The sequence below is a fragment of the Molossus molossus genome, unplaced genomic scaffold (assembly GCF_014108415.1).
Source record: "Molossus molossus isolate mMolMol1 unplaced genomic scaffold, mMolMol1.p scaffold_m16_p_20, whole genome shotgun sequence".
Classification (NCBI taxonomy): Eukaryota; Metazoa; Chordata; class Mammalia; order Chiroptera; family Molossidae; genus Molossus; species Molossus molossus.
In genome coordinates, this window is record NW_023425356.1 from 15,364,682 (window position 1) to 15,435,638 (window position 70,957).

General features: G+C 47.5%; 1 protein-coding gene across 2 annotated transcripts; it reads left to right on the plus strand.

The window, feature by feature from the left end:
• Positions 1 to 17,594: 17,594 nt before the first annotated feature.
• Positions 17,595 to 45,569, plus strand: ATP1A1 (ATPase Na+/K+ transporting subunit alpha 1). 2 transcript variants are annotated; one of them, XM_036273636.1, is made up of 23 exons: positions 17,595 to 17,851; positions 27,939 to 28,043; positions 28,861 to 28,920; positions 30,784 to 30,987; positions 31,872 to 31,985; positions 32,329 to 32,463; positions 32,562 to 32,679; positions 33,095 to 33,363; positions 33,850 to 34,048; positions 34,305 to 34,414; positions 35,873 to 36,007; positions 36,436 to 36,628; positions 37,830 to 38,005; positions 38,530 to 38,666; positions 39,472 to 39,622; positions 40,603 to 40,771; positions 40,920 to 41,074; positions 41,425 to 41,548; positions 42,309 to 42,454; positions 42,534 to 42,664; positions 42,906 to 43,007; positions 44,814 to 44,905; positions 45,214 to 45,569. In XM_036273636.1, exons 1-23 carry the CDS (start codon positions 17,840 to 17,842, stop codon positions 45,240 to 45,242), a joined length of 3,066 nt encoding a protein of 1,021 aa, XP_036129529.1. In that variant the 5' UTR covers positions 17,595 to 17,839; the 3' UTR covers positions 45,243 to 45,569. The 2 variants fall into 2 exon arrangements, with proteins under 2 accessions (XP_036129529.1, XP_036129530.1); XM_036273637.1 differs by lacking the exon at positions 17,595 to 17,851 and adding an exon at positions 18,378 to 18,555.
• The last annotated feature ends 25,388 nt before the right edge of the window (positions 45,570 to 70,957 follow it).

A 70,957-nucleotide genomic window follows, 5' to 3' on the forward strand; every position in this document is an offset into this window, starting at 1 on the left:
AATACTAGATACTTTTGTTGCTTTATATATCCTATATATAATTTATAAATTAATATTGTATTTTCCATTTGTGCTCCTGTGGCCTCTTGAAGGTTATATTTGAGGAGAGGGAGCCTACATCTACAGGATTTGCCCCTTGTCTGTAATCATATTTAATATGTATATATTCAAGTACACATTCCGTGTCTTTAACCTAATGTTTCATTGGGGATAGTGACCCCAACAAGACTGTAATGTCATGAAGGCAGCTATCTGCCCATTACAATTCACATTACAATTCACATTACCTTCCCTAGACCTGGCTCTGTGCCGAGTGCACGGACAGAGGCGCAGCTGCACGCTGGGGGCACCCGGTGCGCTGGAATCAGGAGACTGGAGCGCAGTCCTCCTCTGTCTCTGCCTTCGAACCAGACCCTCGTCCCTCTGAGTCTCACCTTTCCTGTTCCTAGTGCAGGACTGATGAAATCGTCACAAAAATTCAGAGGAAACAGATGTATCTTGGCATGTGAAAACAATACCTGCCATTCAAATCTCAAGGCAAGAAATACTTAACTCAAAATCAGCTATAGTCAAAGGAAGAGCAATGGCGGGGAACTCCAAGAACTGTTCCCAGTGATTAAAAATGAACACCAACTTACTCCAGCCTGGACATCGAGAAGATTTATAACCCTGTGTCCAGATAGCAAGTGTTTTCATCAGAGTTTTTTAAAGTTGTGGGTGAGAGGAGAGACTCCCATCCCCTGAAGACCACCATTGGCCCTGGACATCCTGAAGGACCTCATGAAACACTTACTCTGAGAATCGGATCTTTTTATTTTTCAATTGATTTTTTTTTTTTAGAGAGAGAGAGAGGAAGGGAGAGATAAAAACATCGATGTGAGAGAGAAACATGGATCAGCTGCCTCCTGCATGCCCCCTACTGGGAATTGAGCCCACAACCCAGGCATGTGTCCTGACCTGGAATCAAACCAGGACCTCTCAGTCCATGGGACGATGCTCAATCCACTGAGCCACACTGGCTAGGCTGATATTTTCTGATAGAGGAAGAGGCTGTGTGGGTGGTGAGATACTCTTCTTCTGCAAAGAGATAATTTGACAAGAATCCCGAATAGTACCTAGAGCTCTCTGTAGTCAAATGCAAATATTGCACATTTAAAAGTATAGTTGAAACAAATTGGAATCTTTTTGCTTTGTTATTGTTCATCTTCTCCACGAAGCTGGAAAATCCACAGGAACAGGTGCTTGGTCTGTCTTGTTCATTGCCTAGACTAGTACCATACACAGAGTGGACACTTAATGCATGCCTTCTGGATGGATGGAAGGAGCCTACACCTATCAGAAGTAGAGCAATAGCTCCTTGTTCCCTCATCACACATGAGCATCAGCTGACCTTTGTGGCAGGATATGGAATTATTGGATGGAAGATGCTATAAAATGCTTTGATGGTGCAAACACTGCTTAGTTAAGTGGCATCTCAATGAGCATTTTGAATTGATCTGCCTGGAATGCTAGCAATAAAAAGAATAAACACACATTGTTCCTGACCTGACTTAACTCAGTGAATCCACACATTCCTGAGTTTATCTTTCTGATAAACAGTAACCTGAGATATAGAGCCTGTAATGGTCTTGAAATGAATGAGTAATAGCAGCAAGTTACAAAGTTCTTAGAAGAAAGTTTGAGGATGCCCTGACCAGTTGCTCAGTGGTTAGAGCATCAACCTGAGGACCAAAGGGTCACAGGTTCAATTCTGGTCAAGAACACATACCTGGACTGCAGGTTCAATCCCAGGCCTTGGTCAGGGTCATGCAGGAGGCAATCAATCAATGTGTCTCTCTCACGTGGATGTTTCTCTCTCTCTCTCTCTCTGTCTCTCTCTGTCTCTCTCTGTCTCTCTCTCTCCCCCCCCTCCTCCCTCCCTCCCTCCCTTTCCACTTTCTCTTTTAAAAAAAGAAAAAAGCAATGGAAAAATATCCTCGGATGAGGGATTTAAAAAAAAAAAAGTTTGAGTATATCTCCTCCTCATTTCTTGAATTTCTCCAGCCTCTGTTCACCAGTAGGTAGTGTTGTGGGTGGGGGGTAGCATATATAAAGTCACAATCAGTTCTGTTTTTTCCTTTGCTCTCACTTTATTTTGAGAGAGAGAGAGAATGAAGAAGATAGGACTGGAAAGTTTGCAGATTTCTATTGAAATCATAATTCTTGTTTTTTAATGATAATACTAAAACTGTGAGGCAAACCAGTAGGGGGTGTTAAAGATAAAATTACCGCTCCAGAGTCGATGGAAATGTGGTTATAGGCAATTAGTGCATGTTCTCTGTGTCCCTGGTAAACGAATTGACCTTTAAAAATAAAATTGCTCTTGATTGTTTTTTAAATCTTGCTTTCTGTGCTCCTAAGATTGTTTCCAACTGTTATCTGTGTATTTTTTTTAAAGCTTCAAATGTATATATAATAGCAACCAAAACTTCTTGGATTATTAACTTTCCCTTATGTTTTAAAAACATTCATATTGTATATCTTACCATGAATAAACAAATCATGGTTTTGCCATACAATAAAATATTTTGCAGCTATTAAGTCGTATTTTAAAGCATATTTTGAGATATGAATATGCTCATTATATAATCTTTTATTTAAAAACCAGGATACAAAACCACATATAGAGAATGTTCTCTGTGTTTTATGATCTTTAAAATAATGACTATAGAATTATGAGTGTGTTTTATTTTCTTCCTTATATAATGTAACTATATCTCTGTAATTTCCAAATTCTCTTTGATTAATGTCACTTTTATAGTCAGAAAAAAATTATTAATATGCTCAGATATATTTTCAATAGAATATAATTTGTTTTTAAGGTATCTTCTGAGGTAGGTAGAAAATAGACACTATTTTTTTTTTTTCATTTTAAAGTGAATATATACTGAGGCATCATAAAATGTCCTGCCTGAGATCACATAATTTATAGCAAAGAATTAGAGTCTGAGAGAGGAACCAACCTCTGAGATTCGGCCCAGCCTGACTTACATGAACCTGGTGAGAAGTGTAGAGAGCTGGTCTCTTCTCAGAGCCTCATGTATGACTCTCAGGACTGCCTTCCCGTCTGCCCTGACTTTCTGGAAGAGACCCCAAGAGTGGGCATGGCTCCCCCTCCTTGGGTCAGCTGTCTCCAGACTTTTGCCAAGAGAAGGGAAGAATCCTGAACTGTATCTCTGGATTATCACAATTTCTAAATAACCTGATCAGTCTGGTTGGGATCCTTTCAGGTTTCCAATGCTACTGTCTGCAAAGGGCAGCCTTCCATGTTTCTAAATTACTGGGAGCCTAACTGCAGAATCACTGTGCTCTTCTCTCCTTGAACATTTCTTAAGAACAGGGACTCTGTCTATTCTTTTCCAAAGACTCCCAGCCAAATTCCCAACATGGAGTTATTACACTTGTCGTGGAGTCTTTTTAAATACTCATTAACTCACTAACCACCAGCCTTAGAACATTGTACCTTCAGGGCACTGTTCAGATTCAGATCTGGTGGACAGTGTATGCAGTATGCACCATCTTATTACCACATGGGATGACTCATTTATTAATGTGGGGTCTCTAACTTTCCATTTGGAGAATCAATACATCTTGTGACTTATTTTTTCTTTTTGCCTTTTTATTTTTTTACGTTAAATCATATTTTTATTTTTAATAATAGTTAACATACAATATTATATTACTTTCAGGTGCACACCCCAGTGATTAGACATTGTACAACTTACTCATCTCAATAAATCTAGTACCCACCTGACACCATACATTGTTATTACAATGCTATTGACTATATTCCCTATGCTGTACTTTACATCTGTAACTACCAATTTGTACTTCTTAATCCCTTCACATTTTTCACCCATCTCCCTAATCCTTTCCCACCTGTCAACCATGAAAATGTTCTCTGTATCTTTAAGTCTGTTTTTGTTCTGTTTGTTCATTTATTTTGTTCTTTAGATTCAGTTGTTGATAGATATGTATTTATTGTCATTTTATTATTTATATATATATTTTTTCTTCTTCCTCTTCTTCTTAAAGAATACCCTTTAACATTTCATGTAATACTGATTAGGTGGTGATGAGCTCCTTTAGCTTTTTCTTGTCTGGGAAGCTTTTTATATGCACTTTGATTCTCAATGATAGCTTTTCTGGCTAGAGTAATCTTGGTTGTAAGTCTTTACTTTTTATCACTTTGAATATTTCTTGTCAATCCCGTCTAGCCTGCAAAGTTTTTGTTAAGAAATCAGCTGACAGTCTTATGGAAAATCCTTTGTAGATAACGAATTGCTTTTCTCTTGCTGTTTTTAAGATTCTGTCTTTGTCTTTAACCTTTGGCATTTTGATGATGATGTGTTTTGGTGTGTGCCTCTTTGGGTTTATCTTGTGTGGGACTCACTGTGGTTCTTGGACTTGTATATCTATTTCCTTCACCAGGTTAAAGAAGTTTTTTTGTCATTATTTTTTCAAATAGGTTTCCAATTTCTTATTCTCTCTCTCTTCTCATTCTGACACCCCCCCTGATACAAATGTTGGTATGCTTGAAGTTGTTCCAGAGCCTCCTTATATGATTCTCATTCTTTTTGGATTATTTTTTACTTTTACTATTCTGATTGGGTGTTTTTGTTGTTGTTGTTGTTGTTTTGCTTCCTTATCTTCCAAATCTCTGATTTGGTCTTCTGCTTCATCTACTCCACTGTTGATTCCCTATAATGTATTCTTCATTTCAGTTATGTATTCTTTATTTCTGACTGGTTCTTTTTTATGTTTTATGTTTTCTTGTTCTATTTTTTGTTTGTTTTGTTTTAATTCTCACCTGAGGATATGTTTTTATTGATTTTAGAGAGAGAGGAAGGGATGGAGAGAAAGCGAGAGAGAGAGAGAGAGAGAGAGAGAGAGAGAGAGAGAGATCAATTTGTTGTTCAATTTATTTATGTATTCATTGACTGATTCTTGTATGTGCCTTGACTGGGGATGGAACCTGCAACCTTGGCCTATTGGGATGACACTCTAACCAACTGAGCTACCCAGCCAGGACCTCTCATTTTGTTTTTATGTTTCCTATCTCTTTGTTGAAGTTCTCACTAAGTTCATCTATTTTTCCCCTAAGTTCATTAAACAGCCTTATAACCAGTGTTTTTAACTCTTCATCTAGTAGATTGCTTGCCTCCATTTTGTTTAGTGCTTCTTCTGGAGTTTTGTTCTATTCTTTTGTTTTGTACATGTTTCTTTGTCTCCTCATTTTGGCTGCCTCCCTGTGTTTGTTTCTATGTAAAAGGTGGAGCTGCTATGTCTCTGGGGCTTGGTAGAGTGGCCTTATATAGTAAGTGTTCTGTAGGGCTCAGTGACACAGCCTCCCTGATCACCCAAACAATCCAGTTGCTTCCCCCACCTTTGTTTTGGCTGTGTACACCCTCTTGTTGTATTTGAGTCTTGATTGCTGTTGGTACATCAATGAGAGGGATTTATCCCCAAGCCAAAAAAAAAAAAGTTACAGGGCATGTCAAGGCCAGATGCTGCTTGTCTGAGAGATTTTAGGAAAGTCTGAAGCATGAGCCATGGCAGTCCATTGGTGTGGAAAAGCCACTGGAAACAGCTTGGGTGGTCCCACAAGTTGGGTGGAACGGGGGTCTGAGGGAATCCCAGGGCAGGTGAATAGCGATAGCCAGATTGATGGAGACCCAGATATGCTGCTCACCTGCTGGCTCTGTGGGACAAGGGCTCAGAAAGGAACAGTGGACTCTGTCAGCATCTCTGTCTCTCACCCTGATGCCAGACCACTCACTTCCTCTCTGTATATCCCTGGTGCCTTTTGAGCAGTTGCCCCAGCACTGAAACCTGGAGTGAGTTTGAGTAAGTCCCTGCATGAGGCAAACCTCTTTAAGAGGAGCTGCCTCAGACTCCAGAAGCCCTTTATCTCACTCAGCCACAATCACCACTGGTTTTTATAGCCAGAGGTTATGGAGACTTCTCTTCCTGTCACTGGAACCCTGGGCTGGGGGCCTCGTGTGGAGCTGGGACCCCTCGCTCCTCAGGGACCTCCAAATTCAAGATATCCCTCCTGATTTTTATCCTCCTCATGTGGGTGTGGGATGAGCCAGTTCTGTGTCTCCACCCCTCCTACCAGTCTCAATGTTATATCCTTAGTTGTAGGACTTCTGTTCAGCTAAATTTCAGGCAGTTCTGAATGATTGTTGTTCTGTAGTTTAGTTGTAATTTTGATGTGGTTGTGAGAGGATGTGAGTACTACATTGACCTACCCCACCGTCTTGACTAGAAGCCTCTGTGATTTACTTTCAAGTGGCTCTTCTAATATTTAGATGTGTCAAAATTAAACTGTTTCTTTCTTTGGGCCATGGCCAACAAACAAAAACAAAAATTGGTTACCTGGGCTCACCTATGGAGATTTGGCCCAGTAGAGACCAGGAAATATGTTTTGATCTCCTTTAAATATTCTAATGCTCAACCAGGGTTGAAAATTACTAATTTAAAGTTTGAATTTTTGCCTCCATGGAATATTTAGTATCTGTGACTATTTGATGCCTAGTTTTTGGTCAAGAATGAAACATCCAATTATAACACAGATCTCATGGGTAAGATCAGAATTAGAATTTTCCATGTGAGTTCCAGAAATGTACTGCAGTGACAATCAAGTTTTGTTAGACAGTTTATATTTGTTCAATACCCCAATACTCTCAAAAGAAGCACCTAGTAGAGAACTGTTTCTTAAACTGAGGGCTCAATTTAGGAAGAATGACTTCTTTGCAATATTGAGTTTTCTAATCCATGAATATTATTTATTCCTGCATTTATTTAGATCTTGTATCAGTCAAGGTCCAGTGATAAGACAGAAACCATATCCATAATTTCAACAGTGGGAATTTAATATAAAAACTTATTAACTAATACAACTTTATAAGAAGGTGGATACTTACTTTAAAGATGATTCAAGGGTACAGAAGGGGCAACTATAGAAATCAGCTACTACCTTTGGGGCAGAGACACGGTGAAGATACTCAGAAAGGGTCTCTTTCTCACTGCGAAGGCTGAGATTCAGACCTCCTTGGAGAAGGTGTGGCTGCCATAGAAACATTCAGAACCACTAGTGATGGAGAAACAGGAGGTGTGGGTCTCCACTGACTGACAGGAGTAGCCCACCACTGGGTGGAGGAGGATGTTGCTGGAGGCCATGGGCTGACCAGCTGGTCCCAGGACCTCTGTTGTGGATAGAAGTGGTGATAACGGGTATCAATTACCCATTCCCAACCTCAGAGAGAAAATTTTCAGTATTTCCCCTGACGTTTTCTTGGTGTTTTTAGAGGCTGTGGACAACACCCAGGGAGAAATCCCAGGAGGGTTCTACAGAACGCAGCTTTGATTATCAGTGGGATGTGATTTGCGGTAAGAAAGCCTGCCTTAAAAAGGAAAAGGAAATTACCAAAGAAATCCTGATGTCTGTGTTGAGAGAGGGACAATTTGCTGCCCAGTCAGCAGTCCTTGCCCCTGGGCACGGTGGCTCCCAAGTCCCTCCAGCCTTCCTGCTACTGGAGCTGGGATCAGCACCCTCTACCCCATCACTCTGTTCCAAGCATGAGGATCTGGTCTCCTGCACAGTAAGCTTGGATCCAGATGCTGAAGACGAGTCTGGTCTGATTGGAGGTCTCAGAGCAGCACGGAGGGGAGCCTGTTCTCTGCCAAGGCGTGAGGTGGATGTGGTGACAGTAGAGAGACACAAGAGTGGGCAAAGGAACAAGATTTGACCCACTGTCCATTTGGCAAGAAAGAGGAACGTAAAGAGATAATAATGCTTCAGAGGCTGTAAGATATTGGTGATTCTAGATCAATATCAAGAGTCCTATTAGACAGAAACTAGTTTTGAAGAAGAAATTGGTGGGTGACTTTAGCTGCTTCCGGATAGGATATTATATATTAAATACTCTTGTGCCACCTTTTCAAATGTAGGCAAGTGCCTTTCATTGGTTAAGAGAGAGATCTAAGCGAGCCTGCTGGGACTTGGAACAGGCTACTGAGGCACCTCTGGCTCCCTGGGACTCCCCACCCTACCTCCATTATCTGCTCCAGCCTCAGCCCCTCTCCACACCCAGCCCTGGCCCCCAAACCACGGGCCTCCACGTCCTGTTCAGAATTCTCGCCCGTCCGCTGGCAGGAGGAGAAATGTCTGAGCACGGCAGAGCCCAGATGGCCATGGTGTGGAGCTGAGCAGTGTTGCCCAAAGTCTGAGCAGACCCCACACTGGGGCAATGGGGCCCAGAGGACTGTCCTGAAAAAAGAAGACACTTCCCAGGAAAGAGGTGAGGGCTTTGGAGCTTTTCCTGAGCTGCAAGAGATTTTAATTTTATTTTACCTTGACACCATTTTGAAAAAAGAAAAAAGTGTCCTTGAATTCTTTCAAATTCAAAACAGTAGTGTGTGCGTGCATGTGTGTGTGTGTGTGTGTGTGTGCGCGCGCGCAGCTACAGCTCCCTTGAGAAAAGTGTGAAAAGAGGGACTTTAAAGATGAATCTATGTGAGTGCCCAGGGCATCATGGAAAATTCTATTTTAAAAGAGCTGGTCCTTTAAGTGACATGTTTTGGATGACCCCCATGTTTTTGTTTGGAAACAAAACATTTCTGTTCTTAGCTTTGATTCTTTTCTAATGGTCCTAACCCTGAGGAACCGCATGTGCAGTCCGAGAGGGGCCTGGGGTCTTTCCTCAAAGCTAAGCAGCGGCTCTGAGAGCATAGCGCCTCTCAGCCTCAATTCCACTCTGGAAGAGGGGTTCAGACCAGGTTGTCTCTGGTGCAGAATTCTCATTCCATGAGCTCAATCCTTTGTAAAGCCAAACTGCCTGTCAGCACGACTTCTAGCCAATGCTTAGCTCCCCTCTCGACTCAAGAATCAAATGCTGCCTGAGCAAGGCCCCCAGCGGCACTCAGTTTTGTGGTAGAGGTTTCAGACACGTAGGAAACAAACTCAATGCAAGTGTGAGGACTTGCCTAGGGCCACCCACGTTCCCAGCAGTTCCTCCCTAGATCTTGACCTTGCCGACCCTTCCCCTGGACACCAGCTCTGTGCATGTAAATGGAAAACGCACTAGGTGCAAACAGCCCTGCCGGGCAGCTGCGAGCAAAGCTCCTGGTTCCTTTTCTGTTGGTGAATGGGGCCTCTGAGCTTGGGGACAAGGACTGCAACTTGAGGGTGTCTCCCTTTGGGGAACAGAAGTGGCTGGCAACTGAGAAAGCTGCAGAGAAGGGCAGGGCATGGCAGCTAGCCCGTAGATAGAACTGTGACTTTCCTCCCAGGCTGCCCGCCCCTCTCTTCCTTAAGGAGCTGGAAACACTTTCTCCTGAGCCCTGTAAGAGAGCAAGGTGATTTCAGTCACACACATTCTCTGACATGGATGTCCAAACAGGAAGCCAGAAGGAGCTGGCTTCTCACTGCTTGTTTTTTAAGCATGCAGCTAGGAGTGGACATGACCAACATTCCTACTATAATTCTAAATGTTCTGTAGCCTCAGAAATCTACCATGTGTTGAGCTAACCTGATATAAACAGCTTTTGCTATTTAGAAATGAAGGTTTGCCCTGGCCAGTTTGGCTCAGCGGTTAGAGCGTCGGCCTGCGGTCCAGAGAGACCCGGGTTCGGTTCCCGCAAGGGCATGTACCTCGGTTGCAGTTTGTCCCCGGCCCTGGTTAATCATGCGGGTGGCAGCCACTCGATGTGTTCCTTTCACGTCGACGTTTCTCTCTCTCTCTTCCTCTCTCTCCCTCCCACTCTACCTGAACAAAAAAATGGAAAAATGTCCTCGGGTGAGGATTAAAAAAAGAGAGAGAGAGAGAGAGAGAAATGAAGGTTTCTTCACTATGCATGAACTGGGAGCCTGTGGTTCAAAGTCAGTGCCAGACCTGAGCAGCCAGCGATGTGACCCAGGTGGCCAGCTTCAAGCAGAATTCAATTACCCAGATGGCAACCGTTTCTCATTTCAAAACTTTAACATCACCCTTTGTTTTTCTTTTCCATTATGAAAAATGAGAGGGGAAAGCAAATACGTTGAGGCTGAGCACCTTCTGGTTTATGAGATTAGAGCATCAGAGGGCCTGGCCTCCTGCCGGCAGCCCGGTGCCTGGCTGGCTGGGCTGCTTCTTCCAGGCACCAGAGTGTGGTCCTGAAACCCAGCCTCCTCTTGGGTTTGTTCTGAGGAAGCCATAAGCACTCTCCCTCTCCAATTAGCCACTGCTTTAGCAGATGGTATCTTTCTTTCTTTTTTGAAGCATGGATATTCAGACTTCTTGTTCTGAAGGTGAAACGTCTCTGGGCTGGGCTGGCACTGCCATGTTTTAGTGGCTCTGTTTCCCTGGTCCTCAGCTGTGATTTGGAGATAACCAGGCCAATTTAGACCGGCGGAGTGTTGACCAACCTCAACCCACCCCACCCCTGCGCCCTGGTTACTGCTCACGCTCACGCTGTATCCAGAAACAGGCCCACTGATGCATAGACGAGGTGAGGGGGTGGAGGGAGCCAGCATAAAGTAGTCTCTGTTCTCCCCTCTTCTCTGGACCAATTTTCATGGCTGCCTTCATCCTTCCTTGAGCCTTGTTTCTTCCAGGCTGAGTAGGTATATGTAATCGGGACAAGTCCTTATACTTTTTGAACAGTTACTATGTGGCAGGCAATGTTTTAAGTTCTTGGAGTGTATCATGTCAGTTGATCCTCATAGTAGCCTGGGAATATAGTTACTGATAAAAAGATTCCCAAGTTTCATGTGAACAAGGAAAATGCTGTTGTTTGAAGGAGGTGTTTGGTTGGGGTCCTGTTGTTTGATTAACTGTTTGGGTTCTAACACCTCTGCCCTCACTGCCATTCCTACCACCCCTCCACCACCGCGCCGTTCCCCTCCACCATCTCCCCCAGCCTACCACCCCCTCCACCACCATGCCGTTCCCCTCCACCATCTCCCCCACCCCCTCCACCACCACCCTCTCCTCCTCCACCACCACCCTCTCCCCATCCCCCATCTCCCCCACCCCCTCCACCACCACCCTCTCCCCCTCCACCACCACCCTGCCCCTCCACCACCACCCCCACCCCCTCCACCACCACCCTCTCCCCCTCCACCACCCTCTCCCCATCCCCCATCTCCACCACCCCCTCCACCACCACCCTCTCCCCATCCCCCATCTCCCCCATCCCCTCCACCACCACCCTCTCCCCCTCCACCATCTCCCCCACGCCTACCACCCCCTCCACCACCACCCTCTCCCCATCCCCCATCTCCCCCACCCCCTCCACCACCACCCTCTCCCCATCCCCCATCTCCCCCACCCCCTCCACCACCACCCTCTCCCCATCCCCCATCTCCCCCACCCCCTCCACCACCACCCTCTCCCCATCCCCCACCCCTCCCCTACCTCCCCCACCCCCTCCCCTACCTTCCCCACCATCTTTACAGCTATGTCCACTACCAGATGCTAAATGTCAAACTGACAGGGACTTGTCAAAAAAAAAAAAAACAGAGCTGCGATTGTTTACACAAGGACATCTCTTACTTAATTTGGACGATTGAAGCCACATTATTCATTTCTTTGGCCTTTTACTGGTTTCTGTATCCTTCATGGTTCAGTCTCTGCATGTGGAATCAAGAGCCAACTTTTCTTTAGTCAGTGAACTTGCATCAAGCACTGGTCTATTTGGAATTCAGTTTAGTAAAAAATACTAGGAAAACTGGGGAAAATGCCTGAAACTTCCCAGAAAATTGAACTCTCTTCTGGGGTCAGGTTGTCATATGCTACCAGATTGTAAAATTATGTCCAAACCCATTTTTCATCATATCCTGTCATTTGAAAGCCTCTGTTTGGGGGAAATAGTGGATAATGGGGATTAAGACATGCATATGTGTGCACACACACACACAAAGGAAAATGAAATTAGTATGTCATCTCCCCAGAGACATATGGGGAGACATAGATATCCTGAGAATCTGAATTTGATAACATGATCAGAAGAGCTTTGATAAATGGGTAATTGTGAAGGCTTATCCCAGGGGGCTGGCACTGCCAGAGAAATCTCTCTAAAGCACAGATCTGGTCATGCCACCTCCCTGATTCAATCCCTGCCATGTCTCCCTGTGGCCTATGGGATAAAGTCCAAGCCCTTAGAATGGCGTCCAAGTCCTCCACAGTCTGGACCCTGCTCACCTCTCCAGGCGTCTGCTGCTACTCTCTCTCAACCTATGCTCAGCCATTTCCAACTGCTGGCCAGTCCATGTCCTGAAGGCTTTGTCTATGCTACTGCTTGTAATCTCTCTCTCCCTCCCTCTCCCCTCCTCACCTTCATGAATTCCCATCCATCTTTCAAGGCAGCCAGAGAAGGCTTTCCAGGTCTGCAGGCAGAGCTGACATGTCTTCCCTCATGCCCCCATGATCTGCTTCATAGACACAGCATCTGTTGCTGTTACTCTTTGCATGTCTCCCTTTTAAGCCTGAACTACTTAACAGTAGAGAGTGTGTCTTGGTCATCTTCATACACCAGCATCAAGCACGATGCCCAATAATGGCTGTTCTGGGGTTTTCGCATGAACTCGCTGACTTCAGTTAAGCACTGTGGAGTACCAGAGACAGGGGTTAGAGAGGGATCTTGCCGAGAGGGGAAGGAGAGGGAAATTTTCTAGGGGCTCATCTGTAAGGGCCCACATACAGAGGTCACCCATCAATCAAAATGGCAGCCTCCAGAGTAAAACCTTGGCTGTTAGAAGTGAATTGAGCTGGTTCCTATTTCTGTGCCTGACCTACTTTTCGATTACTTCCTACTGCTGTTATAAAAACTCCCAAACTTTTGTAAATGAACCAACTTTTTGGTGGTTGTGCATTCTCTCTTCTTAACATGGCTTCTCTCCCTGCTGAAAGGACACTGGGCACAGTCCCTGGAGCCAGTTTCCTGCCGAGGCAGCTATGGGCGAGCAGTTCTCAGTAGGACCAGCTTCCACAGAACTTGCTCAATTGTTTTTCCAAGGAAGATTTAAAAGCCAAGAATAGCAAATCTATCCACTCCAATGGTAGCACTCATTTCCTTAGTGCTCATGGCTGAGCTCCCCTGGGAACAAGAAGGGCTAGCCGACAGTCATCTCCTGCCACCTCCTCCGCGCCAGGCTCGCCGCGCGGGTTCTAAGCCCACCTGAAGCCACTTCTCCGCTGTCGGGTGCAGACTGTACTCTGGCAATAGAATATTGTTCAGTCTAGATTCCTTCTCTGTTGCAATTTGATTTTTATTTGTTTTCTTTTTTTAATTTCTTTATTGATTTTAGAGAGAGAGGGAGAAGGAGGGAGAGAAAGATAGAAACATCGATGAGAGAGAACATAGATTGGCCGCCTCCTGCATGTCCCTCACCCAGGACTGGGCCCACAACCTGGACATGTGCCCTGACCAGGAATCAAACCAGAGACCTCTTGGAACATGGATCGACGCTCAACCACTGAGCCACACCAGCCAGGCTGCAAGTTGATTTTTGTTTACGATGTCCCAGCGGTTGTTGATATGAAGAAAACAACCCATGAGTTTTTACATGCCAGGATGCTGTAACATTTAACAGTGTTTAGGATTGGGGTGAGGGGACTAGAAGAAGTGTATGCAGGAGACTGCGAGAAGACCCAATCCTGGCTCTTAATCTCAGAACTGATATCAAACACATGGGAAACAACTACAGAATCCTTTATCATTGTTTGATTTCCTAAGGCTGCTATCAATAAAAGCACAAGACGGAAGAGGCAGGTGGGTTAAGGGACGCTGAGGAAAAGCCTGAGGACTTGTCTGTGTGTGGTCGCTGGGAGCTCCCAGGATAGGCTCTAGTTGAAGGCTGACTCCTCTAAATTTCCAGAGGCAAAACTTGAGGGCTGCAAATCATTAACAAAGTTAATTTAGAAGAATACTGAAGAGCTCTCTAAGGGATTTGAGAGACGAATAGAATATGAAGTCTGGAGGAAAAGTTACTGGGGTTGGAGTTATTCAGCTGACAGATTTTTGATGGTCAGTGGTGTGCCTTGACCTGTGCTTTTAAAGGCCATTGTCTGCTGCTGGGTAGGAAAACAGATTTGCAATGGTGGGATAGACATTGGTTAGGAAGAATTTAGGTAGAAGCTCTGGCTTTAATTCCGTGAGAATGGCGGCTAGGTGCCTTTCTGAGCTAGCTAGGAAATAGTAGAAGCTAAAGATGTGTGCTGAAGATTGTTTCCACGCTAGCTCTGGGCCAGAGACTTCTGTCCTTCCAGATTTGTAGCTCATTGATCCCCCAGAGTTTTGCCGCCTATGGAAAATGCTAACTTGGTATAGGCTCCAACTCATATTTTCAAGTCCTTAATTGCAATGGTGTATTTATTCAATTCAGCAAGGACTTTATTCGAAGTGCTAGCATTCTTGGCTCAAAATACTGACTTGCATCATATTTTTCATACAACTGCTGACTCTATTCACAATGACTGGGCCACCCTCCATGGTTGTGTCAAACTCTCCTTGAAGCCATCCACACTTGGCAGCCTTGGGGTCTATTAAAGCTACTAAAGGTCTCTAGGCCAATCCTTTAATTGTGCCCTAAGCTAGGGGCTTAAAAAGAGCTGATAGGAGGAAGATAGAATAGAGAAGCAGAACTTGCCCCACCCTCTCTTCTAGAAGTACCGATTTTCCCCTGAACTGCTCTGGGAGGTCGAGAAGGTGCACAAACACTCTGCCACTCTCCTGGGACAATCCAGTGCCCGTCACTCCCTGGGCTTCAGTTTCTTCATGGTCAAAAGTGAATGTGTTTGATCTCAAAGGTTCCATTCAAAAGCCTCTCCCAAGAGGAGGGAAGAAATCTTTTCCAAGAAAAGGACTTATGCCCCTTTGGCCGTCCATGTTTCAAAATAGCTCTCTTGCATCTGAGACATCTGCACCTCGGTCCCAGCCATGCTGTTCCTTGTGTCTTAATTCCATAGGCCTGTCCAGGGCTCCTTATTACAACAGGCATGGTTTCTTTCCATCACCCTTTTTCTTAAAAAGTTGGCCAACTCCTGATTCTTGACCATATTTTTTCCCCTTCACCTCTTAAAATTAGCCCTCAACTCCTGGCAATAGCCCTTACTCCTGAAAACGCTTCTGAAGTCTGCCCAGAAGGGCCTAGACCATAGTACTTACGTGTGGTGTTAGAGAAAGCATCAACTTTAGGGGAGCAATAACGAGGCCTTATCTGATATTCTGAAACATCTTTGGTGCTATGTTCAGAGACCAAACTTTAGAAGTAGGAAGATGGTTCCCATTTTTCAATTTTGAGGCCAGGCTTCCCTAATCACTTGCTGAGTGGTCTTGTGAGAAGAAATTCCCCAATCTGAAAAATGTAGCTAGAGCCCGTTACCTGCCAGATTTATGAGAATCCACGGGGATTTTATATGTAAAAGTGCTGTATGGAGGAAAAGGCAAGCATACAGATTTCAGTTCACATTTCTTAACTTTTCCCTGTGCTGGAATACAGCTAGAACTTTGAGGGCCTAGGAGGGCCTTCAACGATTTTCAGCTGCCAAATAAATAGCTCTAGAGATAAAGGGTATTCAATGCCTTGATCTATCGGGGTTATATTGTTGAATGAAAATGATCATTTAACTTATGGAGAAAATGGAGATCAGCTGGCAGGAGAAATCTCCATTGTTCAGTTTGCTTTCTACATCTGGTGCTTGTTCTTGCTGCACTTGTCCCATTCAGACCAGGGCCCAAGGGATAATTAATCTTAGACTAAGAGACCTTTAGCAAGCAAAAGCCTCCTATAGGTTAGCAGTAATGGGGGGCTGCAAGGGCATGTAAAGAAAGCATTTTCTAGACCCTTGGAGACAGAGCCCTGATAACACTGTAAATGCCTTCTGTTGAATTAGCAGTGTTGGGAACTCTGTTGTGGATTTGGGGGCTCTTTCCCCAGCTGTCATGAATTTGAGTTCAAGTTACAATTCCTTTGCTCTTCACTTAACCAAGCCTGAGGATCACTGGGGGAGACGCCAACCCTGAACAATGCACGCTTCGTCAAGAGGAAGAAACAGTTTATTCTAAGAAGGAATAAGAATTACCCTAATGTTCTAACTGATAAACACTGTTGCTAGTTTTTCCTTCCTTCCTCCCCCACTTTCCTCTTCCCTCATTTCTTTCAAGCTTTACATCTTTATTTGTTCATGTTAAATGCATACTTAGAGTTGATAAGGACAGCTTTTACTTGCTTAGGAAGTTAATATTTTCCTTGTGTCTTGTAGTATTTCCCAGAGAGGTGGAGTAACTTTCTCTGGGAATCTGCTTTCCCAGAGCATAGCTGACTTCCTGAAAGTATTGTTAACAATAATTATAATACTTTGGTCTCTAAAAGTTGGAGACCTTCAGCCACTGCATCCTCTGCTAAGAAGCAGAAGCTATAACGGGAGAAGTCCCACCATGCAGCCAAACCAGGGCTGGGGGGTGGGGGTTCCTAGGGCTCATCATCACACTCCAGGCCCAGGGTCCCTCACAGCACCCAAGGCTGTACTGGAAGAGGCGCTCCTGTGCCAGGTGGGAGACATGGAGAAGCACCAGCAAGTCTTCCGAGCTAGAATCAGCCCCTTTGAGACATGGAGAAGCACCAGCCAGTCTTCCGAGCTAGAATCAGCCCCTTTGAGACATGGAGAAGCACCAGCCAGTCTTCCGAGCTAGAATCAGCCCCTTTGAGACATGGAAAAGCACCGGCAAGTCTTCCGAGCTAGAACCAGCCCCTTTTGCTAAGGATATGCATTCCTTAAGGTTTCAGGTGTTTCTCCTCTAAATGGCGATTCCCCAAACTGGACAAGCAGGTTTCATTCACACCGTATCCTGAATGAATTCACTGGATGCCCTTTAGAGTGTCATTTGGGGAGGGCGTTTGGGACCTCTGGCAAAGCCAGCTCAGACCTATTCTTCCTGGGGCCGAGCTGAAAGTGGCTAATGGGGATCCCAGACCAGAGGAAGCATAGGAGTGAAAACCAAGAGGCTAGGGAGGCCATCTGCAGGTGTGCACGCACGGGCCAGGTGGGCACTGGCTGCAGTCACACCCGACCTCCACCCCCACCTTGGCGCGTCCCTTAGTCCCAGAGAAGCTCCCTGGTGCACTAAAAAGGCCCCTCCTCGCGAGGTTTCCGTCCCGGGGTCCCCGGAGATTCCGGGAGCCCAGTTCCAAGCACGTACCCGCACCCACTGCGGACCTTCCGTGCCCTACAAAGCAGGCCGGTCGTGGAAAGCGACGGGAGGAGGGGCGCGGGAGTTCCATGGCCGCTGAGTCCCAGCTGGCCAGCCAGTTGGCGCGCCCCGCAGTGGCGCGGCCACGGCCTCCCGGGGTGTGTTCACGGGCACCCGGGGCCGGCGCCCTGCTGCCCAGAGCCCGGACTGGCTGTAGCCAGTGCCGCCCGGGCCTGGGGGTGGGGCCTGGGGAGGGGGCGGGGTCTGGCGGCGGCGGGTGTCAGGTTGCTCCGGTAACGGTGACGTGCCGCGGCATGGGCGGGGCCAGCACGCAGGTTGCATATTTTAGGAAGTGAGGAGGAGGCGCGGGCTGGAGCTGCGGCGGGGTCTGGGGCGCAGAGCAGTGGCGGGAGGAGGTAGACACGTGGCAGCAGCAGCGGTAGCAGCCCCGGCGGCGGTATCGGTCGGACCGCCGGCCGTCCTCCCTCCCTCCCGCCCCGCAGCAGCCCTCGCTCCCTCCTCGCCTCTCCCCCGTCGCGCTTGCTCAGCCGGGAGCTGCTCTCTCTTTTCTCTCTGATTCTCAAGCGTCAGGACCCGGTGCCGGGCACCGACCACCGCCACCATGGGGAAAGGGGTGAGTGCCGGGCGAGCCGGGGCCAGGGGCGCGGGGAGCCTCGGAGGCCGGGGAGGAGGGAGGGGAGGAAGTCCGGAGGGCGACCGCAGGCAGCCAGCGGGGGGCGGCGGAGGAGGAAGCGGAGCCGCGCGGCTTAAAAGACGACGCACTCGGGAAATGGAGGGAGCGCAATAATGGGGGACGGCGGGAGGGGAGAGGCAGCGGCGGGGGCACGGCGCGCGGACCCGGGGGAGGGCTGCGGGCCCCCTAGCCCGAGCGCGCCGCGGCCCGCCGCTCCCGGAGGCTGCTCTCCGAGCCACAGGGTCGGGAAGGAGGAGGGCGCCCGGGTGCTGGGCCGCCCTGGGAAGGAGCCGGCCGCCGGCGGCATCCCCGGCCCGCTTCCCTCCCTCCGCCCTCACCTCCCATCTCCAGCCTTCCTCTTTCCCTCCGCCCTCCGTGCCCGGAGGCCAGGCACGCTCCTCCCCTTCCCCCGGAGCGCTCTGCCCGGCCCCTCCGGGCTGCGGTTCCCGCCCGCGGGGGGCCGGCGGGGGCTTCCGACTCGGGGGTGGCTTTGGGGTCCGAGACTCGTTCTCCTGGGGTGCTGCGGCGTAGCCAGCGGACGACCTCACCCAAAGGAAAAAACTGGCTTCCCCTTACCGCAGAGCCGGTCGTGCGGGCCGGTGCCAGCAAGGGTGTGTCTTCACCGCCCTAAGATGGCCTTTAAGGTATACTTTTGAAAGCTTGACTGGGAGACTTTCCATAAACACAGGATGCGCCCGGAGCAACTACATTGGGGAGGGGTGTGTAGATTTTTTGTTTGTTTGTTTGTTTGTTTTTAGTATTGAGCCTGGAAGGAGGACAGACTGGCCCACTAGGGCCTCTGGGTACAATAAACCCGAAAAAGGACAGAGGCGGAGGGCAGTAGGCCGTGGTAGGAAGAGCGGTTCCCGAAGGAAGGAGGGGGCTTCGGGCAGGAGAAGAGAGTGCACGTCTCGTTCCTACATTTCTGTTTTTCGGGGCTGTGATAACCCGTAGCCCCAGCAGAAGACCTGGTCCCCGACCCCAAAGTCTAGTTGAGAACGTTTATAGTGAAAAATAACCTCCAAAGTGTCAATTCATGGGATAAAATGACTAGGTCATGGGAATACTGGTTGGAGAGAATGTGCTCCCTTATCTCAGGGCTTGCACTGTACCCGCACTTAGTAGGTCTTTGAGGGTTCTTAGGGCTCCTCTGTGTGCAGTGAGTGCTGACGGAAGAGGGAGGTTGCATCCTGACTCTAAATGGGTTTTGAAGGAGGTAATTGAACAGTTTGGATGACCTGGTAGGGTGATGTGGGAATGCACAACTTGTATCTGTTAAAAGCACAGAACGTGGAGGACTGGCCCAGGTCAAGTACCCCAAGTGCCAGCCTGTTATTCCCCACAGTGGAAACTGGGTTAATGGCCTGTGTTTGTACCACACCATCAAACCCTAGATCATTCCTCTAAACAACCTCTTTAAAGTTCATTTCTCTACCTCTAACCCCCTCGAATAAGAAAGTTTATTTCCTGAGCCAGACATTACTGATTTGTGAAGGTGTAAAGATCATAGATATGTACCTGAGGCCTAGGAAGGTGAAATGACTTGCTCAAGGTCAAATGGTTCATTAGTGACACACCAGATGTCCCTAATTCCTGAACAGCCTGCGCCTCCCCAGTCTGAACATACACTTACTTCTTAACATTGCTTTATATGCAGAACTCTAAAGTCATTTTTCAAATGAAAACAGGGGTATTTGTGATACTGAATGGACCCAAGAGATGTTTGAGTAACTAAGTTATGTCCACATATCTATATCTTTTTCATAGCCACACATATGCACTGTAGTGGTAAAGACAGCAATACACCTGGATCGTAGAAATCAGGAGACTTTATGGGTCCTAATAAAATGTTTAGTGGCTAGCAAATACAAAATTGAATTATAACTGGTTAACACAAGATGATATGTGTATTTTCTGGGCTGTGTTTAGTATTTTGGATACTCTGATATGTTGAACATTAAGGATGTGTTGGGGAGAGGGGCCGGTGATTCTCCTTGGATCAAGTTACCCGTTTTGTCCCCAGTGACTTACTGTGATAGTCCAAATGTTCAGAAGGATATTTTATGCTGAAATGTTGGGATTTTTCCACGTGAGGATTAAAATGTGGGTGGAGTGGTGACTAAAGCCCTGCTGATAATTGGTTAACCAGGAAGCCTGTGCTGGCAGCTAATTTTTGAGGTCATTGTAAATTTCTTCCCCTCCTATTCCCACTACCATTGGGAGCCTAGGTTTTGATGGTATTTCAGGTCATTTTACTTCGCCTTAAAAAATCAAATTCCTAAGCTTTTGATTGGAAAATGAAAGAATCGCTGAATCATTCCTGGATAAAATAGGATTTTGTTCATTTTTTCATATTTGGTGTTTTTGCCAGTGACTTGGCTTAAATCTGCAGCTAGGCCTACCACCCACAACTATTTAGCCAAAGGTACAAAAACTCTCCTCAAGTTTGCAAAAGGTTGGGGGCGGGGGATATGTCACCAGGTCCTTCACTGCAGTTCTCCATTGTTTGAATATTAACTTAGTTACCTAGAAAAGAAATCATAGCCTGTGGGTAGTGACTTAAAGGGGAAAAGGTTCAGGTGAAGGTTGCACAGGGGATACACATGTCAGCAGAAATCCTGGTTGTATGGTAACATTATCAGCTGCCCTTTTGGAGCTCAACTTGAAAGTGTGACTAAATCTTCTCTGGCTGCTATAAAGCTAGTACTTTAGACTAAAAACGTACGGCAGAGCGCTCGATGTGGACAGGTGCCCAGGCCTGGCCGCCAGCGAGTGTGGCCCTTGGACCAGAGGAACTGGGGACCAGCACTGGAGGCAGAGAAGGGGGTTGGGGTTGCGTCACACCCTTTGCCTATGAAGTGTTCGGTGTGTATGTGACAGCTCCCCACTGTTCTTTCTGTACCTTGTTCTGAGAGGGTGTATCCTCTTTTGGTAACTTACTGTTTAATTTGTAGTGTTCTTTGCCAGTAAGTTTGTAACACACCAGTGACTCACCTTTGGGTGGGAGGGTAGGAAAGGGGGAGGTCTGCATCATAAATCTGAGAATCTGATTGAGAGTAGGCTAAACCTGACAACCCAAAAAGGGGGGGTTAAAAAAATCCAGTAAAATGTTTATCCAGATGGGGGCCAAAACTTAACATATACAGACCTCTGGAAGTGTTATTTCTAAATAGCATTTAAAAATAAAAAAGGAGCCCTGGCCGTTTTGGCTCAGCGGTTAGAGCATCGGCCTGCGGTCCCGAGAGACCCGGGTTCGGTTCCCGCTAGGAGCATGTACCTCGGTTGCAGTTTGTCCCCAGCCCTGGTTGGTCGTGCGGGGGGCAGCCACTCGATGTGTCCCTTCACGTCGATGTTTCTCTCTCTCTCTGTTCCTCTCTCCCCCTCCTACTCTACCTGAACAAAAAATGGAAAAATGTCCTCGGATGAGGATAAAAAAAAATAAAAATAAAAAAAAAATAAAAAAGGAATTCAACATTGTAAAGCACAATAGACTTGGTACCTATCCATGTTCTGTCCCAGAACCCTTCTAAATCGTTGTTTTCTGATTATTTTTGCAACAAATTAACAAATGAGTTTCTGTTCAGATTAGGCCATGTTCTTTCAAATATATGCAAATTTAAGAAATAAGCTTTAATGAAATTTTCTAAGGATTTTTATATGGAAAAGTAAGATTAGTTTTAGTCATTTAAAAATAAAAAGGTTAAAGAAAAAAGGCCCTAAGACGATGTAATCACCAAGTGAAGCCCTCTGTTCTGTTCAGCATGAGTGCAGGGCATTGGGAGCTGTGGTGGTGGTTGGGTTTATGATGGGCACTGAGAGAGCAGATCTTTATAAACTGGGCTTTCATGTTAATCTTTAGCTCTTTCAAAACTAGAGGGCAGTTTTTCTTTCACCTTAAAAACAATAAGGATTGAAATTAATGGGAAATACTATTGCTTTCCAAAGGAAAGCCCAATGGGAGTGTCATTTGACATTACTAACCTATTTATTAGCATCTTAGAATTTTCCTCTACTTTCACTTGGAAGTAAAGTTCTTTACATTTTTAAAGGCTTGGTACAAAGTCGTCGGGCAAAGTAAAGTGGGGTTTCTGCCCCCTCCACCCCCGTGATAGGAGGGAGTGAGAACACCGTGCCGTGGGCCTCGTCTAGCTGCCCAGGGCTCTGTGCCAGCCAGCAGCCCAAGAAGAAACACGAGTGTCAGATCAGATGGGCTCACAGTAATCAGAGTGGCCGCGTTTGGACAGCAAAACACTGGGCAGCATGTGCCCTTGTCCCTGCCAGAGCTGTCCAGGTTTGGGTTACGCTGAAAATGCATGTCCAGTAAGTGACAGTGTGAGTAAAGAGAATGTTTAAATCCTCTAACCTTTTTTTTTTAACTCTCCTTCCTTTCTACATTTTTGGAAAAGGAGAGTAACCAAGTCAGGTTTGAACTTTCTCACGTTGCCATGAATTGAGTGTATGAGAGGAAATGTGTTCTTTGGCTGGAGTCAGAGAGAGACTGTTCTTTGCATATGACTCACCTCATTAGTTGTGCTGAAATCTGTTGTCAGGAATCCACAAGAAGTTCTTCACATTTACTTGATGTTTGGAAGAGCAAATTCTGTCAGTGAGAATGGAGCCCACCCCTCAACCCCCCGCAGTTTTTCTCTCTGGTTTCATTTGTATCCTGAGCCAAGGGAATTTTGGCCAATAGACCTCATTCCTTAGTTCCTTTGTGACTTGACAATGAATTATATCTGGACATTAATTATCTCTGTATCTGATTTTATTCAAACCCCATTTAGTAACAGCTATTAGATATTTTCTGTTGGTGATCAGGAAAGTTGATCCTTTGTAGCTATACCTTGTCTTTGGACCTTGTGTTTGGGGGCCTGGTCATCAGAGTGCAAGGTTTTAAGTCTGCAGGTCTTGGTGTTTGATTTATCTTTCCAGTCTGACATCATGGTGAGGGCAGGGGATTATCTTGATGCTTCCATGGTGCCATATTTGTTTCATTGTTTCAACTTACATGACATTTCCCCAGGGCCTTGCTGCCTGGCAGCTGATTCCCTTCCTACCAGACCTGCAGGGGACCAGTGATCGGGACTTCTTGGGAATTGATTCAGTGTGCCAGTTGTCTCTCAAACTGACAACTCCTTTTGGGTAGCACTAGCCAAAGAGTGGTTCCACAAAGTTAAAAATGGGTGGGGACAGCAGCAGATAGAGGGAACAGGCAGAAGGTTTTAACTCCTAATAACCCAGGTGTCTAAAGGAGAGGTGGAGCAGAAAAGAAAGGGTTTGTTTGTTTTTTTAATTGAAGTAACGAAACACATTTTCAAAAAGGGAGTAAATCTAAAGTATATTGATATTTTAGAAATTTTAGAATTCTTTTTGATCATGGATGATATATATTAACTATTGCAGGTAGGGGGGCTGGCCTGCTGGTTAAAATTTTTCATGCAGGCAGATTGGGGAGGAAAGCCACACCTCTGATTTGGGGCCGAGGGGACCTACTGGCTAGTGCTGGAGCTGTTTCCTTGGCTCACTGTTGCCTGATGGCCTACAGCCCAGGTTTGGAGGTGCTGAGCTGGGCTCAAAGGCCCACTGCTGTGGCCTACAGGACCTACTCTAGCAGTGAGAAGGACTCTGCAGGCATCAGTATGGTAGTGGGTGTCCTCCCCTACCCAGCCATCTCGTAGTCCTTGGATACCTGGCTAGAAAAGTCCTTATACATAAACGAATTGCGTACTTAGTCATTTAGGAGCAGTTGGAGGTCTAGTGAACTGGGCATGATCATTTCTCATAAGTTCTGAAGTTTGTGTGTGTGTCTTTTTTATTGAATTCATTGGGCTTACATTGATTAATAAAATTACACAGGTTTCAGGGGTACATTATACATCATCTGTATATTGTATTGTGTATTCATCACCCTAAGTTATATCTCTTTTCATCACCATTTACATGTCCCCTCATCGCTACCTTTTTTCTGTAAGTTTATTAATTGATGAGATAAAATAAAAAATACTCAATGAGGTGGGTTTTTTTGTTGTTTTTTGTTGGTTTTTTTTTTTTTTTTTTTAAGGTTTAAAGGGAATTTTCATAGTGAGGAATGACAGTGGTTTATTTGTTAATTAAAACCAAGTTTTAATAACCTTTTTGTAGCTCTTTTGCAGAGTACCTTTACATAGACAGTGTGTTTGATGATGATTTAATAATACATGATCCCAGGAAGATTAGAACCTCACCCTCAACCACCACCACCACCTTTTACATAAAGGAAAGATATAGCCCAGACCACTGCCTCTAGGCTGCCGGCAGGATTAGAGACCATCTCCCCAACTTCCCTGCTAAGGCCGAATTTGCCAAATTGGATTCAGAGGTACCGTTTCTCTGATCCTCTGGTCAGCTTTGAAATGGGCTGCATTGGGGCAGTTTCTCACCCACCTTCTGGCCCTTCTCGCTCATCCAGAATGTTGGTTTGGAAACAGTGCAGTTCCTAGGTGTTTTGTTTCAGATGTAATGGCAGCCCTTGGCTAATCAGATGATCAGAAGAATGCCTTCTCTAGATTCTTTAGTCATTATATCAAGGGTTGCTCCCATTTTAGAGATGGGGAAACTGCAGCTGACTGTTCCAGGTCTTGTAGCTGGCACAGGCAGAGTCAAAATGACATGGGGGTGGAATTATGAGTACTATCAAAAGTCCTATCTTAAGGGCGTGGACAGCTCAGCTTCCAAGAACCCTTGAGACTTTCTCAGCTGGAATTTCGGAAGTCTGAAACTCGCAGCTCCCTGCTGACCCAGGTAGGGACAGTGGCCAGAGCTTCCATAATGCAGGCACTTGCGAAAGCCCAAGAAGCCTGCCCTAGTGGAGGCTGGTAGTCGAGCTGAGTTTGAAGGCTGGGTGGGAGCTTCAGTTTTGCAGAAGTGAGTCACCTCTGGGATGGAAGCCCCTATCCTAACCCTCACTGTACTTTTTGTGTGTGTGCCGCTTTAAATCGTTGGGCTAGTCTTCTGTACCTGTCATCTGTCCCCCCCACTCCACCTCCTTTAAATTGTTCGTTGCTGAAGAGAAGGAAGGAGTGTCTAGCAGGTTTCAGGTATGCCTCACTCATTGTAAGAGTTCCATTTATGTTTTTAAATGAGTGGACCTCCTTACATGGCTTAACCTTGGCTCCTCCGGTCAAGAATTTTCCCTTCCCATCTCCTGGGCACCCTTTCCTCGACCCAGTCAAATGGGAGCAGACTCAGGAGAGCGGATCCTTGAGAAGATGGAATCCCTGGGAAGCACAGGACTAAGTAATGACACATTTTAAGCTGTGTCACACTGGGCAAGCCCCTGCCCTTGTTGTGACCTTCTACTTCCTAAATTAGAATGGGGGGAGGGGCAGGGGAAACGGAACCAACTTACTTCATTTTCACAAGTGGCCCTTTTGAGAAGGGTGTAACATTGAGCTTCCATCGTGCCCTTCCTTGGAGACATCAAAGGGTGCCCACGGCGTGCCCTCACGGGAGCATGTTGAGAGAGGTGATCTGAAATTCCTCATTGAAAAGGTGCATTCTGTGCCTAGAGTGGGAAGGCCACTGTAGCCATTGGGAAAACTTGTCAGTCCCCCTTGCTGTGACCTTGGTTTTTCCAGAATTTCTTTGAAAAGAAATAATCACCGAAATTTATCTTACCCATTTTTTAGCCCTGTCCCCGCCCCACCTTGTACCCTCCGCCCAAGCACCCATACACAGAATTTTCTCTGCTTTGAAACTAATGATTGAGACTGACAGGGACTTAAGTAGTATTTGCTTCCCATCAAGATAAGCTACTATTAAACTATTATTTTACTTGCTGGAAGAACTGAATTGTATATATTGTAAAAGCTGCCTGGTCTGTGGACAAAAGTTTCCTAGTGAAAAAATTAACATCTTAAAGGAAAAAAAAAATCTCACGTTAATACTTTCTGTATCTCTTTTCCAACTGTCCTCATTTAAAACTATGCCTTGTCGAGCATACAGTGATGAAGGGGTGGGCTGTTCGGGAATCTCGAGTCTCAGCTAACTTAACCATTGATAACTGTGGAGCTGAAGGCAAGGTATTTATTTTGTAAGTGGGGATAAAACTTTGGAACATGTCCAAGGCCTAGCTGCTCCGATCACTCTCTCCCGCTCTTCTGGAGTGGAAAATACTGAAAGTCTGCGAATAATCAAAGTATACAGATGGTAAGGAGAGGGATTTTAACTCCGATTTTCATACATTTAAATTAAATATATTTTAATAACACTCCACTTGCTCAGAGAATCTGCGAGCTGTGTTTCAAAGAGTGATACAAACTGGCCACCCAGTGCGAGAGCTCCGGGCTTTCCAATGACTCCAGGGTTGTGCTTTCCCGTGAAGCATATGAAGGAGGTGCCATTTCAGACCACGGTTCCTCTGGTGGGAGCCCTGTCCTTTGTGTCTGTCTGTCAGCTTTCAGCTGGCACTGGGCTGTGTGCACAGAGGACTAATTTGTACGGTCGCTCCACAGTGGAGGGAATGTCAAGAATGTTGGCCGTCTTTAGACCTGCTTCATTCTTAACAGATAAGGTAGGAACTAAAGAACTCCACTCTGTTGGAAGGAGCAGTTAGTCGAGGGACACTGCGGAAGTGACCACAGAGGTTGGACACTGACTGGTATACATGTCCCTACATGTGGGCAAGACCAACTACCTTGGGGTGGGATTTCGCTGCAGAGCCTCACAGTATCGTGTTCACTTGCGACCATTGCAGCGATGACCGAAACATACCTGCACTCTGGTTGCTGTCTTTTTGTTTTTATTTTATTTTCAGCACAATAAAATTTTAATCTGGATGCATTTTTCCTACTTTCTGGGTTTTAGTAGTTAGAATATTTTGAATTTTCGTGAAAGTTCGAAATGAGGAAGGGAGAGCCACAAAATGATGGTAATAGGACCAGAGATCATCTATTTTAAGAAAATGGCTAATACCTCCTTTCTTTGCCCTTCTTAGGTGGTAGTTATTGGGGGCGGGGGAGCAGTGTGTGGGGTGGGTTTGTCTGGAGTAAGGGTCTTTTCCCCACAGACAGCTTTGCAGTCTAGATTCACTCAAGCATTTTAAACGGGGTGAGGGAGGGGAGTGGAACAATCTAAGTTTAAACTATAGAATCAACATTTTCTCTAAAAATTGTTCCTGTTTTCAAGAGGCGTAGGTGGATCCTGTGAATTCTCTGATAATGCACATGCTTTTCCCACATCCTGCTCATGTCACAACATTGCCAGCGACTTCCATTTGGGGGTTTCTTTTCAGGCTGCAGGTTGGGATGGGGACCCCTTTTCTTGCTCTTTCATTTAAAGTTGTAAGGACTCTTGGGCTGACTTTAATGAGAAGATGAAAAGCTCAGCATTCTTATGTAAGCCCTAAAATTATTTAAATGTGATACTTAATGACTTCTTTGCAAAGCTAAGACATGAAATAAAAGTAAACTCATATTTACGTGTATTATGTCATTTAGTCCACTCCCAAACACTAAATGAGGAAAGCACTATTATCATCTCCATGCTATAGAAGGAGGAAATGGAAACTTAACAGTTAGCGACTGGCCCAAGGATACACAGCTGGTGAGGGGTAGCACCCAGGCTTTTAAATCAGGTCTGTCTGATTCAGGATGCAGAGGCATTAGTTCTGAGTTAATACTGTAATAAAGGGGGTTTCGTCTTGGTAGGGAAGGTGGCAGGAAGGCCCCTGGGTAGAGTTGTTGGCAGCACAGCCCTCTCTCCGTTCACCCTGCGTGACAGTGACGCGGGGCCATTCCGAGGCCTCGACTTTCCCACGGGTCTTCATGCCCTGGGGTGCAGGTGGTGTGTCTTAAACTTACGATGGCAGCATTGGTAATAGATTGCTTCGCTTAGTGTGTGGCACAAGCACACAGATTTCCATGAGTATTGCCCCAGTAACTATTCAAAATGATGGTTGTCCTAAAAACTGCTGAAATTCCCTGCTCCCAAGTCTTCAGTTTCAAGGTGCAGTTCCTAACTCCCCCCGTTTTTCTGCCTTCTCCTCTAGGTTGGACGAGACAAATATGAGCCTGCAGCCGTTTCAGAGCATGGCAACAAGAAAAAGATGAAGAAAGATAGGGATATGGATGAACTAAAGAAAGAAGTTTCTATGGTAAGTTCTAGGTGGAAGATTGCTTTCTGTTCTTCTAAATGCTAGTTGTATTCTATCTTTTGAGTATATGATTCCCCACCACAGTGAGAGACTTGCTTTATTTCATTTTAATTTTTTTAATAGTTTTGTTGATTCTTTTTGAGAGAGAGAGAAACATTGATGTGAGAATGAAACATCAGTTGGTGGCCTCCTGTCCACACCCCCACCCCCACCCCCACCCCCCACCGGGGATTGAGCCACAACCCAGGCGTTCGCCCTGACTGGGAATCGAACTGGCGACCTTTCGGTGCACTGGCTGATGCCCAGCCCACTGAGCCACACTGGCCAGAGCAGGAGAGAGACTCCCTTTATTGTAAAAGTAAATCAGTCATTGCACTTGTACAGATTTCACTGGATAATAGAAGTCGATACGGACATTCTTCATTTTCAAAGCTGTTAGAGGGTTTGAAAAGTTACCCAACCACTCTGGCATGACCAGAGGGCCTGTGCTTTGGATTACACGTTGGGAACTGCCAGCCTCTCCAGGCTGTGGAGACTTCCAGAGATGTAATCAGTCCAGAATCTGCCTGGTCATCAGAGAAGGCAGGGAGGTTCTCCTGGCCTCGAGACGGGGTCCGGGCAGATGCGGCAGGCACTCGGCGTCAGCTGTCCCATGTGGAGCGTGGGGTGCTGGGCCAGGAGGCAGTGATGAGCTGTGTGCCATCATCTGCCCTGAAGAAAAACTTGCTTTCGACATAATGATACTGATGATGCTTTTTAAATTTTTTGTTTTTATACTACAGCGTTTCATTGTTTTTTTGTTTCTGTTTTTCCCTAGGATGACCATAAACTTAGCCTTGATGAACTTCATCGCAAATACGGAACAGACTTGAATAGAGTATGTTCTCATTGGAAACTTTCTGTACAAAATCCTAATTCCCTGTCGCATTTCCCCCCATATCACGGGCCTAACCCTGGGGACTTGAGGAGGAACATAGTGACAGCCAGCATCTGAGTATCTGCTATGTGACATGCATGGAGCTTGGTCTTTTCATATGCTTTTAAAAAATATTCTTTTCCCTGAAACTTTGAAAGTGCACATTAATTTCCCATTTTACAGTAGGTGAGATCCAATAAATGGGAACACCAGGATTTGAAATTGAATAGCTCCAAAGCCATGGTCATTACCCGGCCTTTTGACTACAGATCTTCCCTTTATTCTTCTACATTTGTTAAATTGAGTTGAATCTTCCAACAATTCCAATTTCTTGCACTTTACCAGCTAGCTCATTGCAATATGTCAGAACCTTGGTCATTTATTGGAAACCTTTTTTTTTTTTTTTTTTTTAATATATATGATTCAGGGAAACCTATCGATAAAGTAGATGTTGCATATGCTGTTATCCAGGGGCTTTGATATTAAATTTGCCACAAACAATATAAAGGTAAATAGTTAGAGGGAGGTGGAGTTTGGTATTTCTAGACAGTCAATAGAAATTCTGGGGGGGTAATAACTTGAGTCCCAGCTAACATGTAGCCCTTGTCTCAGTAAATTACCAAGAAGTTCTAAGAAGGTGCGCCGGCCCGGTGCCCTGAGCTCCGAGGCCCTGCGGACAGGCACTGTCGGCAGGCTCTGAGCACAGCACGTGGGCCATAAAACTCGGGTTTTTATTAGGTTCTTCTGACATCTGTTCTCCGTGGCCCTAAGACATTTTACTCAAATGCTGTGGCTCTGTTCCTTGTAAAATAGGATTAATGATACTCAGAAAGGGTTATCATGAGAACTTCACAAGTTAATTCATTGGAAGCCCCATGATTCGGTGCCTGGCACGTAGAAAGTACTCAGATGTCCAGTGGTGGGGTTTCTTCTGCCCAGGATCACATCACAAACTTGAGGCCAAGGAGGGGGGAGGGTCCTAAATAAATAAAGAGGGAAAATTATTGTTTTCCCTTTCTGCTTGATTTCCTTTCCCCATGCTCCCTAATTAACTCAGATATTAAAAAGAACACGAACCCAAACCACGGATTAACAGACACTTTGGGCAATGTGATGTTTCTTTTTCTGACTTGGTATTTTGATAGTGCGAAAGGAACCCGACTTTCCCCTTCTGGCAGGAGCCTGTATCCACTGTCTGCTGTCAGTAAATCTTGGTTTTAAGACCCATTTAGGAAATAGAGTGGACTCTTCCAGTGAATACTTTTCAGTTCACAAGTGTGGGGCTGGGCAGTTAGCTAAACTGTGCATGTATGTGAACACTTCCCTGCCAGACTGTTGTTTTAATGTCATCTAAAGAATAAAGTTCTAGACTTAAAAATGGGCTGTTAACCTAGTCATAGGCTAGATTACTGCAGAGATCTTTTTTTCTCCTTCGATGTGTATAGAGGGGTTTTTCCTCCCTGACAAAGTAAATATACAGGAAATTTGAAGCTCTTAATTGCAAAACTGAGTCAGTGAAAATAAATATCTTTTTTGGTAAAAATGCAGGCTAGCATGAGTCCCTTAGCTACATCTTAGAAGAGACCAGACTGGGTTCAGATTTGTCCATGGATCACTTTTAAAAACGAGTTCAGTCTGGATGTTGTAGGTTCCTCAGGAAATGTGGGCTGTGGTTGGGGATCATCATCAATTTGCCAGGGTTTACCTTGGCTTGGGAAATGTTGCCTTCTGAATCCTTTATTGCCGCTGTCCAGCTATCAGGTAGGTGTATTACCTTGTTAAGTACTGGAGCCTCTGTCTTATTTATATTCCTCTACTTCTCAGGGCTTAAGCTCTGCTCGAGCTGCTGAGATCCTGGCCCGAGATGGTCCCAACGCCCTCACTCCCCCTCCCACCACCCCCGAGTGGGTCAAATTCTGTCGGCAGCTGTTTGGGGGGTTCTCAATGTTACTGTGGATTGGAGCGATTCTTTGTTTCTTGGCTTACGGCATCCAAGCTGCCACAGAAGAGGAACCTCAGAATGATAATGTGAGTTCTGTATTCCTAATTTGGGTTATCGGGTACACATAAGGTGTCTTCTTGGTCTTGACTGGCCATTTACTTTCAACTACCACTAGTTTCTTGATTTTTAGCACCAGGGAAAAGTAGGGTCAGCAGCTGATGCCTTCAGGGCTCATCCATTCTTCCTTCGACTGAGGTTTCTCTTTCCATCTCCGGACCTGCGGGGGCTCTTTCTAGCTGGACATTGGTCCTGCGCATAGCTGCTGTGAACAGGCAGGTCAGCACAAGGCCTGGCCTGGGTCTGGCTGCCATTCATTAGACGACAGACCGTAGCTTTTCATATTGGCATGTTACACGGGTCCAGAAATGTGTGCTAGCTGTTTTTCAGAAGTCACAAGTTCCAAAGATATCTTCATTTTAATAAATCAGGAGAAACTGATTTATCTAGAGCATTTCCAAAAGTCAAGTTAGTGACCAAGTATCTGTGTGGCTTCGTTTCAGACTCTCCTATACATGGTCTTTAGAAAGATAAATACGAAGACTTGAGTTCTATATTTCTGAAGCCTTGATCTCTGTTAAAAATCTTTTATTTTGCCCTGGCCGGTTTGGCTCAGCGGTTGGAGCGTCGGCCTGCGGTACAGAGAGACCCGGGTTCGGTTCCCACTAAGGGCATGTACCTCGGTTGCAGTTTGTCCCCGGCCCTGGTTGGTCGTGCGGGTGGCAGCCACTCGATGTGTCCCTTCACATCGATGTTTCTCTCTCTCTCTCCCTCTCTCCCTCCCGCTCTATCTGAACAAAAAATGGAAAAATGTCCTCGGGTGAGGATAAAAAAAAAAAAAAAAATCTTTTATTTTATGTTTCCAATTCTTTACCCAGAACCATGCAGTCCTAACTTGTTTGTTTCCTCTCAGCTGTACCTCGGTGTGGTGCTGTCTGCTGTTGTCATCATAACTGGTTGTTTCTCCTATTACCAAGAAGCTAAAAGTTCAAAGATCATGGAATCCTTCAAAAACATGGTTCCGCAGGTACCTGCTGCTTTGTCCTGTCCATTCAGGGTTGTCTGTGAATTCAGTGGCTCCGTCAGAGAGAGGGATGCCTTCATCTCCAAACCCAGAAAGTGACCGTCTTCCCTCTGAATGGTCACAGAAAGACCACAAACCATATCAATGGGAGGACGGTCTCTTAGATAGCTGTTGAGCAAGCTTATATTTGTTAGTGCAAATAAAAATATCTCTGTTATGCATTCAGATCATTAGAATTACAGATGATTTGTAGCTTGATTTTTTTTTTTTTTTTTTTTTAAATGCTACCTTCTTGTTGGTATCCATTTTTGGCTGATTTAATAATGTAAACTTTTCCCATTCAAAGCAAGCCCTGGTGATTCGAAATGGTGAAAAAATGAGCATAAATGCAGAAGAGGTGGTTGTGGGGGATCTGGTGGAAGTGAAAGGCGGGGATCGGATCCCTGCTGATCTCAGGATCATATCTGCAAACGGCTGCAAGGTGGGTTGGCACAAACCTGCCGCTTGGGCATTGGGAGGTGAGCAGCCCACAGCTGTGACAAGGCCAGTGCACTCACCACTTGCTCCCTTCGCTGACAGGTGGATAACTCCTCACTCACCGGTGAATCAGAACCCCAGACCAGGTCTCCGGATTTCACAAATGAAAACCCCCTGGAGACAAGGAACATTGCCTTCTTTTCAACCAACTGCGTTGAAGGTAGACCATTTGAAGGCATTATTTGGCATGGTGTGGCATTTATCTTAGTCCTTAGCAACAAAACTCACAGACATGATTTCTTTTCTTGTTATATTGACTCCGTTTCTGACCACTTTGGTCAGTCATAGCAGAAGTGCTCACCTGCTGGTAGAAACCCAGGGAGCCTGTGGCTGTTCTCCTGGCCCCCTCCTCCCAGCCCCTCTGTGGCTCTGCTCCTCCAGCTTGGCGTTTGGGGCTGTTTACTGCCAACGGACGGAGCTCCCTTTGCAACAGTCTCTGGTTTAAAACAGCATATAGAACAAAGAGCTGGCCCTTAAATATGTGTGTTGGTGTCTTCTTTTTTTAACCACTGCAGGTAATTGCAAATTCTGTGGCTTCTTTGGTAAAATCTGGTACTGCCCCTTCTCTTTTTAAGGCACTGCCCGTGGCATTGTCGTGTACACCGGAGATCGCACCGTGATGGGAAGAATCGCCACGCTGGCTTCTGGGCTGGAAGGCGGCCAGACTCCCATCGCTGCAGAAATTGAACATTTTATCCATCTCATCACGGGTGTGGCTGTGTTCCTAGGGGTGTCCTTCTTCATCCTCTCACTGATCCTCGAATACACCTGGCTTGAGGCTGTCATCTTCCTCATCGGCATCATTGTAGCCAATGTGCCCGAAGGTTTGCTGGCCACTGTCACGGTGAGAGGCTGTGCTCGCTCCGAGTTGATTCAGATCAGCTGCATGAAAAAATTCATCCCCTCCCCTCTCCAGGGCGGGCACCATCTTGGGTTTTATTGCACATGTTTGTATACTTTCTTCAGAGCTACGGGGTAGGGTTAGACAGTGGGAGGGCCCCGGCGTGTTTTTGTGTAGGAGATGGTAATCCGAAAGCATGAACTTCATTGTGTTATCACAGGGTCCAGAATAGCAGAGCGGAGAGAGGAGACCTTGGGCTGAGTCAGGAAAACCAAATGTGCTAAATTAGGGCTGTTTTCTCTTTTCTGAATGTAGTGCTTATTGGGGGGGAGGGGAGGCTATACATGTGACAATTACTGTTTCTTCAGACTTCAGAGGAAGGTTGGAGAGTTTATTTACAACAAATTTCTTCTATGTTAGGATGTAGCCAGAGTTTTGGAATTCCAACCTGGTTGACAATGATGTAATCCAGTTCCTAACGCGTTTTAGGTGTGTCTGACCCTTACTGCCAAACGCATGGCGAGGAAGAACTGCTTAGTGAAGAACTTAGAAGCTGTGGAGACCTTGGGGTCCACGTCTACCATCTGTTCTGATAAAACTGGAACTCTGACTCAGAACCGGATGACGGTGGCCCACATGTGGTTTGACAATCAAATCCATGAAGCCGACACGACAGAGAATCAGAGTGGTAAGGCCAGGGCCTGCCCCGACTGGAGCCTCGGCTGTCACGGTGCCCTTGTTGTTTGTTTCTAGTCAGTTGGGAAGAAGTCAGGGTGTAGGTTTTACTTTTTTTGCTTGTCGATATAAAAACTGAATTAGCCATAAAATTTTGAAAAATTCCTAAAACCTGATTTGTTTCATTAATTGGGAAATGAGATGTCATTTCCATTTTTATGGGACTTGAATACAGCGTTAATGCATTGTTTTCCTATCGACTCCATCAGGTGTCTGCTTCGACAAGTCTTCAGTCACCTGGCTTGCTCTGTCCAGAATCGCAGGTCTTTGTAACAGGGCCGTGTTTCAGGCTAACCAGGAAAACGTGCCTATCCTTAAGGTATGCTCAGGAGTCCTCTTAGCCCTTAAGCTTGGGGTGTACAGGCACCGCACAAGGACTGCCATGGGAGAGTTCTTTTTAAGTAGCACATGACCTTTATGGTCTGTAAGTACCTGCTCTATGGAGGACACTGGGATGGTCCATGTGATGCTTTGCTATGTGTAACCTTTGTTGCCTGTGGATCCTGAAGTACTTACAGTTTCCCCAAGTCCATTGGGAAAAAGCACATCTCTGGGGGCAGGGGAGGGGAGCAATCTTTGGTGAAAACCTAATTGATAAAATCCAGTTTTACTACTGATTTCTTATGCTGTTGCCTAACCTCGAAGTGAGGGCTGCTTGTGGCTCCACAAACCACATTTGCATGTTAGGATACAGGAGAGTCCAGTAAATCCCTTAAGCCATTTATTTTCTTAAAATAGCTCAGCTATTTCTCTTATCTTATTTGTTCTTAGCTTGCTAATGTTGCAAAAATAAGCTCTGTCTTGGGAGGTTTTACTGTGTTGCCCAGTGAAGACAATGTCAGAAAGGCCATGAGCTGCACGAGGTCTTTGGGGACAAGAAGGAGCCATGGGGGCACTGGGGGCTGGCTTGTCCTCGGCCACCCTGCCTGCGATGGCTCTGGGTAGAGACCCAGTGGCCGAGACAGAACTGAGATGGCGTCTGGTGTGCAGAGAGGGCTCTTTCATTCCTCCTAGGAGACTGTCGGGTCTCATCAGAGAGGGTGCTGTTAATTTAGGATAAAACTTCATGTTTTTTCCTGCCTCAAAGACGAAATTCTCCAGGTTTTGAGCACAGGGACTCAACAAGCATCAAATCTTTCCTGATTTAAAAGCCCCAGAAAGGTAGCTTGAGGTGTAGTTCTAAGTATTTCAGGGGTTGGGGCCATGTTAATTGTATTGTGTGTTACCTGAAGTGTGGATTGTAACGGAAACGTTAGCTGATTATATTACTGTTGGAGCTGGTAATACCTTTCAGTTCGTATCGTTCGAGCCCAGGCATTTCCCGCAGTATAACGTTGTTTAGAATATGAAGTCCTCCACGTCACCCTCCACACAGTGCTCCCAATCCTGAGGGCCAGGGGCATTTTCTTGTACATTGTAGGGCGGTGAAGAGCGCCGAAGTGTTTGCCTTCTCACCAGGTGTTTTCAGGGTCAGAACCAGAAACGTGTGTCTGGGAATAGTGTTGGCTTTGAGACTTTTCAACAGGGGAAGATAAAAAATGGGCTAAAGTAGCTTGGAAAGTGTGTTTGCTTCCCCCAAGGGTAGGTGACACCATCCGATGCCGATTAGGGGTGAGGCAGGAGGTGTGGCCGGCATCTGGGCTGCAGGGGGCCCTGTGGACCCAGCGATGCTGCTGCTCCCCCACCCTCCTGCCGGGAGGGGCACACGTCCGGCCATCCCTCCTGAACGGTGGCGCCCGGGCGCGCCCCAGGCCGCTAACGGGTTGTGTGCCCACAGCGGGCCGTGGCGGGCGATGCCTCGGAGTCGGCGCTGCTGAAGTGCATCGAGCTGTGCTGTGGGTCTGTGAAGGAGATGCGGGAGAGATACGCCAAGATCGTCGAGATACCCTTCAACTCCACCAACAAGTACCAGGTCCGGGTCGGGGCGAGGGCGGGCGGGGCGGGCCGAAGCCCAGTGGGAGAACTAGCCCCCCTTGGGAAGCTTTACAAGCACAAATGCTTTCTAGAAAGGAATTGTTCAAACTTCTCATGAAGGCTTTAATTTTGAATTTCACCATGGACTACGTATAGAAAATCCTAATTTATTTGAACATCAGGAGGATAAATGAGGCCTCCTTGGCAGTGTTTTCTTAGGACAGTGTTGGTGCCACCATGTGTCATTAATTTGTGACTGTCAGCTGGTTCAGCCTGTAGAATTCTAAGTGTGTTGTGAAGTGTGAGGCACTTCCAGCTTCAGGAATGAGGGGTCTTGGTTTTCTCCATAGCAAATGCTGACTAGTTAAGGGGGCTGTTTGCCTCTGTGGAGCGCCTCACCGTTTACATCTGAATAATCCTTTCCAGTTATCCATTCATAAGAACCCCAACACGGGTGAGCCCCGACACCTGCTGGTGATGAAGGGGGCTCCGGAGAGGATCCTGGACCGCTGCAGCTCGATCCTGCTCCACGGCAAGGAGCAGCCCCTGGACGAGGAGCTGAAGGACGCCTTCCAGAACGCCTACCTGGAGCTGGGCGGCCTGGGGGAGCGAGTGCTAGGTACCCGGACAAGTCTCCACAGGGCTGCTCTTGCCCCTGTTGTGAAAACAGTAAATGCCGGAGAAGTGTTTGCTTTATTGGGCCGAAGGCAACAAATCCTGCTGGTTTGCTTCTGACTCATACTTAGATCCTTGGTCTCATGCTGGTCAGTTCAGTTTGGCAGAATAAAACGGGGGGAGAAGAATTTTATCTAACCTTTGTTGCTGTGTCCATGATCTGTAAACTTAGTGAAATTAAAAGGAACTCCTAGGGCATTTAGCTGAGCCATTTCCTGACCGCCCAGAATGGTGGTGAACTTACACGGAACTTGGGCCATCGGCTCGTAAATTAAACCAACAGTCAACTGTTGGCCGGGGATGCTGCCTCTTCTTTCTGCTCTATCAGCCACTGCAGATTAAAAATACTTTCATCCATTGCGGAGTGTGATTGGGAAAGTGGCATAATAAGATTTTGTAAGTTGACAAAAATTATTTAATTCTTCCTGTTCTTTTAGCTTCGATAACTTAGATCCGACTACCTGCTCCCTCTCCAGCACGAGGTGCTTCCTTATGTGTCTCCAACTGAAAGATCCCTCCACCCAGAGCCTTGTTTCTCCACCGCCACCCCGCCCCAGCGTAGAAACAGTCTCTCCTGTGAACCCACAGGGCACCTTAGGTCCCTTCAAGCACATTGTGACCTTCAGACAACATTGCAAGGAAAGGAATGTCTTGAGTATCATGACTCACATGTTGTGAATAGCACCAGATGATAAGCCCCTTCGGCAGACGAGTCTGATCCTCATTTATCCTCAAAGTAGCCAGCAAGACTGCTCTCGCTGTCGCTCAGGAATATCTTTTGTTTGAATGAATAGTGAGCAGCTGCTTCGATGTTCCCAGAGAGGGAAGCTGAGACAGATGATTATGTGATTTTGCCAAATCTAAGCAGGAGTGCGCAGGTCTGAGACCCGGAGTCTCGGTGCTCAGAATCCGGGCCATCGTCCTCTCCTCACTAAACCGCTCTTCCTTTGAGGCATCTGTGTCCTTTCAGTGACCCAGTCCTTCATGGTGTTCAACGAAGCCTTCATTCTGTTATAAAACTAGACTTAAAAATAGTCCCAACTAAACCTGCAGCAAAAGGTGGGCAGTGCGGTGCGAGGGGCAGCGGCTGATGTCCTGCCGCGCCCGGCTCAGGTCCTCACAGGCTCCCTGCCCCCTCTTTGCAGGTTTCTGTCACCTTTTCCTGCCAGACGAACAGTTTCCCGAAGGGTTCCAGTTTGACACCGATGATGTGAATTTCCCTGTCGAGAATCTCTGCTTTGTTGGGCTCATCTCCATGATCGACCCTCCACGAGCTGCTGTCCCTGACGCTGTGGGCAAATGTCGGAGCGCTGGGATCAAGGTAGGGCCCAGCCTGCCTCCTTGGCATCGCCATAACCCGAGTGCCTGGGCGCACCTCCTTAGTGGCGGGGCCCCTCGGGAGCCACAGGGCCAGCTGGTTTTCCCACCTGGACTATTCCATCCCCAAGGCTACTTTCCACCAGAAAAAACCAAATGGCATTAAAATATTGATGTAAACAGATGAGGGGTTTTTTAAAAATCTTTTAAGGGAAAGACATGTAAGCAAATTAAAAAGAGCAGAAGACTTGTTAAGGTTTTAAATTTTGAAATGCTTCATATAGAAAATGGCGTGTTTTTAATTGGTTTTTATATGACTGTGTATCCTCTGTAGTTATATACCAAGGTACAGTCTGGGTATTGGCTTTGTACTTGCTTTCTGTGAACATGTGTTTATGTTAGCATTCTTTCCTTTTTATTTTCCCAGCTGAATGGTCCTTAACAGTTACCTTTTCCTACTTACAGAGGCCTTTTAAGGGTGTTTGCTTAGCAGCTGCAGTCAGTAAATTGTCCTGTTCCTTGTCACAGGTCATCATGGTCACTGGAGACCATCCCATCACAGCCAAAGCCATTGCCAAAGGTGTGGGCATCATCTCCGAGGGCAATGAGACCGTAGAAGACATTGCTGCCCGCCTCAACATCCCAGTGAGCCAGGTGAACCCCAGGTAAGGCAGGAAGCTCGAAGCATATAGTCCGCCTTAAATGTGTGGACAGCGGGGTTGAAAGTCTTTGGCCTGGTTCTCTAGTGGTTTGCTTGTAGGTTTGCCCTGAGCAGGCAGTGGCCCTCCCGTGCCAGAGAGCAACTTAGCAAGCCTGCTAGCCCCCGAGATGGTGCTTGCTGCTCCGAACACCTGATATCATAACCTGTGCAGGTGGGTGTTCGTCCCGCTCTGCAGGGGAGAGAAGCTGAGGCTTCGTCATGCAGTTCACCTGCAGTCTAACTTGCAGTTTCACCCTGTTAACCGCTGGGCAGTGCCAGCTCGCACCTTGTCAACTTCCAGGTTCACGCTAACAAAATAAAAGGGGAAGACACAGTTGCCCAGGTTGTTCAGGACAAAAAAGGAACATTTTGGCAATAAACTAAAAGAGAAATGAAGTCAGATTTGTTCTGTCTTTCGTGTTTTAAGGTTTAGGGCCCTCTCACCCTACTTTAGGGAAGGGTTTGGTCTTTCCTCAGCTCTGCTTCTGTCTAAAAGTTGGTGATACTATTTCAATGTGTCTTTCATAAAAATGGGGAAAGAAAGGTGACAGACAGGCCTGCCCCTCGGGTGGTTGTGAGTCTTGAATGAGGTTATGTGAATGCTTTGCAACCTACAAAATCCTGTGCAGATGCTAGGTTTCACGTGATGGGGAGATTCCCCGGCTTTGCATTGTTTTCAAAGCATTCCGCCTCATATAACGACACCCCACTGAGCTAAGCATCACACTGGTGGAGTGATGGTGACCTTTTACCTCTGGTCCTGATCCTAGAGATGCCAAGGCCTGCGTGGTCCACGGAAGTGACCTGAAGGACATGACCTCTGAGCAGCTGGATGACATTTTGAAGTACCACACGGAGATTGTGTTTGCCAGGACCTCTCCTCAGCAGAAGCTCATCATTGTAGAAGGCTGCCAGAGACAGGTCAGTATGCAGCCAGGCCCGGCTGTTTCCAGGGCTCCTGGCCTCAGTGATCACAGTTCTAGGAAAAATAAAAAGCAAAGCAGCAGTGGTAGAAACACGACCCAGCTCTGCTCAGACCCGGTACGTGTGTGCCAATAGGGCACCAGGCCCAGAGGAAAGGGTGCCTCGGTCCCGGTTTGGGGGAGACGCGCACTTCGCTGCGGCCCTGAGTCTGAGCCTCAGCACTGGCCTGGAGTAGCAGCCCGGGCTCCTGTCTACACTGGGGATGGACTGGCCAAAGAAATGACCTTGAAGACCTGGAGGGGATGTAGAAGAATGACGTGTTCCAGAGTGCCACTCGCCAGAGTCATGACTTTGAGTAGCCCTTGTTAAAAGAAGGTGATAGGCTCTGGTTTTTCTCAGTGGTTAGAGCATCAACCTGTGGACCCAAGAGTCATGGTTCAATTCCTAGTCATGGGCACGTACCTTGGTTGTAGGTTCAGTCCCTGGCCCCAGTTGGGGATGTGTGGGAGGCAACCAATCGATATGTCTCTCTCACATCGATGTTTCTCTCTCTCCCACTCCTACTCTAAAAAGTCAATGGAAAAATATCCTCAAGTAAGGATTTTAAAAAAGATGATAGCCCTGGCTGGTTTGGCTCAGTGGTTGCAGCATCGGCCTGCGGACCAGAGAGTCCTGGGTTCGGTTTCCGCTAAGGGCACGTACCTCAGTTGCAGTTTGTCCCCGGCCCTGGTTGGGGTTGTGTGGGTGGCAACCAGTCGATGTGTCTCTCCCACATCGATATTTCCCCCCTCCCCTCCCGCTCTATCTGAAGATAAATGCAAAAATGTCCTTGAGTGAGGATTAAAAAAAAGGTGATAGGTTTGTCACTCCTCGATTCTGTGGTGTGGGTTCTCGGCCGAGGGAAAGGCAGACGGATGCTGCACCTCACTTACTTCCACCTCTGACTACGTGGCTGACGACATCCCTCCTCCTGGCAGGGCGCTATCGTAGCTGTAACCGGCGATGGTGTGAACGACTCTCCAGCTTTGAAGAAGGCGGATATTGGGGTTGCCATGGGGATCGCTGGCTCAGATGTGTCTAAGCAAGCTGCTGACATGATTCTCTTAGACGACAATTTTGCCTCAATTGTGACCGGAGTAGAGGAAGGTGAGAGCTACATTTAGAGTGTTCGCCAGACCTCATCCCGGTGCTGTCACCCGGAATCCATGTCTGCACGTATGGGGTGGCGTGTGCACCTTGAAGCTAGGTCTAGTCTGCCTCTTGAAGCTAGGTGGTAAAAATCTTGCTTTCGTAGGTCGTCTGATCTTTGATAACTTGAAGAAATCCATTGCCTACACTCTAACCAGTAACATTCCAGAGATTACCCCTTTCCTGATATTTATTATTGCAAACATCCCACTGCCGCTGGGGACCGTCACCATCCTCTGCATTGACCTGGGCACAGACATGGTGAGTGTCACGGGGTCCACACAGCCTAGTGTTAAGGTGACATCGGTGCTCACCACCGTGCTCCCAGGGTCCTCCTAACTACCACTCGAAAAAGAAATTCTCAGTAGCAATTTCCCGCATCAAAGAATCAATGTTATTCTTCAGGGCAACTGTCAACACGTATTTATCAGATAGGAGTCTTTTGCCTTTTGTATAATTTTGCTGTGTTTTATGTATGGGGTGGGGGGCAGGGGCTGTAATGTCTCACGGTATGAAAAACAGATTTTTTAAAAGGGAGGGCAAGGATTTTATTACAAAGGTCACAGTGTCAGCTTCCCTGGTTTTGGTAACGTGAATCCCTTCCTCCGCAGGTTCCTGCCATCTCCCTGGCTTACGAGCAAGCTGAGAGCGACATCATGAAGAGACAGCCCAGAAACCCCAAAACGGACAAACTGGTGAACGAGCGGCTGATCAGCATGGCCTACGGGCAGATTGGTGAGCATGCCGCCGAGGGAGCTGGCGGAGCGAGCCTCGGCCTCCTGGGCTGCGTGTCTGGGATCAGGAGGGGCGAGGGGGGGAGGATCTTAACATTCTCTGCCAGGTGAGAAGAAATCTTAACTGGCTGCCCAGTTACTCTTGAGAACTACAGTTCTTCAGCCTGAGCACCCTGGACCGGGCCCAGCCCTGCCTGAGAATGAGGCTGCCCCTCACCGCGGAGCCTGTTGGTCTTGGTACTAGGGCACTGCAACACTTGGGGAAATGGAACAGATTAGCACATTATGTAAATATGGCAGATTAATTTAACAGTTGCTGACAACAAAATAATTGGCTGGTAGCCCATCCTGGTTCTGCCAGGGAGACCTAATTTTGAGCAGAAGGAAGACTAGGCCCAGAGTGGAAGATGAATTTGGGGCTGAGGAATTTAGGGGAGCGAGGTTGGATTGGATGCTGGGGAGAAGGGTCCTAAAAGTGCCACAGGCACTGTTTCCACAATGGCTAAGGGTACACGTTTTTAGTGATGGAAGAAAGTAGGGCAGTGGTTTTGGTCCTCTGTGACCAAACAGAGGTGGGTGCTGAAGACCAAGGCTCACGTGTCTTACCCTCTGAAGTCTAAAAGGGTGATGCAAGGTGGAGGGCAGGGGGTGTGCCCCTGGGTCCTCCCTCCCACTAGTTGTAGCTGGGAAGTGAGTAGGCAACACTCCTAAGCCACCTCGTACCAGGCTGTGACATGGAACTTGTTTTTCCAACCTCTCAGGAATGATCCAGGCCCTGGGGGGTTTCTTCACTTACTTTGTGATTCTGGCTGAGAATGGCTTCCTCCCCATTAACCTGCTGGGCATCCGAGTGGACTGGGATGACCGCTGGATCAACGACGTGGAGGACAGCTATGGGCAGCAGTGGGTGAGTGCGGTTCTGACCAGCTCCTCGCGTCAGGCTGGTGGCCGCCAGCCATGCTCAGCTGTCCGCCTTTGCGTTCCAGACCTACGAACAGAGGAAGATTGTGGAGTTCACCTGCCACACGGCCTTCTTCGTCAGTATCGTGGTGGTGCAGTGGGCTGACTTGGTCATCTGTAAGACCAGGAGGAATTCAGTCTTCCAGCAGGGGATGAAGTGAGTCCAGGACAGCCCAGAGCCCTGGTTGTTTCTACCTGCTTTGCACAAGTCCAGCACCCAACACGGCAGAATTCCTGGAATCTAGCTTAGGGAGCAAAGTGTGGTTTCTAGGTTTTTTTTCATTGACCTCAAGTTTCCAAGTACAACAATACATGAAGGCATTGATCTACCTATGTTAAGTGTTAAAAGGCAAACTTCTGTTTGTGTTTTTTAAACGTTTACCCCCCTTTGATTTTAGGAACAAGATCTTGATATTTGGCCTCTTTGAGGAGACAGCCCTCGCTGCCTTCCTCTCCTACTGCCCTGGAATGGGAGTCGCCCTGAGGATGTACCCCCTCAAGTAAGTCAGTCCTCTTCTGGCTCTGGAGTGTCAAGCAGTGTGTGTGGCTTTCCTCCTGTGACACGCGGCACCCTTACTTCCAGAACTGCTGCGTGGTGTGTACAAGAATTTCTCGGATGGAAAATTAGGAAAGGCAGACTCATTAGTAGCTCAGACAGCAGAGACTGGCTGAGTCCCAGTGCTCAGGACTGGGACTCAGAGACGTGGGCTCTGGTCCCCTGAGGCCCCTCCGCCACAGTCCAGTTCTCTTTGGAGGCCAACTAGAGGCAGCTTGGAGTTTGGGCACCCAGATTCAAATCTGCTTTGTTTACCTAGTCCTTCTGTGTCCCATTGTGAGCCCCCACCTTTGTGGGCCTCTGAATCCTCAACTCTCAAAGGAAAAATGCTGGAGAAGCAGATCGGAGGTCCCTTTTGGATAGTTTGTCAAAGGAAGCCAACCACCAGTCTTTGCTCAGAACCAGACTGGCCTGAAACACAGTGAATGACTTTGCATATTCTCATAAACTTGAACTTTCATATACAGGGTTTACCACAAATTCCAGTAGCTTTTGAAACACCTAGTGTGTTTGGTGATATTTAACTGGTTGAGCTAAAGCAGCTGCAACTTGTTTAAAATATACAAAGCCGCCCAGCTGGTGTGGCTCAGTGGTTGAGCGTCAACCCATGCACCCAGAGGTCACATGCCCAGGTTGTGGGCCTGATCCTCAGTGGGGAGCATGCAGGAGGCAACCAACTGATGTTCTGTTGAAATTTAATTTTTTTTAAAAAAAGGTAAAATATACAAAGCCACAGATTATGGGACCCGTACAATACAGAGTTTGGGTTGAGAACAACAGTCTTGCTCAGCCCTATCTGGACTCCCAGGAGCCTGTCGCCATCACCCCCTTTCACTGACGTTCTGTTGGGTCTGGCTCATTATGGTCCCAACATGTCTTTCTACCCACCCGGGCTTAGGTGAGGTGAATTCCACACACTCTTCCTTCCCGTGTCTGGCGCGGCTGTTCTCTGCCACCCTGTTACTCTTGAAGGTCTGATCCTTCAAGGCCGGTTTCCTGGATGTGCCACTGGGCCTCACCTGTGGCGTTACTTATGGTGATCTCGGCGCTCCGCTCGATTATAACCCTTAAGGCCCCGCACGTGCCCTTCCTGTCCCCAGCGCCCGCACAGAGGCCGATGCAGGAAGCGCTGGGAGACTAAGCTCCTGAAGGCCGAACCGGAACTCACACTCATGAGGGTCGGGCCTCAGGACATCTCGCTAGGACTAGAGAATTTGTTCTTGACAGACTCGACCCACTTGGGAAGGCGGTTTCACTGCTGTGAGGATCACATGGGACAGGAGGAGGAGCCCGCCAGGGTCGGGGAGCTGGCAGGGACTGAGGCGCCCGTCTCCAGCCTGGGGACTTGGGCAGCAGCCCCTTGGCTCCCGAAGGCCCCTGATCTGTCAGGGCTCAGCTTGTTCTCCCCCCAGGCCTGGCGCTTGGATCACACAGCTGAATGTCTCGTGTGTCATTGTCAGACCAGATTCAGGGGCTGAGTGAACTGCTGTTGACCCACACTGGCAGCTCTTTATCTTCGAAGGGCATCACACACATGACTTGAGCCTCTTAAACACTTGACAAAGGGAAGAAAATGTCCATCAACAGAAATTCCAGTCTTGCCTTATAAACCGATTCTCGTGGAAACCAAGCCGAGGCTGGCTAGGGCTTCCTTTGTAAAGTCCGCGGCCTCCCGTCTGCCGGGCCCGCGCACAGCCGCGAGCTTCCGCGCAGACGGTGTGTGTAAGCTGGTACCTGGCTGTATTTGCAGACCTACCTGGTGGTTCTGTGCCTTCCCCTACTCTCTTCTCATCTTCGTGTATGACGAAGTCAGAAAACTCATCATCCGGCGAAGCCCTGGAGGTAAATCAGAGGCATTGTTTGTTTAGGGGTGGGGGCTGTGGGCCCCCTCTGTGCTCGGCCTGAGAATCAAATTGCAAGGTTTAAAACCGACCGAAGACAAACCAAACGATGCAATGGAAACTGTCAGGAGTCTAAATGTTTTTCCAATTAAAAACATTGAAATAAATACAGTTGAGGTCCTACATTGAATTGGGGTTACCACCACCCCCTCTGTTGGCTCTGTTACCATCAGGGCGATTCTTACAGTTCTCTCTGTGCTAGAGCAAAAACTCACTGCAGCTTACCTTGTCTCCTCTTGCTGCCCCCAGGCTGGGTGGAGAAGGAAACCTACTACTAGAGCCCCGTCCTGCACGCCATGGAGCATCATGCCACACACTGCACCCTCACCCAGCCCCTCTTTGTGTACTTCAGTTTTGGAATTCGGAACTCTACCCTGGTAGGAAAGCACCGGAGCATGTGGGGGAAGCGAGATGTCCCGGAATGAAGCATGTAGCTATATGGGGGGAGGGGGGAGGGCTGCCTGACAAACATCCGTCTGTGGGAACGACCGCGGGGAAGGTTTTTATGTGCCTTTTTGTTTTTGTAAAAAGGAAATCATGGAAAGACCGAAAGAATACATTTTATATCTGGATTTTTACAAATAAAGATGGCTATTATAATGGAACTTGTCGTGTGCCCCCATCACTTCCGTGGACCAGACGTCTATGTGAGATTGGTCTGGTGCTGGGGTCCCAATGCGTGGGTCCCTGGGCCAGAAGCTAACCTGCAGTCGAGTTAATAAGCTCTCCAGGTGATTCCGGTCTGTCTAAGGAACCTGCCCTGCTCTGCTGACCGGAGCACCTGAGCTCCCCTGACCCGCTCTCCTGTGGGCTCCCCTGTGCCATGGCCGGACCTCCCCCTGCTGCCTTAACATCTTCGTAACAGAGACATGTCCCAGGAACGATTCTCGGACGCTCATTGTAACATACAGCGGAGGAGCCCATCTCTCCCAGCCCCGCCTGCTTTGTTCAGGTCACCACAGCAACCTTGAGTGTCCCTGGACCAGAGTTAGTCTGAGGAGCAGAAACCTGTGTCTACATGACCCGTGCGCATCACAAGCACTTCCTTCCAGACAGCTGGTCCCTAACGTAGCATCCCGTGGCTCCATTTCAGAAAGTTGTACATCAGAAGACATTTAAGAAAACGGTGAAAGAGATCTGTTTACTTCAGGGTCAAGTCTGAACACCTGCTTTCAAAGAGTGAGTGGACAGCCGTCTGTCTCACTGCTCGGCGCCCCATCCTGAGTGTTGTGAGCCCCCTGAACTCCTAAGCTGCCCTCACTTCACGCAGGTCCACACCTTTACCTCTGGCACCAAACAGCGATCAGGATCTGCCAGATGGTCCGAGATCGGGTGCATGTATTTTATTCTCTGAAAAGCTTAATTCCTTGCTCACGCCTCTTGAGTAATCATTGGACAGGTCTTGAGTGCGGGTCACTTCCAGGCCGTGCAGAGGGGAATGGGTGGTCTCCACGTGCTCCCCAGCCACCGTCCCCAACCTGTCCAACTGGTCCATGACTTCCTAGTCCAACCCACTAGTTCCTCCCTCTTTTCTTGGGCACTTGATTCCAGGGTGATCTCTGCACATGTAGGCAAGTCCTCTTTATTCGGTGCAGCACATGGAAAAGAGAATGAAGCTGAGGAACCCACTAAGACCTCAGGGTCACTGGGCCTCCCTGGGGACGTCTTGCACTTCACTGACTCGGCTGATAACGGAATGAGGCCACCCCACGTGTGGGCTGCAGTCTTGCCAGAGGTTTGCTGTGTGTCCTCCCCACCAGCTCCTCCCCCGCCTGTTTTCTGGCATCCCTGTGAACCGACCAGTGAATACGCTACTGTGATTAAGGTCACGGGCTTCCCCTGACTTACAGTGTGAAGCAGCCTGAGACCACACATTCTGGAGATGAGCTCAGATAGCTTCCCAGACACCTCTGCGCAGCCCCAGATCTCCGAGAACCAGAGGGAAGGCAGAGCAGGTCAAAGGCAGGTTCTGAACCTCCCACCAGAACATTTCTGCCTTTTTCTGTTTGACAAACCTTTGAATAAAAAGTTCTATAGCCAAACGTTTGAACTAGAGAAGGCAGACGAGCACTGGATAAAGCTGGTACCAAAGCCAGGCCCCCTAAGGGCCGGTCTCCAAGCTTTCTGAAAGCAGCAAGAGTGCCCGACCAGTTTGGCTCAGCATCAGAGCATCAGCCCTCGGACTGCAGGGTCTCGGGTTTGACCCCTGGTCAAGGGCATGTACCTGGGTTGCAGGTTCACGGGTCATGTGGGAGGCAACCAGTCGATGTGTCTCTCAATATCTCTCTCATTGTGTTTCTCTCTCCCCCTCCCTCCCTTTCACTCTAAAAATCAATGGAAAAATATCCTCAGGTGAGGGTTTAAAAAAGAAAAGCAAGAGTGAGAGTCAGAGTGCCTTGGCCATTTCTCCATGTTCACAAACCCACTTTAGCCTTGTCTGTAGCAGCCAAAGATTGTTCCAGAACCATTACAGAGCCAGCTCCTGAGGACTGGCCCAGCTCCTGTACCCCTGCAATCTGCTGACCGCCCTCTCTAATGCCCTCCTGACACTCGGCCATGTGCCCCTTTGACCACCTCAGTGGCTGAGCTCTTGCCAGTTATTTTCAAGGTCTTACTTGTTCCTGGCCTCTGTCTAGCTCTCCTTCCTTTCACGGACAAGTTTCTAAGAAGAGTCACCATGACTTCTTCCCTCTACTTGCTTACCTCCCATTAACAACAGTCCACCGAGATGTCCAGGGGGCACGTCCCAGCCCTTCCTGGCCTGTGTGCCTCCATCGCACGCGTCCTGAAGCCAGACACCTCTGCCCACTCCTTAGCTTTCCCTCCTCTTCTGCTCCCCAGCTGTTCAGCTCCTCAGGGAGGTCCCCACCCCCTTCCCTCTGCCTGCTTCGTATTCTTACCGGGGTTTCCAGCTCATTTCCAACTCTCCAATCTGGTCGTCTCCAGAGCCCCCAACCCATAAACCCAGTCGTCTCCTGGACATCTATTGTTCGGAAAGTGCTGCACACCAGACTCAACCCCAATGACAGACCTGAGTTTGAGGTCCTTCTAAATGAACATGCTGTAGGCAATGACATCTGTCACCATCAGAAACCTCCAGGTCGTGTGAGACTTCTCTCGCCCTGCCTTGCTGTGGCCCCCACCACCCTCCGGTCAGTCCCTGTCGATTCCCATGTGGTAGCTGAGAACACAGGCTTTGTGTCCCAACAGCCTAGACACAGATAGTGGCCCTGTCATTGACTGACGCGGGGCACAGAGTTCAGCCTCTTTGTGCTTCACTTACTCTGGAGTAAGGATGATGTTTCCGAGTCGGTAAAAGATTGAGATTATACGTGAAGGGATTAGCGCAGTGGCTGGTGCTCAGTAATCAATCCTGTCCGCCACCGCTGCCCCTCACATCTGGGCAACAGCCTCCTGGACGACTTCGTTCTGCCTTCCTCTGGTCCGGGGTTCTCCAAGCATTTTCTCCAGACCAGCATCACCTGGGAACCTATTAGACGTGCACACTCTAATTCAGGCCTGAATCTGGTTTGGGAACAGGTGACTGGCGCGTGTCAAAATCTGAGCACCTCTGCTCTCCCATCTTCCAAGCTGCACGTGGCTGCCTCTTCACCCTCGTGTCTTCACCCTTGACCCAGCGCATCTCTGCTCAGCATTCAAACTGCGGGGCAGTCCCAGACACACGGCTTCCCCCGCCATTCCACAGGACCCTTTGGCATCACCCAGCCCACCCAACTTGGCCCAAGCTGCAGTCTCCTGGCTAGTCGATGTGCCCTTCTGGATACCAGCCAGCCTTTCCTCCGTGGGAAAGGCTCGGGGACCCTCGCTTTTGCACACCTCGTGGTGGCACTCGGGCTTCTGCTGATTCCTGAGTACACAGATCAGGCCCTCCCCTCCCCAGCGTCTGGCACGGCCAATGCTTTTTGAATAAATAAACGCTTATTACCAGACATTTTGCTGTTGCCCAAGCAGCCATATTTTAACAGCTTGCCCTCACCTTGTGTCTGTTTTCTGCATCAGGCAAGGCTGACACTTCACCCAGGGAAACCTGTGCCCAGGCTGCTTGCCATCTGAAGTAGGGCCTCCCCCTCTCTCTGGACTTCGAAGTTGGCAATTAGAGTGGGTTAAGAATGGGTCACTCCTGGAATGAGGATGGCACGTGATGTAGAAGTACAGAGCCTGCGAGCTACAGGGAGACAGACACCAACAGGAACCTGGTCCCGGACCTGCCTGTGCCCCAGAGCCTGGAATCCCTGTGCGGGGCCTCATCTGTCTCGAGAAACCCTTGCCACCTCCCCATGACACTGGGATCTATTCAACAGTTGGTTAGTACTCTACTTCTTCATAGAACTCTCAATTCTAAATATGTATTACTCAATTACCTAATCAATTTAATATCCATTTTCCCCTGCTAACCTGTAAGCTCCGTGAGGTCCAGCAGCCTGTCTGCTCTTTTCCATTTTATCCCTGGTGCTCAGCTTACCACCTTAAAAAGAGAAGCTGCCAGTCAGTCTAGTGGCCAGCGCTCCCTATTTAAAGAGAGGGTGGGTGCTCCAGTTAAAGATGGTGACGTAGGAAGATCCTGAACTCACCTCCCACAGACACCAAATCTACAGCTACATATGGAACAATTTTCTTTGGGAAAAAACCTAAGAACTAGCAGAGCGACTCTTACACATCGAGCAAATGGGAAAAAAAAAAACAGCCCACATCAAAGCAGGTAGGAAAGGCTAAGACTCAATCTTGCCATAAACCCACCCCGGTGTGGCAACCTACACTCAGGTGGGAACCCACATCTCTGAGCTTCTCTTCTGAGGAGCTCAGGGTTTGAACCTCACATCAGATACCCCAACTTTTAAGATATGCTCCTGAGACATGAGCTCCCAAAACATCTAGCTTTGAAACCCAGTGGGGCTCAGGCCCACAAAGCTGTAGCAAACTCTTAATGGGATCCTGAGCTCAGATCCAGCAGAGACCAGCAGAGGTGCCCAGACTTCGTGTGGAACAGGCTCATCTGCTTATCTTAGGGCATCAGCCTAAGGGGCAGGCAGCTAACTGAGCACACGTCTAGGGGGCTGCTGGGGTGCTCCCCAGGGATGGAGACTGGTGGGTACCATCTTGTGCCCTCTGCCTCCCGCTGGCTGGTGGGTGCCATCTCTGCATTCTCCCCTGTGTTGCTCCAAGTCTCCAGCATCTGGAAAGGAGCTTGTACCCTTCCTCTGCCCAGGGCACACCTCCAGCTCACCTGGCCATGGCTGCCAGTGGGGCTTAAGCTCAAGGGTCCCACAGAACAGGAAGCAAGGGAGGATGAGTCCTTAGATGACTACTATCCCCAGGGCACAGCAAGAGGCAACAGTCAGAGGAGCCCAGTGTTTCTATACAGTTGGCCCTCGTTTATTGCGGTCAATCAGTTCCAGACTCTACCACGAAAAATGAATTTCTGTGAAGTAGGATTCTTTATTTATACACAGTCGTCTCTTGCCACTTCGCACTTCGAATTTTGCAGCTTCACTCTATCGCGGTTTTTTCAAATATATTTATTAAAAAGTTGATTGAGACAGTGAAAATGATAGAGCACGCTCGGTTGTCTGAGTCAATCATACACCCCTGTATTACAAATTAAAATTAAAATTACTGTACGTATGGACTGTAGGCCTATGTATTCGAGCAACCCAGGAATCCTTCAACACCAGGTGCAACCACTAGAGTCTGGAACGGATTAACCGCAATAAACGAGGGATGACTGTACATATACTAAGACATATGGGATGCAGCAAAAGCAGTTCTAAAATGGAAATTAATAGCAATAAATGCCTACATCAAGAAACAAGAAAAATTTCAAATAATACAATTTTACATCTCAAGGAACTAGAAAAAGAATAAATAAAGCCCAGCCCTGGTTGGTTTGGCTCAGCAGTAGAGTGTCCACCCACAGACCAATGAGTCGCAGATTCAACTCAGGCCAAGGGCACGTACTTCGGTTATGGTATGTCCCCAGCCCTGGTCAGGGTCATGCAGGAGGCAACCAGTCAATGTGTCCCTCTCACATTGATGTTTCCCTCTCCCTCCCTCCCTCCCTCCATCCCTCCCGCTCTACCTGAAGATAAATAGAAAAATATTTTCGGGTGAGAATTAAAAAAAAAAAAAAATTATAAATAAGGCCCAAAGTTAGTAGAAGGAAGGAAATAAAGATCAGAGAAAAAATAAATTAAATAGAGACTAAAAAATAGAAAAGATCAATGAAACTAAAAGCTGGTCCTTTGAAAAGATAAAGAAAATTGGCAAATGTTCAGCTAGAGTTACCAAGAAAAAAAGAGGCCTCAAATAAAATCAGAAATTAAAGGGGAAACATTACAACTAATACAACAGAAATACAAATCTCTTATGAAAGAGATGACCATGAACAGTCATACACCAACAAATTGGACAACCTAGAAAAAATGGATAAATTTCTAAAAACATACAATCTACCAACACTGAATCATGAAGAAACAGAAAATCTGAACAAACCAGATTACTAGGAAAGATACTGAATGAGTAATTCAAAACCTCCCAGCAGAAGTCTAGGACCACATAGTTCACTGGTGAATTCCACCAAACATGTAAAGACTTAATACCAACCCTTCTTAAATTGTTTCAAAAAACAGAACAGGAGCAAATACTTCCAAATTCATTTTATGAGGCCAGGATTACCAAAATACCGAAACCAAAGTACACATAAGAAAATTAAATTCCAGGACTTCTGGTCAAGATGGCAATACAGGTAAATGGTATTACCACCTCCCACAACCACGTCAAAATTACAACTAAACTACAGAACAAACATCCTTCAGAACCACCTGAACTCAAGCTGAATGGAAGCCCTACAACTATGAAATTAAAGAAGAGGCTACATGGAGACTAGTAGGAGGGCAGAGGAGCGGATGGGCTGGTCCCACACCCACGTGTGGCAGATAAAATTCAGGAGGATACCCTGGCTGGGAAGGTGCTCCCTGAGGGGTGAGGGGTCCTCATCCAAACCAGGCCCCCAGCTAAGGGTTCAGGGTGAGGACAAGTCCCCATAACTACTGGCTATAAAAACCAGAGGGAATTGAAGCTGAGAGAGGCTGAGGCCGCTGGAGCCCCAGGCAGTTCCTCTTAAAGAGCCCACTCTCTGTGAGCTCCAATGCAGAGGCAGCAGAGGTGGGGAAGCTTGAAAGGCACTAGAAACATATCAGTAAGAACTAAGTTGTTTGGCATTGGGGTGAGAACTGGAGAGGCAGCTTTCTCCAGGACAGAAACGCTGGTGGAGGCCTTGTTCCTGTGGTGAGCCCTTCCCCCCAAGGCCAGTAGACAGGCACCGTCTCTGGGACCCCAGCAACCTGGCTCACATTGGTTGCCCCGCCCTGGTGATTCCCTGAGGCCCTGCCCCACCCAACTATCGGGCCCACCCAAGCTGTTTCCAGTGGCTTTACCATAGGAATGACCTGTCTTGGCTCCTGTTTCAGATTTTCCTAAATTCTTTCAAAAAAGCAGCATCTGGCCTCAGCGAGTCCCAATACCTCTCCCAAGTGGCCCCAGGCTGGGCACTAGGAGTAGCCAACCTTGGTTCATAACTTGGCTTTGCCTGGGTACCTCCAAGCCCAGCACAAGAAGCAGTGATCTGCAGATCACCTGTAGCTTGTACCTGGCAGCCCTGGGTAGAACACAGGCAGTGGCTGACCTTGAGCCAGAGCCAGCACACCCAGTGGACAGCTTCAGACCATGGTGAAGCACCACCATCCAACCACCTCCATAAAGTGACACAAGGAGTGGACTCAGTGGATACTAGAGCCCTGCTGATGTAAGACTTGCTCTGTGTGGTGGCCGCTGCACAGCTGGTCCTCCAAAGCAGTCAGTGTAAGGCCGGCGGGCTCCGGGGAGTCACATGACCAGGGAGCCACACAAATGGGGAGTCACATAACCAGGAAATGGACGGCCTGAAGAGAAATCAAAACCACCAAATACCTCCCCTCTTTGTTCCTCAACGCCCCCCCCCCCTTATAAAATTTTCCTGGGTGGCCATAACAGCATGACTTCCCTGGCTCCCTCCACGTGGACCAGCGAACCTCACCCAGTAATGCTTCAATAAAACTTTTGCCTGCTTTTGCGGCTCCATTTCTCTTTCTTCCTCGGCGAGATACCTTACAGTCAGAGGTCAGTGGTCAGTAGGCACAATCAGTCCTTGAAGCTGATCAGCCTTAGTAAATCCCTCTTGTCCGATGGCCTGGGGACTGGCGCCAGGCAAAGTGCTCGACCACTGTCTCACTTGCTCAGCCTTGCCTCCCACCCTGTTCCAGGAACGGCCTGCCCCGAGCTTGTAGATTAACTCTCATCCTGCTCTTATCGACTCACATTCCAGAGGCTCCATGCATAGCCCCCGCAAGGTTAAACCCTAACAAACAAATCTCAGCTGCAACGGGCAGATATAAAAAGCACAAACCCCAGCATCGGGCGCGGCTTCTCGGACTCCTGTCCCCCGTCGGTGAACCCGCCCGGAGTGTACCCAATAAACCTGAACCTGTTTTTATCTAATTTATTGGCCTCTCTGGTTTGTTTTCCCTTCGCGGCGGCTGCTAAATTTCTAACACCTCTCATTAATGTGCCAACAGTAATCAAGACTCAATTATAACATAAGGGTGTACAGTACACACTAGGGGGTGCACCTCAAGGGCACAACTGAGGTGATCAGGGAAGCTGTGCCACTGGACCCTATAGGACACCTACTACAACAGGCCACCCTAGGAAGCCTAGGAGACATAGCAACTCTACTTAATATATAGAAACAAATACAGTGAGGCAACCAAAATGAGGAGACAAAGAAACATGTCCCAAATGAAAGAACAGAACAAAACTACAGGAAAAAAACTAAACAAAATGGAGATAAGCAATCTAACAGATGCAGAGTTCAAAACACTGCTTATAAGGATGCTCGATGAATTTAGTGAGGGTCTCAAAAGCATAAAAAAGGACCAGTCAGAAATGACGGAAGCACAGCAAAGTGAAAAGCCAACCCACTGAATAGAAGAAAAAAAAAATTCAAATCAAATATTTGATAAGGGGCTAATATCCAAAATATATAAACAACTCATACAACTTGATAACTAAAAACAAACACTCCCATTTAAAAATGGGCATAGAACTGCTTATAAGGATGTTCAATGAACTTACTGAGAATTTCAAGAAACTTCAAGAGAACATCAAGGAACTTAGTGAGGACCTCAAGAGCATAATAAAGAACCAGTCAAAAATGAAGGATACAATAAGTGAAATAAAGAATAATTTACAGCCCTGGCCGGTTTGGCTCAGCGGTTAGAGCGTCTGCCTGCGGTCCCGAGAGACCCGGGTTCGGTTCCCGCTAAGGGCATGTACCTCAGTTGCAGTTTGTCCCCGGCCCTGGTTGGTCGTGCGGGTGGCAACCACTCGATGTGTCCCTTTCACATCGATGTTTCCCTCTCTCTCTCTCTCTCTTCCTCTCTCTCCCTCCCACTCTGTCTGTACAAAAAATGGAAAAATGTCCTCGGATGAGGATAAAAAAAAAAAAAAAAGAATAATTTACAGAGAATCAATAGTAGAGTAGGTAAAGCCAAGAAGTAAACCATCGATTTGGAATATAAGGAATCAAAACACACCCAATCAGAACAGCAAAAAGAATAAAAAAAAAATGTGGATCATATAAGGAGCCTGTGGGACAACTTCAAGCGTACCAACATTCACATCATAGGAGTGCCAGAAGGAGAAGAGAGAGAGCAAGAAATTGAAAACCTATTTGAAAAAATAATGACAGGAAACTTCCATTACTTGGTGAAGGAAACAGATATACAATTCCAGGAAGCACAGAGAGTCCCAAACAAGACGAATCCAAAGAGGTCCACACCAAGACACGTCATCATCAAAATGCAAAAGGTTCAAAACAGAGAATCTTAAAATCAGTGAGAGAAAAACAGTTACCTACAATGGTGCTCCCATAAGGCTGTCAGTCCATTTCTCAAAAGAAACTTTGCAGTCCAGAAGGGAATAGCAAGAAATATTTAAAGTGATGAAAAGCAAGGACCTACAACCAAGATTACTCTATCCTGCAAAGCTATCATTTAGAATTGATGGCCATATAAAAAGTTTCCCAGACATGACAATGCTAAAGGAGTTCATCACCACCAACCAATATTGTATGAAATGTTGATGGGTCTTCTTGAAGAAGAAAAAGATGAAAAAAGAATAAAATGGCAATAAATACATATCTATCAACAATTGAATCTACAAACAAAATGAGCAAGCAGAACAGAAACAGACTCAAAGATACAGAAAACTTTTTGTTGATTGCCAAATGGTAGAGGGGCTGGGTGAAAAAGGTAAAGAAATTGCCCTGGCCGATTTGGCTCAGCAGTTAGAGTGTTAACCTGTGGTCCAGAGAGACCCAAATTTGGTTCCCCCTAAGGGCACACACCTCGGTTGCAGTTTGTCCCCAGCCCTGGTTGGTTGTGCAGGTGGCAGCCACTCGATGTGTCCCTTTCACATTGATGTTTCTCTCTCTCTCTTCCTCCCACTCTATCTGAACCAAAAAAAAAAAAAGATGAAGAAATTATAAAGTACAAATTACTTGTTGGACTGATAAACCTCAAAGGGAAGTGGGGAGGTGGGGCAGGAGGAGATAAAGCAAAGAACTTACGTGTATATATGCATAACCTATAGACACAGACAATAGTGTGGGGAAGGCAGGAGTGGGGTGGGAGTGGAGAGGAGGGGATAAGGGGAGGGGAGGAAGAAGGGACATCTGTAATACATTCAACAATAAAGATAAGTTTAAAAAGAAAAAAATAAACAAAAATGGGCAGAGGATCTAAATAGACATTTTTCTAAAGAAGATATACAGAGGGCCAACTGGCACATGAAAAGGTACTCACATCACTAATCATCAGGGAAATACAAATCAAAACCGCAATGAGATATCAGCTCACATCTGTTAGAATAGCTATTATAAAAGACAGGAAATACGTATTGGTGAGGATGTGGAGAAAAGGGAGCCCTTGTGAACTGCTGGTGGGAATGTAAATTGGTGCAGCCATTACAGAAAACAGCATGGAGTTTCCTCCAAAAAATAAAAAATGGAAATAACATATGACCCATTAAGTTCATTTCTGAATCTTTATCTAAAGAGTATGAAAACACTAACTTGAAAAAAGATATGCACCCCCATGTTCATTGCAACATTATTTACAACAGTCAAGGTATGAAAACAACCTACGTGTCCATACACACACACAGAGGAATATTATTCAGTCATTAAAAAGAAGGAAATCATGTCATTTGCAACATGGATGAACCTTGAGGTGCTAAGTGAAATAAGTCTGACAGCAAAAGACAGATATTGTATAATCTCATTTATATGTAGAATCCAAAACAATCCAAAACACTGAGCTCATAGATACAGAGAACAGATCAGTGGTTGCCAGAGGCGAGGGAGGGTGTTGGGGGTGAGCAAAATGGGTGAAGGTATCAAAGGGTACAAACTTCCAGTTATAAGTCATGGGGAGGTAATGTACAGCATGGTGATTATAGTTAATATACTGTATTGCATAGTTAAAAGTGGCTAAGAGAGTAGATCTTGAAATTTCTCATCACAAGAAAAAGATGTAACTATGGTGACAGATGTTAACTAGACTTATTGTGGTAATCATTTTCCAAAACATACAAATATCAATCATTATTTTGTATACATAAAACTAGTATAATGTTATGTCAGTTATACCTCAAGAAATAAAATCATTTGATGTATCAAAAATAAATAGAAGTGCCAAGAAGTGTCGAGGACTTGTCCGCGACCTCGTGTAGGTGAGGAGGCACGCCTCTGGCTGGCAGGTCTGGTCCCCTCCCGCCTGGGGGTGGACCTGAGCCGTGCAGAGAGCCTCGGCACTCTGGGGACTCAGCACTTCCGGGCTGGGCTCGGAGGGCTTGGGGTCTGCCTGGCATTCAGGCCCAGAGTTTCAGGGGCTGGGTTTCTTTTCCACTCCTCATCCCTCTCGCCTTTGTGCCTCAAGAGAAGGGGTCTCCGTGGTGGTTTCGTAAGCCACCTTCCTAGCTACGCACCAGGTGAGCTATCTGGACAAGGAACTTGCTTTTTCCAAGGCTGGCTGTCTGCAAAACGGAGGTAACATCCACATTCACCCTATCATGGAGCTGTAAGGTGAAATGAAGTAAGATGTGGAAAGGGCTTGGCTCGGCGCCCGGATCTTCCTAAGTGTTCACTGAAGGCTTATTTCCTACACCTGCTCACGTCCGTCTCCAGCATACCCTGCTCCACATGTCCCAGAAGACAAACCTAGGCGAGCATGCCTGCTGTTCCCAGATAATAGAAATAGCTCCTTCTGCCTGGCAATGTCCTAAACTACAACTATCTTTCAATGAGGAAACTGAGGCTCAGAGAAGTGAAGTGACTTGCCTGAAGTCACACAGCTAATAAGTGACAGAAGTGGGCCAGCCTGCCTCAGACCCAGACAGTTGAGCTGGGAAGCCAGTGTCCTAAAACTGCGTAGCTGGCAGAGTTAAGCGAGCCCGGGGAAGTGGCAGCGCTGTGGCCGAAAGTGGGTGCTGGGGCCAAGAACCGGAGAAGAGCAGTGTTTTCATAAAAAACAAAAAACAGGGAAGGTTCGAGTTGGTGTTAAAACATAAGATCATGGAAAGTTTCTTGGAAATCAAGCACACGCTGTTGAACAGTTACTCAAGTGGATTTGCCCCCAGGAGCTGCTGGGCGACGAAGCTGCAACTTGCATAACTGGGAAGCATGTAGCTGGGTGGCAGCCCTGATCCCCGCCAGCTCTGCCCTGCCTGCCCGCAGCGCTGGCAGCTCAGCCTGAGCGGAAGGGTGACGGTCCCTCACGTCCTGCAGGCTCTGCTTCAGCGACGGCTCTTCAGGAGCGAACACTGCCCTGCCGCCCTGCCCTCGGGATCGCCTCCATTGTGCTAGGCAAGTGGAACTGTTTAAAGAGGCTGTTGACCAACATGTAGTATAAATAATTGCTCCATTTAAAACTGGTTGCAAGGTTTTCAACTTTTCCCAGAATGACAAGACTTATGAGGACATTATTGCCAACCAACAGTTTTATCCTTTACCACAATGAGTCTATGTGGGGGTTTTCTCCCAAATAATAGATAGCGAAGCTCTCCAAGCCAGCTCCTCCCCCGTGTGTGAGCCAGGAGAGAAGCCCAGGGTCTCTCAGGTCGCCCTTTGCACTGCCCTTATCTCTGGTGCAACAGGGCATATTGTCTGCGGGAAAGGGATCTCACTGTCACTGCCTTTGGGGCTTACACTTTCATTTAGTCCCATGAAGCAGACAGAGATAGGCATTATTTCTCCTTTACGGACAGGGGGAGCCGAGGCTTAGGGAGATTAGGAACTTGTAAAAGGTAGTTGAGGAAGGGAGCACAGATCCGTAAGCCCTGGATCTTCTGCCCATCAAGCTGCCTCCCTCTAGGGACACAAAAACACGCATGTTGCCATTGCTGGCTTCTACCTCGGCATTATCACCCTAAAGCCAGCAACCTCACATGCTCTCACCCAGCGTCCCCAATACTTGTGGGTCCACATGTGCAGGCATCCATCTGATATGCTTGTCCCAAAGGAGCAGTTAGCACGCAGGTGTGGCAGCAGCTCACCGGTAGTTCAACAAACAGCCTTCCTGCTGAGCACTTGGCAAGACCACACTTCCCAACCTCCCTGTGAGGTGCAGTGTGAGCTGACCTGAGCTACAGACTGCTCCCAGGCCTGGCTCATCAAGCCTTCCACGTGCCATTCTATTCTCTCTCTTCATCCACCAGCTGGGTGGAGGAAGAGACAGTAAGGACCTAAGCGTGGTTCTCATCCTTGGCTGCACATCAAAATCACCTGGGGGGCTTTAACGATCTCCATGCCCAGGCTGCCTCCTAGACCAACTAAATCGGGGTGTCTGGAAGGGGAGCCCAGTCATCAGTTGTCAGAGCTCTCTTCAGTAATTCCAATGCTCCGCCAAGGTCAAGACCCATTGCCCTAGGTTCTCATCGGGTGTCCCCTGTGCAGCAACAGCAACACCACCTGGGAACTCGTAAGAAATTTCACCTTCTCAGGTGCCTCCTAGAACTGCTGCATCAGAACTCTGGGGGCGCATTTCAGCTCCCCATCTGATTCACACACACTGGAGTTGGAGAGCCACTGCCCCAGAGCAGGGTAAACACAAGCCAGAGGAGCCTGGTTCCCAGCTGCTGCTTCAGGAACACCCACGCTGGAGGATGAGTGAGCTGAACGTTTATTGGGTTCGAGAGAGACTATGGGAGATTAGGAGGTGGGACTAAGCGGTGGTGTGTGAGAGCTGGCTCCTACTAGCTATTTTAACTGTTCAATGTTCTGGAATTTTCCAAGCCAGCTGCCTTCACACTAGTAGCTTGAAATTGGCTGCGGCTGGAATATTTACACCATGGAAATTGTCAATGACTGCAAACCAGGGTTTGTTTTCCCAGAGAGCCAGTTGTTAAACTTTAACCAGCACACCATGGCGACCCACTTAGAGAGCAGCAATGGCCCTGGACTGGAATGAACCATCAGAGGAAATGGCACCTGCATGAGGCTCCCCAGCCCAGCCAGCACTCAGGTTGTCCTAACAATACCCAGTCTTTGCCAAGTTCTTGTATTTAGAGCTTCTGGAAGCTCTTCCCAACTCCAGGGTTTTCTGGGCCTTCCTGATGGAACAGCAAATATTTCCCCCCTTTTCCCCCTTTTATTCATGACATCCAATTCCCATTCCTGTGTTCTGCCTTATAGGTACTATTTTAATATGTATCTTTTATTTCAATGTTCTTGCAACATGGATACTATACTGTTTTTTGTGTTGTGCTATTTGAAACTTCTATTATGAAAAATCTCTAAGGTACACAAAGTAGAGATAAAACTCCACATAGCCATCACAAGTTGAACAATTACCAACATTTTGCCAATTTTGTTTTATCTAGTGTCCCTCTTCGTGCTCACATTTGTATTTTAAGACAAATTCAACACATCATAGCATTTCACCTAGAAATACTTTGGTACGTATCTCCAACAGAGATAAAAAACTTATAACCACCAAGTAGATTTTTTTTCAATCCTCACCCGAGGATATTTTTCCATTTATCTTCAGATAGAGTGGGAGGGAGGGAAGGAGGGGGAGAGGGAGAGGAAGAAACATTGATGTGAGAGAGGCACATCCTCTGGTTGCCTCCAGCACAACCCCGACCAGGGCTGGGGACGAACGGAAACCAAGGCACGTGCTCTTGACCAGAATCGAACCCGAGACTCTTTGGTCTGCGGGCTGACGCTCTAACCACTGAGCCAAACCGGCCAGGGCCCAAGTAGATTTTTTTTTTTTAAACAAAACACACTTTTTAAGTTGCCATGGGTGCTTCTAATCCACCCCTTCTAACTGCTGCACGGAGCCTTCCTGGCGCACCCACATTGCCCTCTGCTTTCTCCCAGTGACGGACACCTGGGCTGTGACAACTCCCCTCCACCACAAATAAAACTGCAGGGACTCCTCACACATGGCCCCTGTGAGAACTTCCCTGGGATCGGCGTTGCCAGCCACGCAGTATATGTAGTTACACAATCTGGCCAAGACCAGACTGCCTGCAGAAGGCCGCACGCCACGCTCCCACCGCAGCGCGCGCGGCCCCAAGCCCCACAGCCTGCAGCCAGGCAGAAGGACTCTGCGTTCTAATAGCTGATCTGATGGGTGTGAAGTCGCACTTAAATGCATATCTCTTTGGTGAGTAACAATGATTTTGAGTATTTTGTCATATGTTTGTTAGCTTTTAGGGTGAACTATTCTAAAAATTGCACGTTCATATCTTTTGCCCACTTTTCTACTGGGGTTGCTCTCTGTTTCTTGATTTTAAAAATGTCTTATCACCCAGCCAGTGTGACTCAGTAGTTGAGCGTCGACCCATGCACCAAGAGGTTACCCGTTTGATTCCTGTTCAGGGCACATGCCCAGGTTATGGGCCAAATCCCCAGTGCGGGGCATGCAGGAGGTAGCCAATCGATGTTCTCATCAATGTGTCTATCTCTCTCCTTCTTCATTCCCCTCTCTCTAAAATCAATAAAGAAAAAAAATGTCTTAGAGTTCTAGTTATAGACACTGCAAGTACCTTCTCCTCTTCTGTGTTTTGGTTTTCTCCCCTATTTTAAAATTTTTTTATGTTTCTATTGATTATTTAGAGAGAGAAGAAGGTAGAGGGAGAAAAAAATAGAAACATCAATGAAAGAGAAACATCAATGAAAGAGAAACATCAATTGGTTGCTGCCTGCATGCCCCCTACTGGGGGTTCGAGCCCACAACCCGGGCATGTGCCCTGTCCAGGAATCAAACCAGTGACCTCTTGGTGCATGGGATGGTGCTCAACCAGTGAGCCACACCAGCCAGACTCTTCTCCCCTACTTTTTGTTTTTTTTAATCCTCACCCAAGAATATTTTTCTATTTATCTTCAAATAGAGTGGGAGGGAGAGAAAGGGAGAGAGAGAAAAACATAATGTGAGAAGGACACATCAACTGGTTGCCTCCCGCACAACCCGACCAGAGCCTGGGATGAACTGCAACCAAGGTACATGCCCTTGACCGGAATCGAATCCATGATTCTTTGGTCCACAGGCCAATGCTCTAATCGCTGAGCCAAACCAGCCAGGGCTTCTCCCCTACTTTTTGTTTCTTTAATTCTTGCCCAAGGACATTTTTACATTTATCTTTAGACAAAGTGGGAAGAAGGGAGGGAGGGTGGGAGAGAGAGAGAGGGAGGGAGGGAGGGAGAGAGAGAGAGAGAGAGAGAAACATCAACAGGGAGAGAAACACATCAATTGGCTGCCACCCACATGACCCCAACCAGGGCAGGGACAAACCGCAACAGAGGTACGTGCCCTTGGCAGGAATCAAACCCAGGACTCTTTGGTCCACAGGCTGACGCTCTACCACTGAGCCAAACTGGCCAGGGCTTCTCCCCTACTTTTGATCAGGCATCTCCAGTTCTGGGGGTATAGCCTGCTCATTCTCATCTATTCATGGGAGTCATACATTCCTTGCAAGTAATGGGTTTAGGACTAGAGTTGTGACCACGTCCACACTGGAACAGAGAACTCAGCCAGAGGGCTCCCAGGAAAGAGCTCACTCCAGAGGCACAAGAGGAGCCGGTCTCTGCCTGCCACGTCCTCTTGATGTGACATGGAGCTTCTGCAGCCCTCTTGCCACCTGCCTGAGGATAAAGCCCATCATGAAAGCTCAGCATCCTTGGTGGCATGATGAAACCTGTATGTGCGACCCTGGGACCTGCCCCACCTCTGGCCTTCCTTTTAAGTGAGATAATAAATGTCCTTCTTGTCTAAACTAGATTGGGCCAGTGTTTGTGCTGTTTGTAGTGAGAAGGCTGTAGATGGATATAGCCTCTAAGCCAGAGGCTGTCTTTCTTTCTTTCTTTCTTCTTTCTTTCTTTTTCTTTCTTTCTTTCTTTTTTTCTTTTTTACCATAATCACCAGTAGGAATTAATTTTATACACATAACTGAAACGTGGACTTTTGTTATGACTAATGTATTTGGATTGTCTATTCTATTTCTTTTTTTTAAAGCTGCGTGTGACCCATTATATCAATTACACAAGCTTCTAATGGGTTGTGACCCAGCATTTAAAAACCGCTGCTCTAGGTCTCACACCTCTGAACTGAGGCCTGAAAGAAAAATAAGCTGCAGTCAAGTAAGATAGGGGGCAGGGAGGGGTTTTTTTCTACAAGCTTCAGCGTAAAGGACCAATCAGATATCTCCTTCGCCCAAGGATGACCAGAGTGAGCCCTCGATAAGCCTTGGTCGATTGGCTGTGTCCCCGCCCACAGCTCTCCTTCCCCAGCTGTGCCTTCCTACAGCCTCAGCCAGTGAATAGCTGAGGCTAGAGCTCTTATCTCCCCTCTGTCTGGCCCGAGGACGCTGTGGGCCCTGAGGCATGCTAATTAGAGATGGCTGGGAGGATTACCGGGGCCCTGGTCTGGCAGCTGTGCCCAGCTCTGAATTCAATATCCAGTGCCCCACAGGGTAAGGGTTCACCTTGATAAGCCCCCACAACAAAGCAGGGAGACAGGCAGGGTTTGTTCTCAACAGAGAACTCACCCTCTGAATAGCGTTTTTTGTCCGGGCCCCAGGGCGGAGAGCATTCCAGGGCCTGGCTAACTCCCTGTCTTCTCAAGGTCAGTCCTTCCTCAGCATTTCTGTTTGGAAACCTCTCCCACGGCTGGCCCTGCTCCTGCCCCTGGCTTTGGGGGCAGTTATGTAACCCTTAGGAAGACCCAGAAATGCAAGCATACGGTGTCCTTACTGCCTGGCAGACTGGCTGCTTCACATTTTTAGCTGGTGCTGAGAGACTGACTTCACACACAGACGAGCACACACATACACAACATCCCTGACTCATAACCACGTTTCTGCTGCAGACTTTTTTAAAAAAATTAAATCCAACATCTGGAGTCACATAAAGGTGAAAACATAGGACATTTTGTCCCAATAACTTGTGGGGAAGAGGAAGTGCATTGACTAGAACAGTGGATGGAAAGGACTCCAAGGAAGGACACTGCAGAGCCCCTACATTTCACTCCGAGGGTTTGGCTGGGCAGCTGATAGCCTGCAGCCGAAGTCCCTAAGCAAAGCCAGCTAACTGTGGTGCTGAGCTCCCAGATTCAGCATACATTTATTATATACTTGCAATGAATAAAAGGTTAGTGAAGGAAGCCTGGTTTTAGGGGTGGAAGAGAATCCAGAAAATGTGTTCTGCAAAATGCTTTATTGGAGGCCCCAACAATTAAGATACAGAAAGCATTTTATTTAAAGCAGAAAATGTGGGTATGAACTTAGGGTAATGTAGTTGTGAAAAGTGTGCTATGTTGAGTCGAGACCAGCCGAGATGCACACTCTGGCTCTGCTGCTTTCTAGCTGTAACTTCAACAAGTCTCTCAACCTCTGAGTCTTAGTTTTCCAACATGTAAAGTGGGCAGAGCATTGTGAGGGTGGCTGTGAAGACTACAAGAGATTAGCGGGCACTTAGTACAACGACTGTAAAGAGAAAGCTGGCACTACAGTTCCCTTAAATGCAAGTACAACACCTTTCATGTGAACAATGGGATAAAGATATGTCAATTTTCTTTTCTCTACTGCTCTATAAAGTCTAACTTACTGCCCTGGCTGGTTTGGCTCAGTGGTTAGGGTGTCAGCCCTCGGACCAATGAGTCTGGGTTCGGTTCCGGTCAAGGGCGCGTACCTCGGTTGCGATTCGTCCCTGGCCCTGGTTGGGGTCGTGCGGTAGGCAGCCACTCGATGTGTCCCTTTCACGTCGATGTTTCTCCCTCCCTTCCTTTCTCTCCCTCCTGCTCTAGCTGAACAAAAATGGAAGAAGTCCTCGGGTGAGGATAAAAAAGAAGAAAAAAGTCTAAGTTACTAACGAGAGGAGGAGGGACTGACCGAGGCAAGCCCTCGAGCTGGCTATTTCCAAGAAGTTACCTTGGAGTGCATCACTCCCCTGAGATTCCAGTACCTTAGCCCGCTGGCTTTTACGGATACTGCTATTGTGTGCTGTGCTTGGTTTGCTCGGTCAGGACAAGCTGTACCTGTGCTCCGCGCTTCCGAGCCCAGGTGTGAGAACTGATGGTGCCACACGAGCAAACAGCAGGCGGGGCAGACGCACTGGCAGGACCCGGTGCAGGACTGTCAAGGCTAAAAGGCTGCCTGGGCGTGGCTGGCTCCCCTCTGGCTCCCTTCGCTCACACATCTGCCTCCTGTCTGCCCACCTGCACTCAGGTGCTGGGGTGTGTGTTTCCAACTGTGCAGCCCGTAGATCATCATAGTGAAGAAAGAATTGCTACCATTTCCCAATTCAATGCATGTTCTCCGTGTGTATTGCTCACTTATCCTCCCAGTGAGGAGACCCACCAGGAGGCTGTTGCTGATGTCCAGTTGCAAAGGGCCGTGGCTGCTGAGCAGGGTTAGCCACCATGCTAACCCTTTAGGTATTACAACCTCACTCAATCCTTTTAACAGCCCAGAAGCACCGCCCTTACTCAAGATTAAAGGGATCCTAAGAGCCCACAAGGTCCCCTGCCCGGTGGCGGGAGTACTGCAGATGTGCCTCGCCGGGCTGCCTCTGGAAACTCCTCTTTGGGCTGCTGCCCACACTGGTGCTGGGCACTGTGATAAGCACTTATTACTGCATACGCGTGCCTCCTCCAGTCCTCACACGGCCCAAGAGGTAGGAGCCCATTTTACAGGGGAGGAAGCTGGGTCCCCAGGCTCTGAGGATGCTCAGGCGGGTGGGAATGCGCGGGCGCGCGCGGGAACGCGGATTGGGCTCCGCCGCAGGGCGGCTGCGGAGGGTCCGGCGCAGAGCCCTGCGCTTCACGGGGGTCCGTGGGCTGTGGCCTCGGGAGACGACCCAAGGCATCCCTGCAGCCTGGACCAGCAGGGAGAGCAGGGGCTTCCCCTGGGGCGCTGTTCCCGCTCCACGCCCTCGGGGCTCCCTGGGGGCTCCTGAGCCTGCGCCAGCAGCTGCCACTTGATCCTGGTGGCCGCTCCTACGGAACCTCCCACCGGCGCCGGGGCGTGGCGCGGGGAACCTGGGGACCCAGGGGACCCAGAGTCCTGTCCACTCCCAAGCACTATGTGTAGCACCGGAGTGCATTCCAGAAGTATTACAGCCCATCGCACCTTGTGAAAATACTGAGAACAACAAAATGATTTTAAGAGCCCCTCTAAGTCTCCCACCAAGCAAATCACGTGCCATTTGCATATTCTCCGTCCTGGACACGACTTCCTTTCTACTCGGCTGTGACAAAACGCACATCATTGGAAGCAGAGTCCTTCTCGCTTTTATAACACCAATATTTATGTCAGGTGGTTACAGCCTCTTCCTAACTGTAATTTTTAATGACAGGATTTTTTTTTTTTGGGTGGATAAGCTCGTATTTACCAGAGCATTTTCCAAATGTTTCACATTCAAGTGGTTTCCAAATTACACCATTATAGACGATTCTGTGATAGACATTCTTGTGTACAAAGTTCTCTCAGTAATTAGACCAATTTTCTTCCATTAGCTGCGCGGGAGCAGAACCACCAGGTCAAAGGATGTGAACGTTTGTGAGGGCTTCCAGGGTTATTGCCCAGTGGCTTCCCGTGGAAATCTTAGGTGGGGTTTTCATACTTGGAACATTACTTCTGTCCCAGAATTTTCTTTCAGGAAAACTTCTAAAATGCTCTTCCACTGAGATGTAGTTACACTTTCTGGGAGTGTCCGCGTTTAAATCAGGATCAGAGCTTGAAACTGGAAGATGTGGGCCCTAATGGTGGGCCTGCAGGCATCAGAGAGAACATTAGGGAGGTTCGTTTGGATTAGGAAAAGTTTTCTGGCCCAGCCCGTGTGGCTCAGTGGATTGAGTGTAATTCAGTGAACTGAGAGGTCCTGGTTTGATTTCTGGTCAGGACACATGCCTCGGTTGTGGGCTCAATTCCCTGTAGGGGGCGTGCAGGAGGCAGCTGATTGATGTTTCTCTCTCACATCGATGTTTCTATCTCTCTCTCCCTTCCTCTCTCTAAAAAAAATCAATAAAATCATAATAAAATTTTTTTAAAGTTTTCTGGTGACTCTGAGCAGGTGGCTTCCTATCCTGCTTAGAGTAATCTAGACTCCCAGCCCCTGCCGGGAGTTCCCAGAGAAGCCAAGGGTCCCAGAGAAGTGGGAGAGAGTTCACTTTGGGAGAAATGAGATAATGCACAAATTCACAAATGATCAATAATCACATCCCTCCTCTTACAGATGACAAGGTAATAGAGTAATGACGTGATCACGGGATGTCCTCCCACTGTCACCATGTGCACCAGCCATCAAGGCACATAAATATTGCTGAATTAACTGCTGTCAGTGTGTGGGTTTCTGGGGTGAGAGATTAAGCCAACATCCAGGCTGGCTTAATAAATCTACTTGCTATCCAGAGTCTTCAGGGCAACGACACCACTTGTTCTATCTGTCATGTCCAGTGATGAGTTGGAGGTAACCAGCCGGTGCACTGCCCCCCAGTGAGCAGGGAGCCTAAAGGTCTTACAAGGATTGGGGTCCCAGGAGGTAATGAGAAACATCCCTTCGGAATCAACTCTTTGCCTGGCTGGACAAATCCCTACCTGTCTTCTTACACACAGTCTCCCTGCTCTGAGACCCTCACCTATACCCAAGCCGTGGAGTTTCCTCCAGTTCATGGACAACCATCCCACACTAGAGTCTTTTGTCCAATTGTATTGGGTATTGTGACACACCACCCAGATTCCCCTACAAACCGGTGGACTTAACCCCCAGGTGCTGGTGGCTTCCTGTCACATAGCCCTTGGCTGTCAGTCCTTTCCAGGAAGTCCATTGTCAAGGTCATACTCCCTTTCTGGGGCAGTTCACATCCAGTGACTGGTCAACATGGGTATGAAGATACGGTTCCCTCACCCCAGCTTCAAAGCTCCCTAAGGGCCCAGCTGAGGCCTTTGTTGAGACTGCTCTGCAGTCCAATTTCTCTCCCTGCCCACACCATCTTCCTTCCTTCCTTCTTCCCTTCCCCCTCCCCCCTCCCCCTCCCCTCCCCTCCTCCCTCCCTTCCCTTCCCTTCCCTTCCCTTCCCTTCCCTTCCCTTCCCTTCCCTTCCCTTCCCTTCCCTTCCCAGTGTTGATCACAAGAGCACTCCCTAATAAACATCCTGCATGGAACTCTTCATCATCTGGGGGACCCCAATCCACCATGATATACTCACTCACTACTCTCTAGGTCCCTGTTTAATAAATATTACCTAGCAGTCATATGGGGATAAGCCATAACTCAAAATAAGCTAATTTATGGCTCTCTGGCTTCTTTTGTGTCATTTTTCTGATCCTTAAAATACCTGTCACACTGTGTATTTCTAGGTGTGGTAGACACAATAATGACCCTCAATGATGTCTATGTCCTAATACACAGAACCTGTGAATATGTTAATTACATGGCAAAGGGGAATTAAGATGGCAGATGGAATTATGGTTGATAATCAGATAATATAAAAATAGAAAGATTATACTGGATTATCCTAATGAAACCAATGTCATCACAAAGATCCTTAAAAGTAGAAAAGGGAGGCAGAAGAAAAAACTGAGAGGAAGATATGACTATGGATGAGGATCAGAGAGAGGCAACAGGAAACGTCCTTGACGCACCGCTGCTGACTCTGAAGACGGAGAAGGGGCCTCAAGCCAAGGAATCCAGGTGGCGCCTCCTCAGGAAACTGCCGAAGGAAAGGGATGCAACCCTGCCGACACCTTGATTTTAGGCCAGCGAGACCCTTGTCAGACTCTTAGCCTACAAAACTATAAAATAATACATTTGTATTGTTTTCAGCTATTACATTTGTAGTAATTTGTTTAGCATATAGGAAACATACACAGGCAACTCCTCTTTCTTCGTGATTCCAAGGGGCACTTACAGAGGAGTGAGGTCTTCGCAGGAACAATGAAGAGGAAGCAATTGGTACCACTTCTCATGTGGATTACACTTGGTCCTTGTTATAGACTGAAGGTTTGCATCCCCCCAAATTCATATGTTGAAATCCTACCCCCCGATGTGACAGTAGTAGGGGTTGGGGCCTTTGGGAAGTAATTACATCATGAAGGTGGTGCTCTTACAAATGAGACTAGTGTCCTTCCTGCCATGCGAGGGTCCAAGAAGATGGCAGCCTGCAACCCAGCAGAGGGTTCCCACCAGAACCCTCCTGTGCTGGCACCTGACCTAGGACTCAGCTTCCAGAACTGTAAGAAATAAGTCCCAGTGGTTCACTAGCCCCCAGTCCATGCTGCTTTGCTACCACAGCCTAAACCAAGACAGTTTTATGGTCTTGATGCTACTGCCTAAAGAGAAATATTCTCTAAAATCTACCTTTCTGGAGTGAAATAATACATCTGAGAATTTTACCAATAGAACAGAGTATAGGCTCATCTCTATCAATGATTTTTAAGGTTTGTTTGTTTTTTCTTGCATAGGAAATCACAGACAGTCAATATCCAAGACAGATTTTTTTTTTCAATCCTTACCTGAGGATATTTTTTTATTTATCTTCAAATAGAGTACGAGGGAGGGAGGGAGAGAGAGAGAGAACATCGATGTAAGAGGAACACATGGACTGGTTGCCTCCTGCACAACCCCGACCAGGGTCAGGGACGAATCACAACCGAGGTACATGCCCTTGACTGGGATTGAACCCACGACTCATTGGTCCCCAGGCTGACGCTCTAACAGCTGAGCCAAACCGGCCAGGGCTGCAAGACAAATTTAAATGGAGCTGTTCTGGCCCTGGCCAGTTTGGCTCAGCAGTTTAAGCGTCTACCTGCGGTACGGAGAGACCGGGGTTCGGTTCCCGCTAAGGGCACGTACTTCGGTTGCAGTTTGTCCCCGGCCCTGGTTGGTCGTGCGGGTGGCAGCTACTCGATGTGTCCCTTCATGTCGATGTTTCTCTCTCTCTCTCCCTTCCTCTCTCTCCCTCCCACTCTATAAAAAATAAATAAAATAAATAAATAAATAAATAAATAAATAAATAAATAAATAAATGGAGCTGTTCTGATCGAAGCCCAAGGCCCCTTGTCTTTCCCCTCACTTGAGAGGCACTAGCACTGCAGACAAAGTTTGAAAATCACAGACCTAGGTCAATGGACCCCTGGGCTGGAGATCAGCAAAGCAAAAGCTAGAACTCACATCTCCAGCCTGTACCCAGATGCCTAAGCAGAGAGACGCATGGTGGGCACTTCTCAGAACACTCCACGTGACAGGCTTTCTCTGCCTTCTTTGATCAATGAGATTTATGTACAGAACATTTGTGGCTTTCCCACACACAGATCTACTCCTTTGTTTGTGTCTATGTTTTATTTTGTTTTATGTATGGGGTCTTCCCACCCAGAGCCACTCTGATGAACCAGGAACCTTATGACATGGTGTGATTTGTGTGGCAACAAAAGCACCACCTGACTCCAACCTTTCTCCCACCAACCTGCATGATGCCTGACCCTCCACCACTGGCATTGCCTCCAGAAGGCTGCCTTCAAATTTCACAGTGTCATCTTTTAACATCTATAAAAGCAGGATATAACTTTAGGTCTCTAGACTTTTGCAATTATAATTGTTTTTTTCTTACCAGCACACAAACTAAGGGAGCATCTCGCAATCAATGCCATCTTAGATGCGAAGAAATATGGTATGTGACTTGGGAGGAAGATAAATAAATTAATCTATTAGCACCCTTGAAGCAGAGATCAGATTCTACAAAGAATGGAAAACCACAGAGAGGAGCTTGTTAAGAGAGAGAGACAAGCTGCCCTGGCCGGTTTGGCTCAGCAGTTAGAGTGTAGGCCTGTGGTCCAGAGAGACCCAGGTTCGGTTCCCGCTAAGGGCACGTACCTTGGTTGCAGTTTGTCCCCGGCCCTGGTTGGGTCGTGCGGGTGGCAACCACTCAATGTGTCCCTTTCACATCGATGTTTCTCTCTCTCTCTCTCCCTCCCACTCTATCTGAACAAAAAATTGAAAAATGTCCCTGGGTGAGGATAAAAAAAAGAGAGAGAGAGATAAGCAGATAAGGATCTGTGAGGACATAGGAAGCAGGGAGAGGCGAGCAAGCATGTGTGTGCAAAGTAGAGGTTCCACAGTATGAGGGATCTGAACAACCAACAGCACGGGGTTGAGGACATGAAAGGGGCTATATCTTGACAAGAAATTAAATTAAAGTCCTCATTTGTTCTTAGAAGCAAATCAGATTCCAAAATGGTTCATAGAGTTTATGCTACAATGACATTTTTTTTTGGAGGGGGGGATGTTTTTATTGATTTGAGAGAGAGAGGGAGAGGGAGAGAGAAACATTGATGAAAGAGACACATTGATCAGCTTCTTCTTCATGTCCTCGACTAGGGA

What these genes read in the sequence shown, in the direction of transcription:
- ATP1A1 (XM_036273636.1), top strand. An exon ending in TAGAAGGCTGCCAGAGACAG is followed by an intron (nt 39,623 to 40,602) that starts GTCAGTATGCAG and finishes TCCTCCTGGCAG; the next exon opens with GGCGCTATCGTAGCTGTAAC. An exon ending in CTGAGGATGTACCCCCTCAA is followed by an intron (nt 43,008 to 44,813) that starts GTAAGTCAGTCC and finishes CTGTATTTGCAG; the next exon opens with ACCTACCTGGTGGTTCTGTG.